Source organism: Triticum aestivum, chromosome 5A (assembly GCF_018294505.1).
Source record: "Triticum aestivum cultivar Chinese Spring chromosome 5A, IWGSC CS RefSeq v2.1, whole genome shotgun sequence".
Lineage (NCBI taxonomy): Eukaryota > Viridiplantae > Streptophyta > Magnoliopsida > Poales > Poaceae > Triticum > Triticum aestivum.
Window position 1 is genome coordinate 711,360,624 of NC_057806.1, and position 72,089 is coordinate 711,432,712.

Genomic DNA, 72,089 nt, shown 5'->3' on the forward strand with positions numbered 1-72,089 from the left:
CCCAAGACAATACCTTCATTAACCATAAAGTGGCACTTCTCCCAATTCAAGACAAGATTAGTTTCTTCACATCTCTGCAAAACTCGATCAAGGTTTCTTAAGCAACCATCAAAAGAAGTTCCATAAACGGAGAAATCATCCATGAAAACCTCAACAATCTTTTCACAAAAGTCAGAGAATATAGCAGCCATACATCTTTGAAAGGTTGCAGGTGCATTACATAAACCAAAAGGCATACGTCTATAAGCAAAGGTACCGAAAGGGCAAGTAAAAGTTATCTTTTCTTGATCCTCTTTTGACACAGGTATTTGAGAGAAACCAGAATAACCATCTAGAAAGCAAAAATGTGTATGCTTGGATAATCTTTCTAGCATTTGATCAATAAAATGTAAAGGGTAATGATCCTTTTTAGTAGCTTTATTTAATTTATGGAAATCAATTACCATTCTATAACCTGTAACAATTCTTTGTGGGATCAATTCATCTTTATCATTAGGAACAACAGTAATACCTCCCTTCTTAGGGACACAATGGACATGACTTACCCACTGACTATCAACAAGCGATAAATTATACCTGCCTCCATAAGCTTTAGTATTTCTTTTCTTACGACTTTTTCATCTTAGGATTTAACCTTCGTTGGTGATCAACAACTGGTTTAGCGTCTTTCTCCAATTTTATTTTGTGCTGACATAGAGTGGCCCTTAAGATCATCAAGAGTTTATCCAATAGCAGCATGGTGCTTCTTCAGAGTTTTCAATAATTTCTTTTCTTCATGCTCTGAAAGGTTAGCACTAATAATAACAGGATATATCTTCTTTTCATCAAGATAAGCATATTTAAGAGTATCCGGTAAAGGTTTAAGCTCAAACACGGGATCACCCTTAGGTGGAGGAGGATCCCCTAAGATTTCAATAGGCATGTTGTGCTTCAAAATAGGTCCATGTTTAAAGAATACTTCATCTATTTCCTTTCTTTCATTCATAAACCTATCATTTTCATGGTCTAGCAAATATTGTTCTAAAGGATCACTAGGAGGCACGGCAATAGAAGCAAGACCAATAATTTCATCTTTACTAGACAATTCTTTAACATATGGTTGTCTACGAAATTTAGCAAAATTAAACTCATGAGACATATCCCCTAAACCAATAGTAACAACATCCTTATTGCAGTCTATCTTAGTATTAACGGTATTCAAGAAGGGTCTACCAAATATAATGGGACAAAAGTTATCTTGCGAGGAACCAAGAACAAGAAAATCAGCAGGATATTTATCTTTCCCACACAAGACTTCAACATCTCTAACAATCCCAACTGGTGAAATAGTATCTCTATTGGCAAGCGTAATTGTAACATCAATCTCTTCTATCTCAGCAGGTGCAATATCATGCATAATTTCTTTATATAAGGAATGAGGTATTGCACTTGACTAGCACTAGCACCCATATAACATAAGAGATGATAACAATGATCTCCTATTTTCATAGAAATAACATGCATGCCTACAACATGTCTATGTTTATTTTTAGTATCAGGTCTAGCAATTCTAGCAGCTTCATCACAGAAGTAAATAACATGGCATCAATATTATCGGCCAAGAGATCTTTAACCATAGCAATATTCGGTTCAACTTTAATTTGCTCAGGGGGTTTGGGTGTCTTAATATTACTTTTGTTGACCACAGTTGAAGCTTTAGCATGATCCTTTATTCTAATAGGGAAAGGTGGTTTCTCAAAATAAGCAGTAGGAACAATAGGATCATTATAAGTGATAGTATTTTCTTCAACTTTAATAGATGCAACTACTTTTACTTCAATGGGAGGATTATATTTAAACCACTTCTCCTTAGGAAGATCAACATGAGTAGCAAAGGATTCACAAAAAGAAGCTGCTATCTTAGAGTCAAGTCCATATTTAGTGCTAAATTCACGAAAAGCATCGGTATCCATAAAAGATTTAAGACAATCAAACTTAGGTGTTATACCTCGTCGAGATCCCAATCTTTAGAGTTGCATTTAATTCTCTCCAATAAATCCCAGTTGAATTCAATAGTCTTCATCATAAAAGAACCAGTACAAGAAGTATCGAGCATGGAGCAATTACTGAGAGAAAGCGGAGCATAAATTTTTTGAATAATCATTTCTTTTGAGAGCTCATGATTGGGGAATGAATATAACATTGACTTAAGCCTCCCCCAAGCTTGAGCGATGCTTTCTTCTTCGCGAGGCCAAAAATTATATATATAATTATGATCATGATGAACCAGATGCATAGGATAAAACTTCTGATGAAATTCCAATTTCAATCGTTGGTAGTTCCATGATCCAATATCATCACATAACCTAAACCATATCAACGCCTCTCCCTTCAAATATAAAGGGAAGACCTTCTTCTTGATAACAATCTCGGGCATACCTGCAAGCTTAAATAATCCACAAACTTCATCCACACAAATTAGGTTCAAATCGGGATGTAATGTTCCATCACCCGTGAAAGGATTAGCTAGCTATTTCTCTATCATACCCGAAGGAATTTCAAAGTAAAAATTTTCAGTAGGTTGAGGAGCAACTCTTTGCTCTACTGGTCGGGGTGAAGATACCCCGAACAATCCCCTCAAAGGATTATATTCCATAGTAACAAGTGATAGTAAATTTCAGCACACTATATAATTTTTTCCTTACCAAATTCCACCTACCAAAGGCGCTTCACTCCCCGGCAATGACGCCAAAAAAGAGTCTTGATGACCCACAAGTATAGGGGATCTATCATAGCCTTTTCGATAAGTAAGAGTGTCAAACCCAACGAGGAGCAGAAGGAAATGATAAGCGGTTTTCATCAAGGTATTTTCTGCAAGCACTGAAATTATCGGTAATAGATAGTTTTGTGATAAGATAATTTATAACGGGTAGCAAGTAATAAAAGTAAATAAGGTGCAGCAAGATGGCCCAATCCTTTTTGTATCAAAGGAAAAGCATGGAAAAACTCTTATATAAAGGTAAGCGCTCCCGAGGACACATGGGAATTATCGTCAAGCTAGTTTTCATCATGCTCATATGATTCGCGTTCGGTACTTTGATAATTTGATATGTGGGTGGACCGGTGCTTGGGTATTGTCCTTCCTTGGACAAGCATCCCACTTATGATTAACCCATATTGCATGCATCCGCAACTACAACAGAAGTATTAAGGTAAACCTAACCATAGCATGAAACATATGGATCCAAATCAGCCCCTTACGAAGCAACTCATAAACTAGGGTTTAAGCTTATGTCACTCTAGCAACCCATCATCTACTTATTACTTCCCAATGTCTTCCTCTAGGACCAAATAATGGTGAAGTGTCATGTAGTCGACGTTCACATGACACCACTACAGGAGAGACAACATACATCTCATCAAAATATCGAACGAATACCAAATTCACATGACCACTTATAGCAAGACTTCTCCCATGTCCTCAGGAACAACGTAACTACTCACAAATCATATTCATGTTCATAATCAGAGGGGTATTAATATGCATAATGGATCTGAACATATGATCTTCCACCAAATAAACCAACTAGCATCAACTACAAAGAGTAATCAACACTACTAGCAACCCACATGTACCAATCTGAGGTTTGGATACAAAGATTGGATACAAGAGATGAATTAGGATTTGAGATGAGATGGTGCTGGTGAAGATGTTGATGGAGATTGACCCCCTCCCGATGAGAGGATCGTTGGTGATGATGATGGTGATGATTTCCCCCTCCCGGAGGGAAGTTTCCCCAGTAGAACAGGTCCGCCGGAGCCCTAGATTGGTTCTGCCAAGGTTCCGTCTCGTGGCGGCAGAGTTTCGTCCCGTGAGCTAGCTTATGATTTTTTTGCGCGACGAAAGACTCCATATAGACAAAGATGGGCATCAGAGGGCCACCAATGGGCCCATGAGGCAGGGGGCACACCCAGGGGGTAGGGCGCGCCCCCACCCTCGTGCATGGTGGGTGGCCCCCCTCTGGTACTTTCTTCGCTCAGTATTTTTTATATATTCTGAAAATAATTCCCGTGGAGTTTCAGGACTTTTGGAGATGTGCAGAATAGGTCTCTAATATTTGCTCCTTTTCCAGCCCTGAATTACAGCTGCCGGCATGCCCCCTCTTCATGTAAACCTTGTAAAATAAGAGAGAATAGGCATAAGTATTGTGACATAATGTGTAACAACAGCCCATAATGCAATAAATATCGATATAAAAGCATGATGCAAAATGGAGGTATTAATGCATTACTGAACGAGTAAAGAGACTTGCCAGTAACGAGATTGAACTAGGTATTGAGATACCGACGATCGAATCTTGGGCAAGTAACATACATATGACAAAGGGAACAGCGTATGTTGTTATGCGGTTTGACCGATAAAGATCTTCGTAGAATATCTAGGAACCAATATGAGCATCCAGGTTCTGCTATTGGTTATTGACCGGAGATGAGTCTCGGTCATGTCTACATAGTTCTCGAACCCGTAGGGTCCGCATGCTTAATGTTCTGTGACGATTTGTATTATGAGTTATGTGATTTGATGACCGAAGTTTGTTCGGAGTCCCGGATGAGATCGGGACCATGACGAGGAGTCTCGAAATGATCGAGACATAAAGACCAATATATTGGAAGGCTATATTCGGACATTGGAAAGGTTTCGAGTGATTCCGATATTTTTCGGAGTACCAGAGAGTTACCGGAATTCGTATTGGGACTTAATGGGCCATACGGGAAAGGAGAGAAAGGCCTCAAGGGTGGCCGCGCCCCTTCCCCATGGACTGGTCCGAATTGGACTAGGGAAAGGGGGCGCCCCCTTCCTTCCTTCTCCTTCTCCCTTCCCTTTTTCCTATTCCATGTGGCAGGTGGAATCCTACTAGGACTAGGGAGTCCTAGTAGGACTCCACACTTTGGGCGCGCCCTATGAGGGCCAGCCTCCTCCTCCCTCCATCCTTTATATACGTGGCCAGGGGGCACCCCATAGACACACAAGTTGATCATTGATCTCTTAGCCGTGTGCGGTGCCCCCCTCCACCATAATCCACCTCGGTCATACTGTTGGAGTGCTTAGGTGAAGCCCTACGCTGGTAGCTTCATCATCACCGTCATCACGCTGTCGTGCTGATGAAGCTCTCCCTCGACACTCTGCTGGATCGTGAGTTCGTGGGACGTCACCGAGCCGAACGTGTGCAGATCGCAGAGGTGTCATACTTTCAGTGCTAGGATCGGCCGATCGTGAAGACGTATGACTACATCAACCGCGTTGTCATAACGCTTTCGCTTACGGTCTACGAGGGTACGTAGACAACACTCTCCCTCTCGTTGCTATGCATCTTGCGTGTGTGTAGGATTTTTTTTGAAATTACTATGTTCCCCTACAAAAACCACATCAACTGGCATGCTCTGACGAGGTAGAAGGTGGATGAGGAAGGAAGGGGGGAGAGCTAGTCTGAGGGGAAGGAAAGAGCGCAACAAGGCGGTTGCAGAAGTGATCTTATCCTAGAGGATGCGATCTTTATATTTCCTCCAGCGACACCTCATTCTTCATCTCTCGGTCTACCATCACTCGGCAGCTGCCATGACCAACCATCAAGCTCTTGTGTGGCCCGCACCACTACTCCCTCTCGTGCACCTGCCATCCTCTCCATGGACGGTTAGAGAGAGAGAGAGAGAGGGAGGAGAGGGCGACCCCTTTATAAGGGCTCCTCTACAACTTTCCATTGGGAGCTTGGGAAGAAGAGTGTTACATGCGCGTTCCTCCTCTGCCGCCGTCCGCCAAGCGACCACTGTCGGTGTCAAAACCGGCGGATCTCGGGTAGGGGGTCCCGAACTATGCGTCTAGGATCGATGGTAACAGGAGACGGGGGACACAATGTTTACCCAGGTTCGGGCCCTCTCTATGGAGGTAATACCCTACTTCCTGCTTTATTGATCTTGATGAATACGAGTATTACAAGAGTTGATCTACCACGAGATCGTAATGGCTAAACCCTAGAAGTCTAGCCTATGAGTATATGGTAATGAATCTGTCCTATCCGGACTATGCTCTCCGGTTTATATACACACCGGAGAGACCTAGGGTTACACGAGGTCGGTTACATAAGAGGGAATCTTCATAATCGGTCGCCTAGCTTGCCTTCCACGCCAAGTAGAGTCCAATCCGGACACGGTGTAGTCTTCAGTCTTCATGTCTTCATAGCCCATCAGTCTGACCCATCGGATAACAGGCCGGACGCCCGAGGACCCCTTAGTCTAGGACTCCCTCAACCACGCGCGCCGCGGGTTGCGGGAATGAGCACAGTCTTAGTTTTGTCGGTCTGGAATGGTTAATTAATTATGGATTAGTTAACAAGTCACAAACAGAAGTGCCACTCTCCGAGACGTTGGACTATGGGTTATTACTGGACTCGATTGCGGGCCTAAGCCCAGTCCCATCTTGTTGACGACCTATATAAGGAGGCTTTGGCATGTGGAGTGAGCCCTAACTCACTCATTCCCTCCTGCATAACCATAGCTGTCATCTATTGTTCCTCTCATTGTGCTGCTTCCAGCGATCCCATCCCGACGACCACGTGCACAGTTGATTGGGAGAGCAGCTGCCTCCGGAACCCCGTCATTTCAGATCCTGCTCAAGAGAATTGCGATAAGATTTTTGGGCAGCGTCTCGGCGCAATTGCTCCTGATTTATTCTCATCACCATCAGCCTCTGCTTTGACTACTTCCCTTGCATCGGCTCCATGACTGTGGAGGATGCTCAGGCTGCTGCTGCCGCCGCCGCATTTCCCTCGCCAACTAGAGGGTATGATTCGTCCATCCTCTATTTGCTCGTTCATGTGCTAGCCGTATATGTTGTGTTCATGGATGTTACGGTTCTATGTACTATACATGCTCACATGCTTAGGTATCAGTATGAAGTGCATATTGTGACTTCCAACTTTATCATGTGCTTGTGGATTAGATTAATCAAGAAGGTGCTAACATTTCCAACAATTACCTTCATTATTGTCGATCATTCATGCAACAGGATTTAATCTTGCTTGTGGGTGCTCAGCACCTATATTAGTCAGATATAAAATGTAATAAATGGCTGTAACCATGTTGTAGTGGCGGTAAACACGGGCGCAATGACCATCAGGGTACTTCTTTTTAAACACCGATTATAATGTAAGCATACACATGCACACTCAGACATTATGTACTGAAGATCATGTCAGAGTTATGGAGCTTCAGGATTGACTAAATCATTATGCGCGTCATCCATCAATGGTAATGTGACCCCCATGGAAAGAATAATCCATACTAATGTGACACCAAAGGGTCAAGTACCATAGGTTTGATCCTTGATGGGCCACGTGTACCATACAACCAACCTTGTAACATTCTTGTCGCTCATGATACTAGACTATAGGCATGCAGATGGTCATAACTATAGTTGATGGGGTCACCTACTACTGGTAAGGTCAAGGTCTTGACATATAAGGCCCACCTAGAGTCCCACACCATCATTGGAAGGTCCCTGGACCACAGGCGCATTCGGATGCGCACCCCTAGAAGTCCACTTGGATATTCCAACATCACTCTAATGTCTTCCCGCCAGTCGGCCTTGCCAGTATCACTCGCACAATGGAGGCATGGAGGCGGTGTGGGATTCGCAACGGTCGGGTTCCTTAATCTCAGACTTCAAGTGTAGTTATAGCTGCTGTTACCAGTAACTGCCGTAGTTATGCTCATTAAACCCCTTGTAACGTGGCATTAATGGGTCGAGCTGCACTATGTTTAAGCCTCCCCTCAGCTCCATGACAAGCGTTCAACATCCATTGTAATCATACACCCCCAAGAGAAAACACAAGCCCCCGGGCACGAGACATAGGGTTGTGACCTTTCTGAGAGGGGCCTGAACTTGCTAAATCCAAGTGATACACGTGCGCCATAGCTAAGCTCTGCCCGTAGTTCGTACCCCTAGTACTCATTTTTAGGTTTGTTAATTGCCTCAAAAATAGCCCCCACCCCCTCCTAGTAAAAACATTGTATTTGTCAAATTGAACCCTTGAGCTTGTGGAAAGATGCGATGTGTCACTCGATTACATACGAAAAAGAAATATAATATCATGCCTCTATGGGAAACAACTAATATATAGATACGCGTGTCCTCTTCTTTGACATATGTCTTCTTTTGCTTCCATGGCTGGCCTTCTCCATGCAACGCCATGGATTATTCCACAAGCCACGTATGTCAGCCTATTCTGTTGGGATATTTCTCATGGGTGGTTTTCACAGACTAACAAACTCGATGACAAGGAGGCCAATGACTATAAATAGTTGTTGTTCGTTAGTTTAGCTCTAAAAGCTAGCGCTGCCGTTACCACAATCAGCGGGGTGCCCTTAATAGAAGGAAACAACTTATGCATGAACACACATTGGTGAGTTGTTCTGTACCATGTCCTTGCCCTAAGCTTCTCAAACTAAGATCGATTATGTTACGTCTTGGGCTGTATCAATGCAAACAGTACGTTCTCGTAACTTATTTTCATTTCCACGAGTTCTTCTTAAAAACAATGTCATGATTATTGGCTAGCAAATGTGATATTTCTTAGTATCAATGTGATATGTTTGTCATGCCGCATTGGTTTCTCTGGCACAATATGATGACACGTTACCTTAATAAACTCACATGTCATCAGAATTCAGAAAGATATCTATGCAAAAAGCTTTTGCATGTTCGTTCTCCAACTCGGCAAATTGTACACCTAGGCATGCCACGTTGGCTCGACAGGCAGGACCCATGAATCAATTTGGCTTTTTCGCAAACAATTAATTATTTGTGGCCCCCAAATTTGGTGGTTCAGTGTGATTTCCCCTGAATGTTGTGACATCATGTTACCATAGCCTCAAATATGGTGGTTTTGTCTAGTACCTTCATATATGCGGATCATTCACGCAAGAATGTTTAATGTTGCTTGTATAGGTGTTCATCGCCTATAGGGAACCACTAGGCATCAGACTACTGACAATATGCATCCATCAGACTAGTCTCTGTAATTAAAAATGGCATGTAATCAAGTAGACAAAGAAAAATAAGGCATAGTAACAATAACGCCCTATGTAATAAGGGGCATGTGATTAAATCCTCTGGACCGTGTCATCAATGCCAATAAATTGAGTACCCGTTGAACCAGAACCCCCCAAAAAACGCACTCTCACTATAAATAGTAGCAATGACACTATGGTACAACAACATCCATCCATTCTTATCTTGAGTTACCAGTCTGCTACAATGGCAAGCCATTGGTTCTTCTTCCTCTCACTCTGCCTCCTCCCCGTAGCCGTTTCTTCCATAGATGTGGAGCCCCCTTTAGATTCCCCCCACCTCCAAAAGCCAATTGCTACAGGTCTGTGACAGAGACACCGTGGAAGTGCGCGGGCCTCCAGGCTCTAATCTTCGGCGAAGTGTGCACCACCAAGGACTGCCGCGAGGTGCTCCGTAGGGTTGGCGATGAAACTTGCATCATCAGCTACATGTGTGCCTCCATTGGCTAGCTAGTTCTCAAGATTTGATCTAACTTCACCGGAAGATATTACATGATGTATGTACAATCTAGTTTTTTAATAAATATTATAATGGTGTGTGTTGGTTTTGGATTATATAGAGAGTAACTCATCATTGTGGCCTTAGCATATGGTCTTTGTTCTTTTTTGCGGGTAGAAATTTGTATTACTCATCCACCAAAGTCCTGACAATCAATCGCAGCTAGTTCCAAAGCCTCAGGAGGACCAGAACCTAACCAAGTCATGGTTCTACCCTCACTACGAGCAAATCTAGCTAAGCTATCACTAACTTTATTTTGGCTACGACTTACATGAGTAATACAATTTTCACGTAGAGACATAAGATATCTAATCTCCTTGATGATGGATGAATATACCGATCTATCAACCTCTGAAGCCTGGATCAATTTCACTGCAATTATAGAATCCATGTCGATCTGCACTGGTAGCTCACTTCTATGGATGGAGAAAGATAAACCTTCCATGCATGCACATAATTCAGCTTCAAGTGCATCCCGGCAAGAAAATAACTGCCTACAGGAAGAGAAGATGATGGCTCCCTTGTCGTCTCTTAACACCATTCCGGCACCGGCCAATCCCTCAACAGCAAATGAACCATCAGTACACAACTTAACCCAGCCGGGCTTAGGAGCAGTCCACTTGGGGTCTGCTACGACCATTACCGCATGTGGCCGAACTGAAGTATATGTTATGATTGACTTCCCTTTGCTAGGATCGGCAATTAGATCAGTTTTAATGCCAATTAGAGAATCCAAGTAGCTCATCAAGAACCTTCGAGAAGCCTCCATGGGTGGCGGGGATTTATTATGGACAATCTCATTGCGTATGTGCCACGCCCTCCACAATGTCATGAGAAGCATCGGACACTCAATATCTGGCAGAGGAGCAAGAGCGTGCAGCAGCCACTTGACACCTGTATTCTGCATGGTAGTAATATTTGGAAGAGTCCATACTTCTGCCATAGCATCCCAGAGAACTCTCGAAAGGGTGCAGCGACATAGTGCATGGAAGCAGTCCTCGGACTCTATCGAACACACAGGGCACAAATCACTAGTTTCCAACCCTCTTGTATGCTTGTTACTCCATGTAGGCAGAGAGTTTGTAGCGACCCGCCATGCGAAATTACGAACTGAAGGAGGAACATCAGTCGACCATATAAATTTCCAGCAGTCCCGACGCCCATCTGGACGTGAGCTGGAGCCCGTCGAAGTGCTTCTGTGAGCTTCCTCAAAGCCGAACTGGTACGCACTCCTCACTGAAAAGGCGCCAAACTTGCCAGGGCCCTACGCCAACGTATCATCCTCTTGTCTTAGCGACGCCCTGATTTTCAAAATCTCCACAACATCCGCTGGCATAAACAATTTCTGTAACAAGCCAACCTTCCATGAGCCGTTCTCATTCAGCAAATCTGAGACGAAGCGAATTCTGCACCTCCCTTGTAAAGTGAAAGGTTTATAAGAGAAGGGTCTGGGTATCCAATTGTCACGCCAAACACGTATATTTCTTCCGTTCCCAACTCTCCAAATCAGACCCTTCTTCAAGAGTTCAAGACCGTAGCTAATAGCTTGCCAAGAAGAAGAAGCATTTCCGGCTTTGTAATCTCAAGTTTACCATCTGGATAGTATCTTGCTTTTAACACTAGTGCACATAGACTGTCAGGCTTTGTAATTAATCTCCATGCTTTCCTAGCTAATAGTGCTTGGTTAAAAATTCTGAAATCTCTAAAACCAAAACCTCCTTTACTCTTTGGTTGCATCAGATTATTCCATGCCCGCCAGTGCACTTTCCTTTTCCCCTTCTCAGCTCCTCAATAAAAGGCTCTTACCATTCTAGTAAGTTCATCACACACTGAAAAGGGTAATTTAAAGACCCCCATCGTATAAGTAGGAAGGGCCTGAGCAACGGACTTAATGAGTGTCTCCCTCCCTGGTTGAGCAAGGTGACCATCTCCCCACTAGAGCAATCTTTTAGTTAAACTCATCTGAAGATTCTGAAATCTTCCCTTAGACATGTGACCATCAGGCGTGGGGAGTCCAAGGTACTTCTCCTCAAAAACCAAACTAGTGACATTGAGAACTCCTCTGATTTCCTCCTGTGTGACATAAGGGCAAGCCTCGCCAAAAAGAATAGAGCACTTGTCAAAATTCAAACTTTCACCCGTTGCCTTTCCATATTGATCCAATGCTAGCTTTATTGTTTCGGCCTGAGCACGGTTTGCTTCGAAAAATAACATAGTATCATTAGCAAACAATAGGTGTGAGATCCCTGGAGCTCTTCTACATACCTTGACAGGGGTATTATCACCACTAGACACATACTGCTTCAGAATTGCAGAAAGTCCATCAGCCACAAAAAGGAACAAGGGGGATAGCGGATCGCCCTGCCGAAGCCCACGCAACGGTGCAAATGAATCCAAGAGGGTCGCATTAAGTTTGATAGAGTATCTCACCGATGTGACACAAGACATTATCCAGTCCACTCATCGTTGAGAGAAACCCAACTTTTCCATCACCTGCTTCAAGAACTTCCAATCCACCCTATCATATGCCTTTGAGAGATCGAGTTTGTAAGCACAAAAGCTTTTTGTAGGATTCTTTTCTTGCTTAATGTGGTGGATACATTCAAAAGCCACAAGAGCATTATCAGTAATCAAACACCCTGGGATAAAGGCACTTTGCTCTGGAGAAACAATACCATCCAATAATGGCCTTAAATGATTCACCATGCACTTTGAGATGACCTTGTATATGACATTACATAGACTAATCGGCCTGTAGTGAGACAAGCTGGAGGGGTTAGCAATTTTAGGAATAAGAACTATGGAGGTAGAATTTACCCCTTCCGGCATAATCCCAGAAGCAAAAAATCCCCTGACCGCTGCAATCACACTATTTTGTAGCACGGCCCAATTCCGTTGAAAGAACCTCGCGGGTAGACCATCTGGACCTGGGGCCTTCAATGGTCCAATCTGAAACAGGGCATCAGAGATCTCCTTATCGCTAAAGGGAGCACACAAGCGCGCATTGTCTTGCTCAGTGACTTTCGCTTCAAGCAAATCAAGAACCCATGTTGCATCCAACGCCTGGTCTGAAGCAAAAATCCCTTGAAAATACTCATTTGCCAGACTAGCCATTTCCTCAAAGTTTGAATGAACCACACCAATACTGTCGGTTAGCTCGCGTATTTTATTTTTGCGAGCGCGCCAAACAGCCTTACTCTGAAAATATTTAGTGTTGTGGTGGCCTTCCTTCAACCACGTAATTCTTGAGCGTTGTAGCCACATCATTTCCTCTTGGTACAAAAGCTCGTTCATCTTATCAGTGATGTTTCTAATTTCTTGTCTATCTGCATTCATGGTCATAAGTTCCTCCAGTTGTGTTCTTGACTTGGCTAGTTCCCTTGTTATATTGCCGAATTTCTTGCTGCCCCAAGTACTGAGTGTAGCCAAGGTCTTCCTTAGCGCTGTTTGGAGCTTCTCCAAATTGTCCACATTGCCAACAGATCCCCATGCCTCCTTAACAACAGCCGGTAGAGATGAGTCTCTTTCCCAAAAAACTTCATAGTGTCTAGGTTTGGGGACTTGCTGGCCCGTGTCCGGAGCGCCCTTCAAAACCAGCGCCACATGATCCGAGCATGGTGACGCCACATGTTGTACTGTATAAAACGGAAAAAGATTGCGCCATTCATTTGTTGCAGTAGCTCTACCAAGACGAACCTTCGCATTACTCGCCCCGACATGCATGTTATCATAAGTAAATGGAATCCCTGAGAACCCAAGATCAATCAGACTGCAAATTTCCAGAGTATCTCGGAAGGCTATCATTTGTTGTTCCGGTCTAGGGGTAGCCGACAGGTGTTCGAAATCCCAAAGAGCTTCATTAAAATCACCAATAACAAGCCAAGGCCTATCACAGACACTCGTTAGACCCTGTAATTTGGCCCACATGAGGTGGCGATTCTCGACTCGTGGTTCACCATAAAAAAAGGTGACTCTCCACTGTTCTGCATCCGCATGTACCTTCACCAGAGCATGGATATACCGTTCCTCCTTGTCCAGGATTTCAACCACAAAAGACTCATGCCAGAAAAGAGCTAGGCCACCACTCAAACCATTACTGTCCACCCCGTCAAAACCTTTCAATCCGAGGCGTCCACGAATTCTTCTCATTTTGTTGCTTTCTGTCTAGTCTCGCAAAGGAAAACCAGCATGGAGGAGTGTGACAGGGAGAGCGTCGCAATTTCTCGAACAGTCCGAGAGTTGCCCCGCCTCGGCAGTTCCAACTGATGAGATTCATTGCTCCCGGCAGACGTGAGGTCGCCGATGGATCAGTCGCTTCGTCACTTAATAACTTGGGACCTTTAGAAGCGCCCGTACTGCCGCTGCCTGCTTCAAAACCTGCTTGGACCGAAGGAGCATACAAACACATCTACTAGAACCCAACGTTGATTGAGATCCGTAATAGATTTTGGAGAGACCAGCTACATGTGTGCCTCCATTGGCTAGCTAGTTCTCAAGATTTGATCTAACTTCACCGGAAGATATTACATGATGTATGTACAATCTAGTTTTTTAATAAATATTATAATGGTGTGTGTTGGTTTTGGATTATATAGAGTAAGTCATCATTGTGGCCTTAGCATATGGTCTTTGAATTTAACTTCTTAATTATTGTGCTAAAGAATTCAGAAAAGAGTTGAAGTTGGGCCTGGTTTTTGGGCTTAACACAAACACAGTTTCATCAGTTGGGCCTATGGCATTTATAATGACTCTGGTCCGACGAAGTTTACAGTTGCGCAGGTTTCCTGCAAGTAGTACGAAAACAGTTTTGGACCAAACTCTGTTGCACTAGCGCCGCCTTTATAGTTCAACACTTTTGCTATAGAGGTAATAGCACCCAGGTACCCTAACTTGCATAGGATGTGATGATCTAGTTTCAAACTTGCAAAACTTGACCAAGCCATACCCTAACTTGCATCTCGTGTGGTGTTTTAGTCCCAGGCCAATCACAGCGCGCCAATTGGCTACCAAGTGGCAGCGCGCGCAGTTTTGCACAAAACCCCCTGCCGTTTACTTGATTCAACTCGCGCCGCCTGCTCCCCTCGGCCGCCCGCAGCTCCTCGCTCCGCAGGCTCGCGCCGCCGCCGCCCTCTCCGTCGGCCCCGCAGCCTCCTCGTCACGCGCCGAGCGCGGCTGCTGGAGCCGATGGCAAAGCTGGTGCCGCCCCTCCCCGCGTCGTCGCGCGCCTCATGGGCCTCGAGTCCTGGCCCGCCGCCCCCGGCGCGGCCGCGGCCGCGCCGCCCAGGCCACAGAAGCAGAGGAAGGTGGAGGCGTCGGCGGGGGGAGGAGACAATGAGCCGGCGCCGGTGGTCGTGATGCTGTCGCCGAAACTGCCGATTGCTGAAACTGCTCTCACCAGAATGTTTGGTAGAAGCCGAAGCTGCTCTCTGATCCATCGCCAAAGACGGCCTCAACAGTCTCCAGCATCTCACCAATTAATGAATGAATTGATAGACTTGACGGTGTGCCACAGAAGAGGCTGCTGTCCAGAAGTAGCTCAGCATTTGCAATGGCTTCTCCGATGCTGTGGAGCCTGCCTTCTAGGAACTCAAAATCATGCTCTGGAGAACTCTGAACACATGGTATTTCTGCATTGCTGCCGTGATCATCAGTCTTCATTGTGTCGATGGACATGGACAAATCTACGAGTTCAGACTCTAGATTGAAGAGATCTTCCATTTTGTTCTCCATTGAAATAAAGAACTCAGTACTCTCTGCAGACAAAAGAAGAAACCATACATTATCATCATAATCTATACTCCATTACACACGTCAAAACCTACTAATTCAATCCATTCTGTAAATCAGAATTGTTTTAAGCTTCTCTCTAAAGAGAGTTCATTTCAGCCGAGCAAAGTTAACTAGAAGATAGCGTAACAGAACACTGTCTTATAATAGTTTGAATATTAGTAATATATGTAAACTATTTGTTGTTTCTTCCGCTACTCATCGTGATACATACCTTTAATCTGCAACACCGCGTCAAGATGTGCACTAAAGCAATCAATTTCGTGGCCAAATGCATTTTATGCAAAACATAGCTATTCATTTAAGGTTTCGTCAGCATGTAAACATATATTCTTACTTCAGATCAGCAACAGAAGTAGAGTAAATAAAGAGGAAACTTTATTTTGTAGCACACACTTTTTTCTTCAGTAAAGGCCTTTCAACCTACCTTTATAGATAACTAAAAGTAAAATGGTTTGCAGGGGTTACTAGCTACAAAGTATCCTTACATCCCAGTACAACATTCAAGGTGATACTACAAAAGTATTTACCGATCTTTTCAGTTGGACTTCCTGAGGAGGAAGCATCGTGTGAGAAGCATGCTTCGAGGACAGATGTTGGGCTCGGCTGATTGGGCTCGTCATTTGTGCACGTAGCAGGAGAATCAGCCCCTTGGTCACCCTGGAACTAGAACAAAAGAACATTTTCAAATTTCAATAGCAAGCTAGACAAAAAGTAGTGTGACCACTGATCACAGTACAATGAATGCCTAGTCATCCAAGTTGGTAAACCATTACTTCAGTAAAGACCAGGGAACATCCAATCACATTCCGAGGAACATTTTTTAACAACAAATTCACAAAATGTACCAGGCATGGATTCATGTAAGTGCTTCCTTAGCAGTCTCTACCATTAGACAAAGTGATAAGTATAAGCACTACAATTTCATCGTATGGACATACTATCAAAGAGGTAATTTCATGATTGACTGATCAATATTGCTGAAGTAAACATAAGTAAGAGATATAAAAGGTTGACAATATGAAGCAGTAGGGCAACGTCAAATCTGACCTGATAGCTCTTGTGAAACTCAGGTGATTGATCATTGGAATTGTATATAGTCTCAGCATTATTGAGAGGAGCCGATGAGTCGGAATAGTTCGTCTGGTATGCAGCCTGGCGTGCCCCAGCTCTGCTGCGGGGTGCCGGGGTGGCCACGGTGCTGCGGCAAGGAACAGGCGTACGCGATGGCCTGCAGCCTAGCTGTGACGCCCCCGATTCAATCGTACACTAATCATGCACGCAAATGTGTACGATCAAGATCAGGGACTCACGGGAAGATATCACAACACAACTCTAAAACATAAATAAGTCATACAAGCATCATAATACAAGCCAGGGGCCTCGAGGGCTCGAATACAAGTGCTCGATCATAGACGAGTCAGCGGAAGCAACAATATCTGAGTACAGACATAAGTTAAACAAGTTTGCCTTAAGAAGGCTAGCACAAATTGGGATACAGATCGAAAGAGGCGCAGGCCTCCTGCCTGGGATCCTCCTAAACTACTCCTGGGCGTCGTCAGTAGCCTGCACGTAGCAGTAGGCACCTCCAGTGTAGTAGGAATCATCGTTGACGGTGGCATCTGGCTCCAGGGCTCCAGCATCTGGTTGCGACAACCAGGTAGAAGGGAAAGGGGAAAAGAAGGAGAAAAGCAACCGTGAGTACTCATCCAAAGTACTCGCAAGCAAGGAGCTACACTACATATGCATGGGTATATGTGTAAAGGGCCATATCGGTGGACTGAACTGCAGAATGCCAGAATAAGAGGGGTATAGCTAATCCTGTCGAAGACTACGCTTCTAGCAGCCTCCGTCTTGCAGCATGTAGAAGAGAGTAGATTGAAGTCCTCCAAGTAGCATCTCCAAGTAGCATCTCCAAGTAGCATCTCCAGTAGCATCTCCAGTAGCATCGCATAGCATAATCCTACCCGGCGATCCTCTCCTCGTCGCCCTGTGGAAAAGCGATCACCGGGTTGTCTGTGGAACTTGGAAGGGTGTGTTTTATTAAGTATCCGGTTCTAGTTGTCATAAGGTCAAGGTACAACTCCAAGTCGTCCTGTTACCAAAGATCACGGCTATTCAAATAGATTAACTTCCCTGCAGGGGTGCACCAACTTACCCAACACGCTTGATCCCATTTGGCCGGACACACTTTCCTGGATCATGCCCGGCCTCGGAAGATCAACGCGTCGCAGCCCCACCTAGGCAAAACAGAGAGGCCAGCACGCCGGTCTAAACCTAAGCGCACAGGGGTCTGGGCCCATCGCCCATAGCACACCTGCACGTTGCGAGGGCGGCCGGAAGCAGACCTAGCCTAGCAGGCGTTCCAGTCCAATCCGGCGCGCGCCGCTCCATCGCTGACGTCTGAAGTGCTTCGGCTGATACCACGACGTCGGGATACCCATAACTACTCCCACGTAGATGGTTAGTGCGTATAGGCTCGTAGCCAACTCAGATCAAATACCAAGATCTCGTTAAGCGTGTTAAATATCCGCGAACGCCGAACAGGGCCAGGCCCACCTGTCTCGTAGGTGGTCTCAACCTGTCCTGTCGCTCCGCCACAAAGATCCACTCGCGGGTGCTCCACCAGCCGACCCGACTTTAGTCTCCACATGTATCATGTATAAAGTATATAGTATATACCCGTGATCACCTCCCGAGTGATCACGGCCCGATAGTATAGCACAGCTGACGGACAAGAATGTAGGGCCACAGATGAATATACTAGCATCCTATACTAAGCATATAGGATTGAAGGTAAAGGTATCAACAGTAGTAACAAGGACAGGCTATGCATCAGGATAGGTATAACGGAAAGCAGTAACATGATACACTACTCTAATGCAAGCAGTATAGAGTAGAATGGGCGATATCTGGTGATCAAGGGGGGGCTTGCCTGGTTGCTCTGGCAAGAGAGAGGGGTCGTCAACTCCGTAGTCGAACTGGGCAGCAGCAGCGTCGGTCTCGTAGTCTACCGGAGAGAAGAGGGGGGAAGAAACAATGAATACCATGTAAACAGATGCATATCGATGCATGACAAGACAAGTAACGATGTTAGGCATGCCCTAGCGTGGTATGAGGTGGTACCGGTTAAGGGGGGAAACATTCGGGAAAATATCCCCGGTGTTTCGTGTTTTCGGGCAGAGGAGCCGGAGGGGGAAAGTTGCGGGTTCGATAGGTTAGGGGTGTGTGCGGACGAACGGACTGCGTATTCGGATTCATCTCGTCGTTCTGAGTAACTTTCATGTTGAAATTATTTTAGTCCGAGTTATGGATTAAAAGATATGATTTTCTAAAGATTTTATTAATTTCTGGAATTTAATTAATTATTTAATTAATTCGAAAATAGATTTATGACATCAGCATGATGTCATGTTGACGTCAGCAGTCAACGTTGGCCGTTGACCTGGTCAACCTGTCATGTGGGTCCAGTGGGACCCACCTGTCATTCTCTGTTTAGGTTAATTACAGATTAGTTAATTTAATTAGTGATTAGGTTAATTTAATCAGGATTAGTTAACTTAATTAATTAATTAATAATTAATTTATTAAATCATTTTTATTTTTATTTATTATTTTTATTTTTAATTCTTTTCTTCTTTTCTTTTTTTTTAAACGTTCTCAGGGGCATGGGCCCCGACTGTCATAGGCCCTTAACGGGCACGGGCACACGGGCGCCGGGGCGTGCGGGTGCGGGCGTAGCCCGTATGGGCGCTGCGGGCGTGACCGGCAGGGGCACACCCGGCTGGGCGCCGGCGACCACGGTAGGGCGCCGGAGAAGAGGGAGGCGGTGGCCTGGGACGGCCTGGGTGGACGCGGGTCGGCAGTGAGGGGATCCGTAGGGGGGGGAGCGTGGCACACAATGGGTATGGAGAAGGGCAGCAGCGGCTGCGGTCGGCGCGAGCACGCGCGAGCAGTGAGGCCACGAGGCGCGGGCGGTTGCGGGGCGCGCCCCGGGCGCGTCGAGGAGAGGGCGTGCGCGACCGGGCGCACCTACAGGCACGGTGAGCGCGTCGACAAAGGCGGCGGCCAACGGCGACTACGAGCGTTGCACAGCGATGGGAGCAGAGGAGAAGGCAGGGAACGGACGGCGGAGCTCACCAAGCCCTGTAGGTGTGCTTAATAGGCTCGAGGAGGAGTCGGGGAGGTCCGGCGACGAAGAGGGCGGCGGTGCTGGAGACGACGACGTCCGAGGCGAGCGTGGCGACGGCGGTTCGGCGTCGAGATGGGATCGGGGGGGCTGCCCCGATCCAGATCGGGCAGGGAGGGAGATGAGGGAGCGAGGCGGAGGGCGACGGGGTCCTCAAGCGGGGGGGGGGCACTCCGGGCGGCGTCTTGGCGGCGGCGATCGAGCCCCCGATCCAGATCGGATCGGGAGGGGGAGGGGAGAGTCATGGGGAGTGGGGGGTGCGGTCGGGGGAGTTAGGGTTTCGGTTCGATGGGGGGGTATGTGTAGGCCGAGGTGGGCCGGCCTGGCTGGGAGATGGCCCAGTTGGGCCGGTGGCTTGCTGGGCCAGAGCCCAGTGGGAGGGGGGGTTCTCCTTTTTTTGTATTTTGATCTTTCCCTTTTTTTATTTTATTTTCTGCTTTCTTTTGACTTTTCAATTTATTTTAATTTCGTAAAATATAATTTCAACTCCTAAATTTAGCATTGCCACTCAAACCACTGGCATAAAAAGTTTTACTCTAAACAAAACAGTTTAGTATTTTATATAATACAAAAGGAATTTAATTAATTGTTTTATCTACAATTTTATTCATCTTATAGGATTTAAATATTTTATAACAGTGTGGTTTATCCACCATAATTACTTACGCATTATTTGGCACAACCCGAACATTTAAGTTTTATTGTTTGAAACTTTTGTTGTTTGCCTATATTTTAAATTTGAATTTGAATACTTTTGAACTAACGCAAGTTTATCAACAGTAACCAAGGTGACGTGGCATCATTAGCAGAGATTACTGTAGCTTGATTATCCGGGCGTCACACTGGCTCCGGCCCTCGAGCTCGCGCGCGCGCCCGGCTCCAGCAGCCTCGACGCGGCTCCGCCTGGGGCTCCTCGCCGGCAGGTCGGCGCTGTGGTGGCTCCGCGGCGCGTGCGTGGGCGAGCCGAGCGCGGGCGGGCGCCGGCTCATTGTCTCCTCCCCCCGCCGACGCCTCCACCTTCCTCTGCTTCTGCGGCCTGGGCGGCACGGCCGCGCCGGGGGCGGCGGGCCAGGACTCGAGGCCCATGAGGCGCGCGATGACGCCGGGAGGGGCGGCACCAGCTTTGCCATCGGCTCCAGCGGCCGCGCTCGGCGCGTGACGAGGAGGCTGCGGGGCCGACGATGAGGGCGGCGGCGGCGGCGCGAGCCTGCGGAGCGAGGAGCTGCGGCCGGCCGAGGGGAGCAGGCGGCGCGGGTTGAATCAGGCAAACGGCAGGGGGTTTTGTGCAAAACTGCGCGCGCTGACCGGCCCAGCCAATTGGCGCGCTGTGATTGACCTGGGACTAAAACATCATATGAGATGTAAGTTGGGGCATGGCTTGGTCAAGTTTTGTAAGTTTGGGACTAGATCATCACTTTCTATGCAAGTTAGGGTATGTGGAGTGCTATTAACTCTTTGCTATATATAAGTTGACTGAAATTTATATTTGGGTAAGTCGCTTTTTTCCTTGTACAGTAATTAGTATGGTTTTCCTTTTTTTAGTGTCAGCTTTTGTGTGCGTGCATGTGTGCTTGTCGCATACATGTGTACTGTGTGCATGTGCATGTGTGTGCTCACGTCCGAGTGGGAGTGTGTGTGTGTGTGCACGCGCGAGTGTGCAGACGATGACACCATCGATATGAGATACATTTTATTTTTACGTGTTAAGGTACAACTAATCATTAATTTAAGAATATATAAAACATAATATATGCAATTCAGTTTCATGCAACTTATGTGCAAAACATATCTTTATCCAAAAAAGCCTCTACGATATACTTATTTTTCTTATTGTACAACAGTGCAATTCTTGTGTAAATTGTGTGCAATTTTTTTATCATCATTTGTTTCAATTGTTTTTCATTTTCTTTATTTTCTAGGGTAAAACCGTGCTCTAATTCATGCGACCTTAGAAAAATATTATTTTTTGTCCTTTTAGCTTCGTACTAGTTTTAGTCTTTATTATTCTTTACCAAGTTGTTTTTAGTCGGTTTTCCATTTTATTTATGTGTATTGTGTAAATATTAGGTGTGTGTAAATGTACACAAAAGTGTTATACAATATGTGTGTAAATTACTTTAAAGTGCAAAAAAAATTCCTATTATATGCCTATTTTTGCATCTATAAAAATATGCAGTTTCAGAACAAATTGTGTGCAAGTTTTCTCATCATTTTTTACAGATTTTTATTCATTTTCTTTCATAGCAATACCACTCATTAATTACTTCTTATTTTTTTTGAAAATTCCACTATATGCTTATTCTTGCATAATATAAGAAATTGCAACTTATAGGTAAATTATGTGCAAATTATTTCCTTATTTGTTTAATTTTTTTTTCTTCTGGAAGGGTAATACCAATGCCACTAATTCATTCCTTCTTAGAAAGCTTAATTATTTTGGTTTCTTTTTAGTTTTTATTTTGTTTTCTTTCTTCTTTAAGGCAGGCCAACACCAATGTCACTAATTCATTCTTTGTGAGGAAACTCCTTTTTTTTGCAAAAATCACAATATTATATGTTTATTCTTACATATTATAAAAAAATCGCAATTTCTGTGTATATTATGTGCAAATTTTGTCATTATTTGTTTTATTCTTCCTTCTGGAAGGGTAAAACCAATGCCCTAATTCAGTCTTTCTTAGAAACTTCATTATTTTAATTTTGTTTTATTTTCTTCTCCGTGAAGGATAATACCAATGACAGTAATCCAATCCTTGCGAGGAAACAACTTTTTGCGAAAATTACACTATAGTCCCTCTGTTCTAAAGTATAGGGTGCATTAGTTTTTTCAAAAGTCAAACATGTGCAGGGATTTATTTTGCATCGCAAATGTCGATATTTTAATCCTATAATCTTGATGAAACATACACAAATTTGTTCCTTATATCGACACCTTATATTCTATAATGGAGGAAATATATGCTTATTATTGCATATATTGCAAAAAAAGTGCAATTTCTATGTACATTGTGTGCAAATTGTATAATTGTTAATTTTCAGACTGAAGTGTAGTTTTATGGTTGGAGATTAGAAGGGGAAGCGGGGCCACCAGTGGAAATCGGGGGGGAGGGGGGGAGATTGGTGGAGTTGTCTTCCATGAAAACAATCAGTAGAAAGCTTCTGTTAGGGTAGCATTTTTGAAGAAAAATAGGCATGCACATGTGAACTAGCTAACACTGTCGCAAACATTTTTTTAGGGAAGCACTGTCGCTAACACTAATTTCTACTTCTAATGGAGCAGTTGGTGGGATTGCGTTCAGTTTTTTTCGTCCCACCACTTTCGTCCGGGTTTTTTTCGTCCCTCCATCCCTCCATGATGGTTTTCTCCCTCTCAATAAAGCACCCATGTTTGACTGTTTTTTTCCATGCCTACCACACAAAGGGAAAAAATTCTGAATGGATCTAAACTTTCCATACGAACAAAAGATATTTAGTAATGTCTTCATTTGAAAGAATCAATCAAGATTAATCTTTTGTTGGGGATCGTTGCAGAAATTAAAAAAAATTCTACGCATCACCAAGATCAATCTATGGAGAGACTAGCAACGAGAGAGAGGGGAGTGTATCTTCATACCCTTGAAGATCGTGAAACGGAAGCGTTACAAGAACGCGGATGAAGGAGTCGTACTCACAGCGATTTAGATCACGGTTGATTCTGATCTAAGTGCCGAACAACGGCGCCTAAGCGTTCAACACACGTACAACCCGGGGACGTCTCCTCCTTCTTGATCCAGCAAGGGGAGACGAGAAGTTGAGGAATAACTCCAGCAACACGACGGTGTGGTGGTGGAGCTTGCAGTTCTTCGGCAGGGCTTCGCCAAGAACTACTACTACTACTACCAATAGTAGAAAAAGGGTCAAACGTGAAGCACATTAGTGTCGGTTTGAATTTGAGCCGGCACTAATGTGTACATTAGTGCCGGTTCCAACGGCTAGCCGGGCCGCTGTCATTAGTACCGGTTCGTGGCGAACCTTTAGCACCGGTTCGTGCCACGAACCGGTACTAAAGTGAGTGGTGGCAGGATGTTGTCAGTCCGGGGCCCCTCCAGCACCTTTAGTATCGGGTCATATCACGAATCGGTACTAAAGGTCGTCCTACATAGACCCTTCGTCCACCCGAGCTCGCTCTGTTCTTCCCCTTTCCCCTCTCCTCTCTGTTCTTTTCCCTCTTCCTCTCAAGCTCATCACACATTTTGCCCAAGATTTGAAGGCCCCCATCCATTCAAATGATCACAAAGGTTAGCAACTCTTTCCTTTCATCTCTCATTGCCAGATTAGCTCGTGCAATGCTTTATATAGTGATTGATTTTTGAGTTTAGTAATTTGGGAGGAATTATATACATGTGCTAGTATTTGATTTATATGCAATTTGAGGTCAAAAATAACACTTAGTTTTGCATATGTAGGTGTGGTTTACTTAGTACCTTCTAAATCTCCGTCGCAACCACCGTCGATCGCTCGCAACGTCCCGTCGCCGGCACCACCTTGTGGTGAGCCTCTTGTTCATGAAGTTTTATATAAAAAAATGATGTTTGTGTGATTTGGATATATAGTTACTCGTATAATTATCTTACTCATACGTTGTTTGTTATGCATAGTGCCATGGTTTTGATATCCATCCCCGTCGGCCCTCGTCCGGGTTATGATTCGGATGTGGTATATTCTCTTTTAAAACTATTCATTGCATTTCGTGTTTATGACAAATTATGCCCATCAAGTTGACATATATATTTGTATGTAGGAGGTAGTTGAACCCGAAATTCCAACCGACCCTATTGTCGAGAGGTTAAATTTAGTTGAAACAGAATACGAGGATTTGAAGGAAAAATTGAAAAGAATTGAGGGGGAGAAGATGGAATTGGAGTTGCATGTTGCCGATGTCGTCGATGATCACAAGATTAAGATGGAGAGAATGCGCTTGAAGATTAGAAAGATTAGAAAATATGCCATTCATAGTGAGGCTTGGTATCATTATGCTATTGGATCAATTGTTACCTTAGTTGCGATCTTGATCGCATTTGTTGTTGCATTTAAATTCTTTAGCTAGAGAGTTATTTGTTTGTTGCATTGAAGTGTTGTATGCTCTTTATGTATGAACTTTATGTATTGTATTAATTTGATGTTTTCGGTGCTGTGTATTGAATATGAGCCGGCAATGGATGTACGATGACCGATGCTCTCCCGAGTTCATTAATGGCGTGCGTACTTTTTTGCTTGCGGCTGAGGCAAACAAGCGAGCGGATGGTTTTATGCATTGTCCATGTGCTGGCTGTAAGAATGTTCGCACTTACTCTACGTCAAGAACCATTCACATCCACCTGTTTGAGTCCGGTTTCATGCCCCACTATAATGTTTGGACCAAGCATGGAGAAAGAGGGGTTATGATGGAATACAATGAAGAAGAAGAGGACGACGACAGCTATCCTGGCCATGGGTTCCCTGAACACGATGATACAACAATGAGGGAAGAAGCTGAGCCGGTAATGCGGGAAAAAGCTGAGCCGGCAATGCGGGAAGAAGCTAAAGAAGAGGCATCGGATGAGCCCGTTGATGATCTAGGTCGGGCCATTGCCGATGCAAAGAGAAACTGCGCAAGTGATTTGGAGAAGAAGAAGTTGCAACGCATGTTAGAGGATCACAAAAAATTGTTGTACCCGAATTGCGAAGGTGACAAGAAAAAGTTGGGCACCACACTGGAATTGCTGCAATGGAAGGCAGAGAATGGTGTATCTGACAAGGGATTTGGAAAGTTGCTGGTAATGATAAAGGATATGCTTCCAAAGGACAACGAATTGCCCAAGAGTACGTACCAAGCAAAGAAGGTTGTCTTCCCTCTAGGGTTAGAGGTGCAGAAGATACATGCATGCCCTAATGATTGCATCCTCTACCGCGGTGAGTACGAGGATTTGAATGCTTGCTTGGTATGCAGTGCATTGCGCTATAAGATCAGCCCCGATGACCCTGGTGATGTCGAGGGCGAGCGCCCCAGGAAGAAGATTCCTGCCAAGGTGATGTGGTATACTCCTATAATACCACGGTTGAAACGTTTATTCCAAAACAAAGAGCATGCCAAGGCGATGCGATGGCACAGAGAAGACCGTAAGAAAGACGGAAAGTTGAGAGTACCCGCTGACGGGTCGCAGTGGAGAAAAATCAAAAGAAAGTACGGGAAGGAGTTTGCAGATGATGCAAGGAACGTATGGTTTGGTCTAAGCGCAGATGGCATTAATCCTTTTGGGGAGCAGAGCAGCAACCATAGCACCTGGCCTGTGACTCTATGTTTGTATAACCTTCCTCCTTGGTTGTGCATGAAGCGGAAGTTCATTATGATGCCAGTGCTCATCCAAGGCTCTAAGCAACCCGGCAACGACATTGATGTGTACCTAAGGCCATTAGTTGAAGATCTCTTACAATTGTGGAATGGAACAGGTGTACGTGTGTGGGATGAGCACATGGGAGAAGAATTTGACCTAAAGGCGTTGCTGTTCGTGACCATCAATGATTGGCCTGATCTCAGTAACCTTTCAGGACAGACAAACAAGGGATACCGCACATGCACGCACTGTTTGGACGATACCGACAGTATATATTTGGCTAATTATAAGAAGAATGTGTACCTGGGATATCGTCGATTTCTTCCGAGCAGGCATCCCGTAAGAAAGAAAGGCAAGCATTTCAAAGGTGAGGCGGATCACCGGACGAAGCCTTGCCACCGTACTGGTGCTGATGTACATGATATGGTCAAGGATTTGAAGATGGTCTTTGGAAAGAGTCCTGGTGGACAACCTGTTCCGAATGACGCTGACGGACGCGCACCCATGTGGAAGAAGATATCTATATTTTGGGACCTACCCTATTGGAAAGACCTAGAGGTCCGCTCCGCAATCGACGTGATGCACGTGACGAAGAATCTTTGTGTGACCCTGCTTGGCTTCTTGGGCGTGTATGGGAAGACAAAAGATACACCTGAAGCACGGGAGGACCAGCAACGTATGCACGGAAAAGACGGCATACATCAGGGTCATGCAAGCTACGCTCTTACCAAAGAAGAGAAGGAAATCTTCTTTGAATGCCTGCTTAGTATTAAGGTACCGTCTGGCTTCTCGTCGAATATAAAGGGAATAATAAACATGGCAGAGAAAAAGTTCCAGAACCTAAAGTCTCATGACTGCCACGTGATTATGACGCAAATCCTTCCGGTTGCATTGAGGGGGCTTCTACCGGAAAACGTTCGATTAGCCATTGTGAAGCTATGTGCATTTCTCAATGCAATCTCTCAGAAGGTAATCGATCCAGAAATCATACCAAGGTTAGAGAATGATTTGGTGCAATGTCTTGTCAGTTTCGAGTTGGTGTTCCCACCATCCTTCTTCAACATCATGACGCACGTCCTAGTTCACCTATGCGAAGAGATTAACGTTTTGGGTCCTGTATTTCTACATTGTTCCCCTTTGAGAGGTTCATGGGAGTCTTAAAGAAATATGTTCATAACCGTGCTAGGCCAGAAGGAAGCATCTCCAAGGGCCATGAAAATGAGGAGGTCATTGAGTTTTGTATTGACTTTATTCTTGACCTTAAGCCGATTGGTGTTCCTGAATCGCGGCATAAGGGCAGACTGGATGGAAAATGCACGCTAGGAGGGGAACAAATAATATGTATGGACAGACATTCTCTCACTGAAGCACACTACAAAGTTCTACAGAATTCCGCCTTGGTGGCTCCGTATATGGATGAACACAAGAATTTGCTACGCTCCAAACACCCGGAGCGGTCTGATGACTGGATTACACGTGAACAAACCAGGAGTTTCGCCAGCTGGTTGCAGACACGTCCCATGCATGACACCTCTATTGAAGATGACCTGTACTTGCTGTCCCAGTTACCATCTTCGAATATAATGACTTTCAAAGGGTACGAGATAAATGGTAATACATTTTACACGATCGCCCAAGATAAGAAGAGTACCAACCAAAACAGTGGTGTCTGCTTTGATGCAGAAACCAAGACAGGAATGGAAACATATTATGGTTATATACAGGATATATGGGAACTTGACTATCGACGTGGTTTGAAGGTCCCTTTGTTTCGGTGCAAATTGGTCAATATGACATGAGGCGGGGTAACGGAAGACCTGCAGTACGGAATGACAACAGTGGATCTCAACAATCTTGCGTATGCAGACGAACCATTCGTCCTAGCCAATGATGTGGCACATGTTTTCTATGTGAAGGACATGTCTACCAAGCCAAGAAAAAGAAAAGATAAGGAAGCGAATGCATCGTACGATGAGCCAAAGCGGCACATAGTTCTTTCTGGGAAGAGAAACATCGTGGGAGTGGATGACAAGACAGACATGTCAGAAGATTATGAAAAGTTTGATGAAATTGCTCCATTCATAGTGAATATTGACCCGAGCATCCCGTTAAATGATGAAGATTTTCCATGGTTACGGCGCAAAGGGACACACGCGAAGAAAAAGTTTCACACCCAAAGATCTGGGATGTGATCGGCTTCACTATCATCACTTTCTTCTGTGTTTCACACCCAGGAGGGAATCTCTGTAATAGTTAGGGTAGTTATGTGTTTTGGCATTTCAAACGCTAAATGACCCTGAAATTGAAAAGCATTTCAAGTGAACTCAGAAAAGGTTGAAAGTTGGCATGGTATCATAATTTCACCCACATAGCATGTGCAAAAAAGCAGAGAGGGTTACCGCAAAAACTGGATGCACTTCGTGTACTAAATGGACAATCTCTTTCGAAGTATCAGGGTTTCGGACGAAAACTCATCCGTTACAAAAGGCATTTCATTTTTTAAATAACCTAAGAATTACCAAATTGAATATAATGATAAACACACTAATATTAAACATAAGAAAAAAGAATCACTGAAAAATCTATTCTCAAAGTTAAGTTATTCACAAACTACTGATTCACACAAATTTCAAATAAATCAAAATTTAAACTATTCAAATTTGTAAACTACCAGTACTAACAGAAAGTTTGTAATTTTTTGTACCTAAAGCAAAAATATTCACAAAGAAACTCTAAATACAGCAAAAAAAAAACAACTCAAACAAAAATAAATAAAGCAAAAAAAATAAGAAAAAAAGTCCACGTATTGCGCCACAGCGGCCTGCATACGACTAGAAACCCAACCTGTTGTTGGGCCAGGATGCCGGCCCGCAAAGGCCCAGTAGTCCCACAGGGCAGCACAGAACATTTAGGCCCAGTAGGCCTGCTTTGGAGAGGAGCTCGAGGGAGCTACTGGACTGGGGCTTATAAACCAGTGCGGACGCCCCTTGGCTAGCGAGGTGGGACTAAACATTTCACACCGCACCTGCACCAGCGCACCCCCTTTAGTACCGGGTGGTGGCTCAAACCGGTACTAAAGGGGGGGGGGGGTCTTTAGTACTGGTTGGAGCCACCACCCGGTACTAAAGGGTGTGGTTCCGCCGCTTGGCCTGGCCAAAACAGGCCTTTAGTACCGGTTGGTGGCTCGAACCGGTACTAAAGGTCCATCCTATATAACTAAACACTTCAAAAATTTCAGTTTCTCATCTGCTTCTGCTCCTCTGCCCCGTCGCCCGCCGCCCCCGTCTCCATATCCCTCGTCGCCGCCCCGTCCCCGTCGTCCCCATCCCCGCCGTCCCCGTCGTCACCGCCGCGCCGTCCCGGCCCGTCCCGCATCGTCCCCGTCCCCGTCATCGCCGCCCCATCCCCGTCATCGCCGCCCCGGCCTGTCCCCGTCATCACCGCCCCGGCCCGTCCCCGTCGTCGCCGCCCCGTCCCTGTCCCCGTCGTCGCCGCGCCCGTCGCCGCCCCCCGTCGTCCCCCCGGTGAGCACACACACACACACATTTTTTTAGTTTTTTAGTTATAGAAATAGTTATAAAAATGTTAGAAATTTTTCTTTTTTTAGTTATAGAAATAGTTAGTTATATAACATTGTTAGAAATGTTATAGAAATGTTAGAATTGTTAGAAATTTTTCTGTTTTTTAGTTATAGAAATAGTTATAAAATAGTTAGAATTATTAGAAATTTTTCTGTTTTTTAGTTATAGAAATAGTTATAAAAAAGTTAGAAATTTTTCTTTTTTTAGTTATAGAAATATTAGAAATATTATACAAATGTTAGTTATATATATAGAAATGTTATATTTTTTTTTCTGTTTTTCAGTTATAGAAATATTAGAAATGTTAGTTATATAGCATTGGTAGAAATGTTATAGGAATGTTAGTTATATAGAAATGTTAGAAATTTTAGTTATCAAAATCCAATCATTAAAAAATGTTACTTTTTGCGGGCATATAGCTAGTACTTGTTCTCGACGATGCCCGGCCCGCATCCTCGCCGTCGACCCGTCCGCGACGACGTCCGGATGACCCATGTCGGGGACTGGGCTCCGCCGGGCTGGCACTGGTAGGTGCTGCCTGGAGGGGCGCGCCGCTTGATGAGGAACCCGGCCACGGGTCCCGTCGTCGACCCTGATCTCGTTTGGTGGCGTTCGCGTGGGCCAGTTTCGGTGCGGAGGGAGCCGGCCCCGCCGGAGGTGGTACGTCGCCGTGTCAGGAAGGAGGACGAGCACGTCCATCGCTACATGGTTGCGTTAGAGGGCGGCATGTTCTCCAATACCTGGCAGTTTCTTCAGGGATCTCACTTCAGCTATGCTCCTGTGAGGGTTCCTTCTCTTTGGATGTCCACGCCCGCGCCGCAGGAACCGCGAGTGTCCTAGATTCTTCTGTAGTATTCAATCTTTATTAGCTAGCTAGCCAGTGATGTACTCGATATATAATATTCGAGACGATGTATTTGAGATTATATATTATTCAAGACGATGTATTCGAGATTATATCTATTATTCGAGACGATGTATTCGAGATTATATCTATTATTCGAGACGATGTATTCGAGATTATATCTATTATCCGAGACGATGTATTCGAGATTATATCTATTATTTGAGACGGCGTATCCGAGATTATATTCGATGATGCTTATTATGTACTATGATTGATTCAGTTTTTCCTTATTAATTGATTGCATCCATGCATTGTAATTTGAATATATTTCTTTTGGATTAGTTAAACAAACACTACAAGAAATATGTCAACTTATGACCTTCTGTCAGTGACCCTCGAAGAATTGGTCATAAATTTATGACTATTTTAGACCAATTGGTCAAAAGCTGTCTGGGGGGCTCCAAACCCTAAACCATTGCGACCATTTTGGTCAGAAAGGTCATAATTTCCTTACACAAAATGGTCATAAAGCAAACAGCGCTAGTCCGCTGCCTTATTTCTAGTTGTTAACGACCAATATAGATGGTCATAGCCTTGTAAATTGTGGTGGGTTGCGATGACTAGGCGCCATCTCATCAGTTTTGCCTATGTGTCATGTCCATGTGGCAGTTTTTGCCCTAGGTTGTGAAGCAACCTATATTTCTGTCATTCCCAAAATTCCCAAAAAAATCTCATAAATTCTTTGGGTCATATCTTCGTCAAATATGTAAAAACCTTCCTTTCCTAGTTCAAAAATAATTCAAAAATATTCATTTTCCTATTCTGTTCAGAACAACAATTTGTGAAGGAAGTACCACTTTGGCATGTCCAAATAGTATCCATTTTCTACATTGCTTTCCTATGCCCAAATAACCATCCTCCACCAAATGCTAGCTCAATAAATTCATTATTTTGAGCCGAGCTTCAACATTCGTAGTTATGTCCAGTGTGGTAGTTTGCAAAGAAAGTACCACCTAGGCTCCTCCTTTTGAGCTGAAAATTTGTAAACACGGTCTTCTTAGTAACTGATCATCCTCAGCCAAAACTCACGCTCATTAGCCATTTACATTTCCCGTACCGCTAATCAAACACTTGGCTGCTAATTCATGTTTGAGCATCGATCGGTCTCCTCGTGAGAATCTTATGTTGTAATTTTCTTCCTAGAACCAACCTAGGGAGTGCCCAACCCACTAGACATGCCTAGGCCGCGCAGAACAAATGGCAACGTCACGGTCGCGCGGTGACCACGCGGCGGGCATGCGAGTTTACGCGCTCTAGAGTTAGGGCCCTCGGCCGCCGCCCAAACCTCGATGTATCGCCACCAAACCATGTATTTATGATTAAATAGGTCCTTATGTAACTAGAAATGATTTTTGGAAAAAATAAATAGCAAACTATAAGGCAGCTGCAGTTCAAATTTGACCCGCTTCCAACTGAATCGACAGAAATTTTTCTTTTTCACGAGAGGTGGATCAAAATTTTTTACACCCAACCATTTTGTAAATTGTGCATTAAATATGGCCTAGTATTTTATAAAAATGATTTGGTCCAATTTTGCAACAATTATTTGGTAGTTCCTTCACAAAAAAACCTCCTTTCAGGCACTCGAAAAATGGAAAATGGTTTTTTTGTCCAACGAAAATGAAAACTTCCTTAGGCAACATTGTTTTCCATTCTAATATGCACCCTTGTGCACAATATGAGATCATTTGAACAAACTATGCCATGAATGTGGCCATAAGATTGATCATTTGGCTTGACAGCCATTGATCTCCACACATGATAGCTCGTTTCTGAGAACACTTTTTTAAAATAATTGCCGTATTACAAGTTTGTTATTTTTCCTAGGAACTTGGCCACATACGATGACACAATGCGAAGGTTTCCCAATTTTTTGATTTTTTTTGAAATTTTTATGCCCGTTTCAAAATGCGGTCAAAACGGCGGGAATAACCGTTCCTAGCTAGTGGTTGAATCTTGTAATTTTGTTGGTGTTTATCTGATTAAAAATATACTTATGTACCTAGAAATGATTTTTGGAAAAAATAAAGATCAAACTACGAGGCAGCTACCGTTCAAATTTGACCCGCTTCTAGCTGAATCGGCGGGAATTTGTCTTTTTCACCAGAGGTGGATCAAAACTTTTTACACCCAACTATTTGGTCAATTGTGCATTAAATATGTCCTAGTATTTTAGAAAAATGATTTGGTCCAATTTTGCAACAATTATTTTGGAGGTCCTTCACAAAAAACCTCCTTTTAGGCACTCGAAAAATGGAAAATGGTTTTTTCGTCCAAAGAAAATGAAAACTTCCTTAAGCAACATTGTTTGCCATTCCAATATGCACCCTTGTGCACAATATGAGATCATTTGAACAAACTATGCCATGAATGTGGCCATAAGATTGATCATTTGGCTTGAAAGCCACTAATCTCCACACGTGATAGCTCGTTTCTGAGAACACTTTTTAAAAATAATTTCCGTATTACAAGTTTGTTATTTTTCCTGGGAACTTGGCCACATATAATGACACAATGCGAAGGTTTCCCAATTTTTTGTTTTTTTTTTAATTTTTTATGCCCGTTTCAAAATGCGGTCAAAACAACGGGAATGGCCGTTCCTAGCTAGTGGTTGAATCTTGGAATTTTTTTGGTGTTTCTCTGATTAAATAGGTACTTACGTACCTAGAAATGATTTTTGGAAAAAATAAATAGTAAAGTACGAGGTAGCTACAGTTCAAATCTGACCCGCTTCCAGTTGAATCGGTGGAAATTTGTCTTTTTCACGACAGGTGGATCAAAACTTTTTACACCTAACCATTTGGTCAATTGTGCATTAAATATGTCCTGGTATTTTAGAAAATTGATTAGGTACAATTTTGCAACAAATATATGGTAGGTCCTTCACAAAAAAACTCATTTTGGGCACTCAAAAAAAATGAAAAATGAATTTTTCATCCAAAGAAAATGAAAACTTCCTTAGGCAACATTGTTTGCCATTCCAATATGCACATTTGTGCACAATATGAGATCATTTAAACAAACTATGCCATGAATGTGGTCATAAGATTGATCATTTGGCTTGAAAGCCATTGATCTACCATAACATTTGAGCATTTCTGTGATGGCTGATGTTCGACGACGGTGGTGACGATTTGTTGATGCGAGGGGTGTCGAAGCTCTTGGTGTGGGGTATCCACCCATGGCGCCGCAGGCTGCCGGGTGGTGGCCACCAGTCATGCACACGAGGATGGTGTCGCAAGGTCGCCGGGGTTGCAACAGAAGGTGGTGCTGCAAATAGTCACCGGTGATGCAACATAGCATCGCCGCGGACCGCGGGTGCTGTGATCCAACATTGTCGGGACCAACGGAGTTGCAATGAAGCATTGTCAGGCCGCCAATATTGTGATGTAATATCGTCGAGGGTCGCCGGAGTTGCAACGAAGCCTCCCCGAGTTAGTCAATATGGTATAATATTTTTGAAAATGAAGTGGTTCCCTTTTGCAGCAAATATTGGATAGGTTATTTACATGGGTGAGAAAATATATAAGAGAAAAAAAAGAAAAAAACAATTGCATAAGCTTAATCATCATTGGTGGAAACATGTGTGCCATGGATCGATGACATGGCACACATCCATCCATCCATCTTTTCATCCCACATCCATCCATCCATCCATCCACCAACCCACCCACCCACAGTCCCACACCCACCCGCTGTGTCCCACCCACCCACCCGATGTGCCCGATGCGGAGAGAGAGAGAGAGCTCTTCTCCTTCCCTTCCAGATCGCCACCTCCCCGTCCCTCGCGCCGCCACCACCATCGTCCCTCCCTCATCGTTCCCCATCATCCGAGCCTGACGACGCCAGATCCGCGCGCCGCCCATCATTCCCCATCTTCCGCTCCCTCCCTCCACCTCCCGCAGCAGATCCGCTCCCTCCCTCGTCCTTGTCTCGTCGCTGCCTATAACGCCCTCGATGCGGCTATAGCTCCCACGTGTCGAGGCACGACTTAGAGACATAACCGCTTTGAAAGAAATGTCGCAAGTTAGGCAATCATCACAACATCCCATGTAATATATAGAATAAAAGGGGAGATACATAGTTGGCTTACACTCGCCACGTCACATCAAAGTACATAAATAACATACATCATCCAAATAGTCATGGCCCGACTACGGCGCCAAAATAGAAGAAAACCCAACATGCGACACGATCCCGATCAAACCCCAACTGGGCGCCACTACTGATCATCAGGAAAAGAGACATAGTAACGCTGAGAGTCCTCGTCGAACTCCCACTTGAGCTCGTATGCGTCACCTGGAGCGGAATCACCTGGACCTGCATCTGGAGTTATAGTATCTGTGAGCCACAGGGACTCAGCAATCTCACACCCTCGCGATAAAAACTATCTAAGCTTATAGGAAGGGGTAAGGAAAATATATGTGGAGCTGCAGCAAGCGACTAGCATATATGGTGGCTAACTTATACGCAAAGGAGAGCGAGAAGAGGAGGCAAAGCGCGAGCGAGAATCTAGAGGAATAACCTGCGCAAGCATTACTCCAACACCGTGTCCACTTCCCGGACTCCGCCGAGAAGAGGCCATCACGGTTACACACTCAGTTGATTCATTTTAATTAAGTTTATGTTTAAGTTATCTACAACCGGACATTAACAAATTCCCATCTGCCCATAACCGCGGGCACGGCTTTCGAAAGTTCAATCCCTGCAGGGGAGTCCCAACTTAGCCCATGACAAGCTCTCACGGTCAACGAAGGAATAGACCTCCACCCAAGACATTCCGATCAGGCTCGGTATCTCGGTACAACAAGACATTTCGATAGGTCAAAACTAATCCAGCAACACCGCCCGAATGTGCCGACAAATCCCAATAGGAGCTGCACATATCTCTTTCTCAGGGCACACTCAGATGAGCGCTCCATACAACTAAAACCAAACCTCGAGTTTCCCCGAGGGGGCGCTGCACAGGACTCTAGTTCAGACCAACACTCAGAGGAGCACTGGCCCGTGGGGGGGCTAAAATAAAGATGACCCTCGGGCTCCGGAAACCCAAGGGAAAAAGAGGCTAGGTGACAAATGGTAAAACCAATGTTGGGCATTGCTGGAAAAGCCTTAATCAAGGCGAACTATCAAGGGGTTCCCATTATAGCCCAACCGTGTAAGGAACACAAAAATCCGGGAACATAACACCGATATGACGGAGACTAGGGCGGCAAGAGTGGAACAAAACACTAGGCGAGAGGCCGATCCTTCCACCCTTTACCAAGTATATAGATGCATTAAGATAACATAGCAATATAATGATATCCCAACAAGTAGATAAATGCTCCAACTAGGAACGGCTCCAATCTTCACCTGCAACTAGCAACGCTATAAGAGGGGCTGAACAAAGCGTTAACATAGCCAATCAATGGTTTGCTAGGACATGGTGGGTTAGAGGTTTGACATGGCAAATGGGAGGCTGACAAGCAAAAGGTAGGCATCGTAGCATTGGCATAGCAAGAGCGAGCAAACTAGCATAGCAAAGATAGTAGTGATTTCGAGGGTATGATCATCTTGCCCGCAAAGCTGTCAGAGTTGACTGGATCCTCAAAAGCAAACTCAACGGGCTCCTCATTAGCGAACTCGTCTCCCGGCTCTACCCAACAAGATAAACAAGCAACAAGGATACAATCAACCACATGCAAGCTCAAACAATAAGATGCAATGATGGTATGCTATGCGGGATGCGATGCGGGATGCAAAATGCAAAATATGAAAGGAAATGCCTGAACCTGGCCTCAACTTGGAAAAACCAAGTGTGCCATTGGAAAGATGGGATGAAATCGCTTGAAAACGATATAAAGAATGCCGGAATCGGAGTTACGGTTTGGAAATAGCAAGCGATTCAAATATGACACCGGTCTGCGATTTACAGCAAGTAGGCCTCTAAATGCAATGAAATGAACATGCTACAGCACCCAAACATGACAACAAAATACATGGCAGGGATGGATTCAAGATGCTTAACAAAAGACTAGCACTGAGCTACGGCCAATTCATCCATTAAGAGGTTCAAACAAGCATGGCAAAAACGCAAATGCGAAACAGATCTCAGACTTAGTGAAATTAACACTTGTCTGAAATTTCAGATCATGAAGCCCTCTTCGGAGCAACAAAACAACATGCTATAGGACCTGATTATGACAAAAAAGAACATGGCATGGAGCTACTCAACAAGCTTAACAAAAGACCCTTAGTGACCTTGAGTCAAAAGGGATCACAAAATACACTAACAATCACACGAACATAGCTAAAACGTAATCAGTTTTCGGACTTAGTGAAAACTGAGACATGCTGAAATTTAACTCACGAAGGCATGTAAACGAGCTCGATGCACTCACCACAGTGCAAGTCATGGTAAGGCAAGCATACATCCATTAAGAAGGCACAAAATTCTATCTAGACATGGCAAGAACAATGGCATAGTATGCACAGATCAACTACAATAGCATCGGCAAAATTGCAAACGAGTTGACGATCTGCCCAAATTCACAACGAAGCAAAAGTAGAGCTCGATTGACTCAAGCTAGGGTGGTCCATAATTGCAAACATAGGCATGGATGGATAGAGCATAACAAGATTAACAAAACTCCTTTACTGATCATCCTCAAAAGAGGCACGGATCACTAGGAAACAACCTGAACATATGTCATCATGAACTAAATAATTCCAGACTTAGTGAAAACTAGTAAGTTCCTGAAAACAGATTTACCGGGTGCCTCACTTTGCAAGCTTGCACAAGTCACCACACACATCCCAAAAATGCATGGGTTGCACCTCTGGAAAGATAACAAGATGCTTAACAAAACATATGAAGGACTCACAGGCATATCATGCACACAATAATCATGGCAAAAATGACAAAAGTCTAAGAGAACTAGCAGATGTGACAATTAACTCACGAAGCCTCCTTCTAACAGCATTTCGGGCATCAAGATGAACTCAAATGAAAATTATGCCATGGAATGAAATGATGTACTCGTCGAGACGAACATTTTGGTATACTATATGTCCAAAACGGAGCTACGGATGCGGAGATATGGCAGGTCAAAGTTTGCTCAAAAATTAGGGTTTGGAGGGAAAAAGTCAACCCGCGGATCTGAGATCCAGATCTGCATGGATTTCAATGCACGCCGGAGTTGACTGTTCACCGGAGGAGGGGATCGTCGCCGGGGCCTTGCCGGAGCTCTGGGAGGCGGCGAGGAGGAGGCCGGGGCGGCGGCGTCCGCGGCGAGGGCGGCGGCGCGGTCGGTGCGGCGGGGCGGCGCCGGCCCGAGGAGGCGGCGAGGCGGCGGGGTCGGCCGCGGCGGCGCGGTGGTGGCCCGCGGCGGCGCCGGCCACCGGAGTAGGAGAGGGCGGCGGCGCGGTGTGGAGGGAGGCGCGGGGGCGCGCGTGGGCCGGGAGGGCCCGCCCGGGCCCCGCGGACTGGCGGCGGCAGCGAATCCGAAAGCGCCACGTGGCGGCGGCGGTCGGGTCGGACACGTCCGGCCCGGCGGTTTTCGTCCGGCGGCGGCGTGGGAAATGGATCTAGGGTTTGAGGAGGGGAGAGAGATCCGAATTTCGGGGGGGTCTATTTATAGGCATAAGTGGAGCTAGGAGATTCCAAATGAGGTGCAGTTTTCGGCCACGCGATCGTGCTTGAACGCTCTAGGTGATGGAGCAGAGTTTGGTGGGTTTTGGAGCAAAATGGAGGGGTGTTGGGCTGCAACACACACGAGGCCTTTTCGGTCCCTCGGTTAACCGTTGGAGTATCAAACGAAGTCCAAATGGTACGAAACTTGACAGGCTGTCGACCGGTAGTAAACCAAGGCCGCTTGGCAAGTCTCGGTCCAATCTGGAAATGTTTAATCCCCACACAAGAAAGAAAGCTAGAAAATGACCACCGGAGGAGAACGAAGCGCCGGAATGCAAAACGGACAACGGGGAAAATGCTCGAATGCATGAGATGAACACGTATGCAGATGCAATGCACATGATGACATGATATGAGATGCATGACAACGAAAAAACAACACACAGAGACAAAGACCCGAACCCGAGAAATAAATATAACTTAACGCCGGAAACGGCAAGAGTTGGATTACAAATTGGGAAAGTTATATCCGGGGTGTTACAACACTCAACCACTACAAAAGGATCTCGTCCCGAGATCTAGGACTGAAAGAACGCCGAGTACTCAGAACAGAGGTGATCCTCGCGTTCCCAGGTAGCTTCACGGTCGGAATGGTGTGACCACTTGACTTTGAGAAATTTGATTGACTTGTTGTGAGTCTTGCGTTCGGTCTCTTCAAGAATAGCGACTGGGTGCTCATGATAGAAGAGATCTTCTTGGAGCTCAATGTCCTTGAAGTTGACTGTGCGGTCATGAGTCTTGAAGCACTTTCGAAGCTGAGAGACATGGAACACATCATGAACATTCGCAAAGTTTGAAGGAAGCTCGAGTTGATAGGCGAGGTCGCCTCTCTTGCTGACAATCTTGAAAGGTCCCACGTATCTAGGGGCAAGCTTCCCTTTGATACCGAAGCGACGAGTACCTTTCATAGGAGAGACACGGAGGTAAACATGATCTCCGATCTCGAAAGCCAAATCACGGTGCTTACTATCATAGTAGCTCTTCTGGCGGGATTGGGCTGCTTTGAGGTTATCACGAATGACTTTGCACATTTCTTCTGCCTTTGTGATTAAGTCATTACCCAGCAGCTGACATTCACCAGTTTCAGACCAGTTGAGAGGGGTACGGCACTTCCTGCCATACAGAATTTTAAAAGGGTCCTTGCCCGAACTTGCTTGAAAACTGTTGTTGTAGGAGAATTCAGCATAAGGAAGACAATCCTCCCACTTCATGCCGAAGAAGATCACACAAGCCCTGAGCATATCTTCAAGAATCTGGTTGACACGCTCGACTTGACCGCTTGTTTGAGGATGGAAAGCTGTGCTGAAGCGGATGTTGGTGCCCATGGCCTTCTAAAAAGAATCCCAAAACTTGGAGGTAAAGATGCTGCCACGGTCTGAAGATATCACTTGAGGAATACCATGCAGAGAGACAATTCGAGAGGTATAGAGTTCCGCCAATTGAGCTGCAGTGATCGACTCTTTGATAGGCAGAAAGTGAGCCACTTTGGTGAGCTTGTCTATGACCACGAATATAGCATCATTGCCACGCTTGGACTTTGGAAACCCAGTCACGAAGTCCATTTCAATGTGGTCAAACTTCCATTCTGGAATGGCAAGAGGTTGGAGGAGACCTGCTGGCCTTTGGTGTTCTGCCTTCACTCTTCTACAGACATCACATTCATTCACGAATTGAGCGATCTCGCGCTTCATTCGAGTCCACCAATAAGCTTGCTTAAGATCCTGATACATCTTCGTACTCCCAGGGTGGATGGAGAGGAGAGAATTGTGAGCCTAGTTCATGATCACTTTACGAAGTTCACCTTTGGGTACAACAATTCGATCCTCGAACAAGAGAGTGTCCTTGTCATCAAGGCGGTAGCACTTGTACTTGGACTGACTCTTGGCAATCCCAATCTTCACCTTTTTCACCATAGCATCAAGGAGCTGGGCTTGGCGAATCTGGTCTTCTATGGTAGGAGATACTTGAAGGTTGGCGAGGAAACCTTGAGGAACAACTTGTAGATTAAGTTTGCGGAAAGCTTCACAAAGCTCGGGTTGATAAGGCTTAAGAATCAGACTGTTGCAATATGCTTTTCTGCTCAAAGCGTCAGCAATCACATTAGCCTTGCCTGGAGTATACTCAATACTCGGATTATACTCTTGAATCATTTCGACCCATCGAGTTTTCCTGAGGTTGAGATTAGGCTGAGTGAAGATGTACTTGAGACTCTTGTGATTAGTGAAAATGTCCACTTTTCTTCCCAATAGAAGATGTCTCCAAGTCAAAAGAGCATGCACAACTGCTGCCAACTCAAGATCATGAGTGGGGTAGTTCTTCTCATTAGGCTTCAGTTGGCGAGATGTATAAGCAACAACTTTCTTCTCTTGCATCAAAACTGCGCCAAGACCTTGGAGAGAGGCATCACAAAAGACCTCGTACGGTTTGGATTCATCTGGCGGATTCAAAACTGGAGCAGAGATCAACTTCTCTTTCAAGGTGTTGAAAGCAATATCACACTCCGGGGACCAAACGTACTTGACGTGCTTCTGGAGAAGATTAGAGAGAGGCTTCGCGATCTTAGAAAAATTTTCAACGAATCTTCGGCAATAGCTTGTGAGACCGAGGAAACTGCGGAGTTGCTTCACACTCTGAGGAGGTTCCCAATTCACAATTGCAGACACCTTCTCAGGATTCACGGCAATGCCCTTGGCAGAGATGATATGACCAATATAAAGAACCTCATCGAGCCAAAATTCACACTTGGAGAACTTGGCATAGAATTGATGTTCCCAGAGCTTATCAAGCACCAAACGCAAGTGCTTGGCATGATCTTCCTTGTTCTTGGAGAAAACCAGAATATCATCGAGATAGACCAAAACGAAGTCATTGGTGTAGGCGTTGAAGATGAAGTTCATCATGCGAGAGAACGTCGGAGGAGCGTTGACGAGGCCAAAAGACATGACAGTGTATTCATATGAACCAAAGCTTGTCCTAAAAGCCGTCTTGGGAATATCTTGCTCACGGATTCGAATCTGATGATAACCCATGCGGAGATCAAGCTTGGCGAATACTTGAGCATCTTTGAGTTGTTCGAACAGCTCATTGATGTTGGGAAGTGGGTATTTGTTCTTGATGGTCTTCTTGTTCAATGGACGGTAATCAACACAAAGTCGGTCCGAACCATCCTTCTTCTTCACAAAAAGAACACCACAACCCCACAGAGAAGAACTAGGCCGGATGAGACCCATTCTCTCTTGCTCATCGAGTTGTTTCTTCAGCTCCTTCAACTCTTCAGGTCCGAGCTTGTAAGGACGTTTGCACACAGGTTCCGTGCCGGGCTCAAGATCAATAACGAATTCAACTGGCCGGTGCGGAGGCATTCCTGGGAGCTCTTCTGGAAAGACGTCTTGATATTCACAAACGACTGGAATTTGCGAGATAGCATCCAGTTCACCCTTCTCATTGAGAGAAAACAGACGGATGGTATCATCACGAGCGGCAAAGACAATTACATCCTCCGACGAATGAGTCAATTGAATCTGCCTTGCAGCACAATCAAGATGTGCCTTGTGCTTAGAAAGCCAATCCATTCCGAGAATAAGATCAATATCCGAGTCGCCCAGAACAATAGGAGAAGCTAGAAACTTGTAGTCACCCAAAGTGATATTAACATCCGGAACACAGATATTAGCTGTCATTTGCTTGCCCGGTGACACAATTTGCAAAGAATTTTGCAGATACTGATAATCGCACTCATACTTTAATGCAAAAGGTTTAGAAATGAAGCAATGCGATGCACCAGTGTCAAAAAGAACTTTTGCAGGAATATCATTAACAGGAAGGTTACCCATTATGACATCTGAAGAATCCTCTGCCTGAGCTGCATTCACCATATTGACCTTGGCTTGCTTGGGGTTATGCTTGACCACTGCTGTACTTGTCGATCTCACAGGAGGAGGAGGAGGAAGACGCCTCTGGTTGAAACACTTGTTGGCATAGTCACCCTTTTCTTGGCACTTGTTGCACGTAACCTTTGAAAGCGGACGGTGGTACAGAGCACTCGATCTTGGAGGTTGAGACGAACACTTGTTCTGAAAGCCAGGGTTGGGTGGGTGGGAAGAACCACTGCCACCTTTGCTCTTCTGCTGATGCGGCTGACAGAACGGAGGAGGAGGAAGCCAAAACTTCTGCTGCTTGGCCACTTGTGTAGAGGAAGAAGGAGTAGCATCTCTGGCTCGCTTCTTGGAAGCATCACACCTCAACTGAGCAGCCTCTTGCTTCAGTGCCATGTTGTAGAACTCATCGTATCTCAACGGCTCAAAGAGGACAAGAGCGAGCTGAATATCTTCTCTGAGACCACCCCTGAACTGGTATATCATGCTCTTCTCATCAGGTACATCCTGCTTGGCAAAGCGGGCGAGCTTCTAGAACAACTTGTTGTAGTCATAGACAGACAAAGAGCCTTGCTTCAGATTGCGGAATTCCTGACGCTTACTTTCAACCACACTTTGAGGGATGTGATGAGCTCGGAAATCTTGACGGAAATCATCCCAAGTGATCAGACGTCCACCTCTGGAATCCTTGTACTGCTGGAACCATTTTGCAGCCTGATCTTTGAGTTGGAAGGAAGCGAACTTGACGAAATCTTCATGCCTGACGTTGCTGCACTCAAAATGCTTGCCCAGATCCACAAGTCAATCGTCAGCATCGGAAGCCACAACACAGTTGCTGAACGTCTTTGGCCCATTACCAAGGAACTGGTTCAGTGTAGCAAAATGATTCTGATTGTTGCCTTGATTGCCTTACCTGCCTTGATTGTGCTCTTAGAGGATTTGCATGATCAACTGTGTGTTTGCATTGGTTGCGGCCATCACAGCTTGCCATGCCTCCGGAGGAGGTGGAGGTGGTGGCGGATCTTGATTCTGGTTCTGACTGGTGCTCTTAGCGGGAGCCATCCTGAATAGGTTGACCACCGTTAGCACATAGACAGACAAATGAAGCTGAAACCAAGAGAATGAAAATTGCAACATAAAGTCTTCACATCCGAACAAAATGAATGAATGCATTTCTCTTGAAGTGGTCACATATCCCTAAATTGCGAAGCCACGTAGAGTTAGGTAGAAGAAGTAAATCAACAAGGTACGGATCAAGAACGAATAATTGGTAAGAAATCCCAATCTCAAACAAATATCCATGGAAGAAGAACTAGAGCTATGAGAATTCCCACCTATTAAACTCCCGAAACTTTCCGGTTATGCAATCAGGTGTTGGGGATACAGGGGAAGCATAATATCTCACCCAAACTAGCAATTCCTACATCCAGCTGTATCCATCCTTCATCACATAACCAAGAAACCTTCGGAAACCATCTACCTCAACCTTCGAAAAGCATTCGTTATACAAGTTATGGCGATACTCCCGAACTCCCGCCCCAGTACTGGGTGGCGTCGAGGTTATCTCACCAACGAACTGCATAAAAGAGATTTTCGATGTCGGCGAAAATATCTCAAGTATTCCAGAATTGCAACGATAAAATTATGATGACAACACCTCAGAGCTCAACTCCCCGGGACACTTCCACTAAACCCCTGACACGAGGCACCAAGACAATGTTCTCATCATAAACCATCGGAACGATTCTAAGATACTCGCATGATCCTAAATTTTTTTAGTGAAATTTGAGAAGAGAAGAGTCAAAACTCTACGTCAGGATGCCTTACCAGAGCGATGAGGAGACTGGGAAGTAAAAAGAATTCCTAAGCTTTCCGATATATAATTCCTAAATGACTCAAAACATTTTCTAGACACAACTCGGCCTCTAAAAACGATCAAGCAATGGGGCTCCTAAGGTCGGGGAAGGCTCTGATACCAACTTATAACGCCCTCGATGCGGCTATAGCTCCCACGTGTCGAGGCACGACTTAGAGACATAACCGCATTGAAAGCAATGTCGCAAGTTAGGCAATCATCACAACATCCCATGTAATATATAGAATAAAAGGGGAGATACATAGTTGGCTTACACTCGCCATGTCACATCAAAGTACATAAATAACATACATCATCCAAACACTCATGGCCCGACTACGGTGCCAAAATAGAAGAAAACCCAACATGCGACACAATCCCGATCAAACCCCAACTGGGCACCACTACTGATCATCAGGAAAAGAGACATAGTAACGCTGAGAGTCCTCGTCGAACTCCCACTTGAGCTCGTATGCGTCACCTGGAGCGGAATCACCTGGACCTGCATCTGGAGTTATAGTATCTGTGAGCCACAGGGACTCAGCAATCTCGCACCCTCGCGATCAAAACTATTTAAGCTTATAGGAAGGGGTAAGGAAAATATATGTGGAGCTGCAGCAAGCGACTAGCATATATGGTGGCTAACTTATACGAGAAGGAGAGCGAGAAGAGGAGGCAAAGCGCGAGCGAGAATCTAGAGGAACAACCTGCGCAAGCATTACTCCAACATCGTGTCCACTTCCCAGACTCCGCCGAGAAGAGGCCATCACGGTTACACACTCAGTTGATTCATTTTAAATAAGTTTATGTTTAAGTTATCTACATCTGGACATTAAAAAATTCCCATCTGCCCATAACCGCGGGCACGGCTTTCGAAAGTTCAATCCCTGCAGGGGAGTCCCAACTTAGCCCATGACAAGCTCTCACGGTCAACGAAGGAATAGACCTCCACCCAAGACATATCGATCAGGCTCGGTATCTCGGTACAACAAGACATTTCGACAGGTCAAAACTAATCCAGCAACACCGCCCGAATGTGCCGACAAATCCCGATAGGAACTGCACATATCTCTTTCTCAGGGCACACTCAGATGAGCGCTCCATACAACTAAAACCAAACCTCGAGTTTCCCCGAGGGGGCGCTGCACAGGACTCTAGTTCGGACCAACACTCAGAGGAGCACTGGCCCGGGGGGGGGGGGGGCTAAAATAAAGATGACCCTCGGGCTCCGGAAACCCAAGGGAAAAAGAGGCTAGGTGGAAAATGGTAAAACCAATGTTGGGCATTGCTGGAAAAGCTTTAATCAAGGCGAACTATCAAGGGGTTCCCATTATAGCCCAACCGTGTAAGGAACGCAAAAATCCGGGAATATAACACCAATATGACGGAAACTAGGGCGGCAAGAGTGGAACAAAACACTAGGCGAGAAGCCGAGACTTCCACCCTTTACCAAGTATATAGATGCATTAAGATAACATATCAATATAATGATATCCCAACAAGTAAATAAATGTTCCAACAAGGAACGGCTCCAATATTCATCTGCAACTAGCAATGCTATAAGAAGGGCTGAGCAAAGCGGTAACATAGCCAATCAACGGTTTGCTAGGACATGGTGGGTTAGAGGTTTGACATGGCAATTGGGAGGCTGACAAGCAAAAGGTAGGCATCGAAGCATTGGCATGGCAAAAGAGCAAGCAAACTAGCATAGCAAAGATAGTAGTGATTTCGAGGGTATGATCATCTTGCCTGCAAAGCTGTTAGAGTTGACTGGATCCTTAAAAGCAAACTCAATAGGCTCCTCGTTAACGAACTCGTCTCCCGGATCTACCCAAGCAAGACAAACAAGCAACAAGGATACAATCAACCACGTGCGAGCTCAAACAATAAGATGCAATGATGGTATGCTATGCGGGATGCGATGCGTGATGCAAAATGCAAGATATGACAGGAAATGCATGAACCTGGCCTGATCTTGGAAAAACCAAGTGTGCCACTGGAAATATGGGATGAAATCGCTTGAAAACGATATAAAGAACGCCGGAATCGGAGTTACGGTTTGGAAATAGCAAGCGATTCAAATATGACACCGGTCTACGATTTACAGCAAGTAGGCCTCTAAATGCAATGAAATGAACATGCTACAACACCCAAACATAACAAAAAATACATGGCAGGGAAGCATTCAAGATGCTTAACAAAAGATTAGCACTGAGCTACGGCCAATTCATCCATTAAGAGGTTCAAACAAGCATGGCAAAAACGCAAATGCAAAACAGATCTCAGACTTAGAGAAATTAACACTTGTCTGAAATTTCAGATCATGAAGCCCTCTTCGGAGCAACAAAACAACATGCTATAGGACCTGATTATGACAAAGAAGAACATGGCATGGAGCTACTCAACAAGCTTAAGAAAAGACCCTTAGTGACCTTGAGTCAAAAGGGATCACAAAATACACTAACAAGCACACGAACATAGCTAAAACATAATCAGTTTTCGGACTTAGTGAAAACTGAGACATGCTGAAATTTAACTCACGAAGGCATGTAAACGAGCTCGATGCACTCACCACGGTGAAAGTCATGGCAAGACAAGCATACATCCATTAAGAAGGCACAAAATGCTAGCTAGACATGGCAAGAACAATGGCATAACATGCACGGATCAACTACAATAGCATCGGCAAAATTGGAAACGAGTTGACGATCTGCCCAGATTCACAACGAAGCAAAAGTAGAGCTCGATTGACTCAAGCTAGGGTGCTCCGTAATTGCAAAGAAAGGCATGGATGGATAGAGCATAACAAGATTAACAAAACTCCTTTAATGATCATCCTTAAAAGAGGCACGAATCACTAGCAAATAACCTGAACATATGGCATCATGAACTAAATAATTCCAGACTTAGTGAAAACTACTAAGTCCCTGAAAACAGATTTACCGGGTGCCTCACTTTGCAAGCTTGCACAAGTCACCACACACATCACAAAAATGCATGGGTTGCACCTCTGGAAAGATAACAAGATGCTTAACGAAACATATGAAGGACTCACAGGCATATCATGCACACAATAATCATGGCAAAAATGACAAAAGTCTAAGATGAACTAGCAGATCTGACAATTAACTCATGAAGCCTTCTTCTAACAGTATTTCGGGCATCAAGATGTACTCAAATGAAAATAATGCAATGGAATGAAATGATGTACCCGTCGAGACGAACATTTTGATATACTATATGTCCAAAACGGAGCTGCGGATGCGGAGATATGGCAGGTCAAAGTTTGCTCAAAAATTAGGGTTCGGAGGGAAAAAGTCAACCCGCGGATCTCAGATCCAGATCTACACGGATTTCGATGCACGCCGGAGTTCACTGTTCACCGGAGGAGGGGATCGTCGTCGGGGCCTTGCCGGAGCTCGGGGAGGCGGCGAGGAGGAGGCCGGGGCGGCGGCGTCCGCGGCGAGGGCGGCGGCGCGGTCGGTGCGGCGGGGAGGCGCCGGCCCGAGGAGGCGGCGAGGCGGCGGGGTCGGCCGTGGCGGTGCGGTGGTGGCCCGCGGCAGCGCCGGCCACCGGAGTAGGAGAGGGCGGCGGCGCGGTGTAGAGGGAGGCGCGGGGCGCGCGTGGGCCGGGAGGGCCCGTCCCGGGACCCGCGGGCTGGCGGCGGCGGTGAAGTGGGCGAGAGGTGGCGGCGAATCCGGAAGCGCCACGTGGCGGCGGCGGTCGGGTCGGACACGTCCGGCCCGACGGTTTTCATCCGGCGGTGGCGTGGAAATAGATCTAGGGTTTCAGGAGGGGAGAGAGATCCGAATTTCGAGGGGGGGGGTCTATTTATAGGCATAAGTGGAGCTAGGAGAGTCCAAATGAGGTGCGGTTTTCGGCCACGCGATCGTGATCGAACGCTCTAGGTGATGGAGCAGAGTTTGGTGGGTTTTGGGCCAAAATGGAGGGGTGTTGGGCTGCAACACACACGAGGCCTTTTCGGTCCCTCGGTTAACCGTTGGAGTATCAAACGAAGTCCAAATGGTACGAAACTTGACAGGCGGTCTACCGGTAGTAAACCAAGGCCGCTTGGCAAGTCTCGGTCCAATCCGGAAATGTTTAATCCCCACACACGAAAGAAAGCTAGAAATGACCACCGGAGGAGAACGAAGCGCCGGAATGCAAAACGGACAACGGGGAAAATGCTCGAATGCATGAGATGAACACGTATGCAGATGCAATGCACATGATGACATGATATGAGATGCATGACAACGAAAAACAACACACGGAGACAAAGACCCGAACCCGAGAAATAAATATAACTTAACGCCGGAAACGGCAAGTGTTGGATTACAAATTGGGAAAGTTATATCTGGGGTGTTACACCGCCACCACCTCCTTCCCGTCCCCGGCCTCCTTTCCTCCCCATCCCCGGCCTCCTTTCCTCCCCGTCCACGACCTCCTTCCGCGGCACGCGATCCCCTCTCCCCTCCCCTACCGATCCCACCCACCGAACCGATCCCGATACAGTCCAGATCAAGAGAGAGCGAGCCCCCTCCAGCACTGTACAGATCCGCCCTCCCTCCATCACCCCGCCGCTGGCGACCACCACCCTCTCCTTCTTCTCTCCCTACGCGGAGGCGCTGGATCCAGATCAAATACAGTCCAGCATCGGCCATGCCGGCAAGGGGAAGCATCTCCCATGGTGCCCCAGGCTAGCGCGGCCTTGGCTGGCTACCTACCTACCCCGTGGCTGGCTGTCTAGGGTTTTGGTCGCCTCCAACTCCGGCGGCTGCTCCGGCTCCTTCCTCAACCTCCAAGGACGGACGCGCGCCATCTCTGGCAAGGACGACCGACGCGACGCCCGCCATGGAAGCTCCCTTCCAGACCCACCATGGGAACGCCATGGACCTCCCTCTGCTTCCTTCCCCTCCTGTGTCGTCAATCTCTGTTTTCCAATTTCATTTGGTACGTCTCTGTTTTCCTCTCTCTCTCTCTCTCTGTCACCATGGAATGGATTTCGACTTCAGCTCAACTACATTTTTGTCTTCTTCCTTGTGCAGCAGTAGCAGCAGCATCCATGGGTACGGTGCAACAGCCAACTTCCTGCTTCAGTTTCTACCATTGTCACGCTGCTTGCTTGCTTGCCGCTTCACAAGAGGAAGACCGTGGATGGATGGATGGATGGATGGGTGGATACATGCATACGTACAACAGGGAAACAAATCAGCTTCTTTTCTCTCTGAGTATTAGCAACCCTTCTTTTTGTATGATAATTCTGGAAGTATCACAAATACTTTTACGCTTTTGTCATGGTATTTTGCCATTGATGTTTCCTTGATGTGCATTAATATGCATAAAAGGGCGTATGCTAGTTCATTATTTGTCTGCTGATGCATTAGTTGTGCAGCTGCTTGTGTCCAGTGTCAGTGGCAATTCGAGCACTGTAATTCACTAAAAAATGTGGTAAATTTTACAGAGATAGGATTTACCCTTTCCTTCATGTGGTAATTTTGTAAGTATGAAGAAACTTGTTAGTTTTGTCATGATATCCTTCCACTTTATTTTCTTCTTAAAGCATCATTATCCGAAGATTGTATTTTAATTTATTATACGGCTGCTTGATTGGCATGCATTAATTGTGTGTCTGTGTCTATTGGCGATTTCATGTAATTTATAGATAAATAATTTACACCGTACAAAACAAAAAAGGGTGTGACTGTGCTGCTCTAAAATGTTTTCCCTGTTTTCTTTTTAACATTGGATACCATGTTGGTCTGCTAGTCTAAAACAAACAGAAATTGAGTTGCATGTCCAACACAACCACAGAAAGAAACACTAGCAGCACTACTGCCTATGCTTGATTTCTGCAGTAAACATGTTATGTGAAATTCTGTAATGATGTTAACTAATGTGAGTTTGTGCACTTGATGTTTTATACTTGGAAGACAAATGAACTTGTTTTGGTTATATCTCTCCCTGTTAAATATGGGTGATTTCCTTCTTGCAAATTATATATGTTCTGTTTTGAGCAATCTCTCTTCCTGGTAATAAAAGTATGTGCATTGGTTGATATTTAGTATTCGTATGTCTAGTTCACGATGATGGTCACTTGCGGCAGAGGCACCGATATTTTGGTGTCTAGATATTCGTCGCCGATAACTAAGCATGCAATGCTTGTATATACCCAGTTTTTACTGCCTAGTAGTGAGCACACCTAGCCCCAGTCACCTACTTCAATCAAAGAAACTAAGAATGTTCATAATAATTTGAAAAGTATCTCATGCTTGATGCTCATACACTTGCAGTCTCTTTTATTCTACCAGGCCCTTTGTTTGTTTCTGTGAGCTTGCCTCTGTGGCTAGCACATATCATATGTGATCCATGCTGTCTCTTTTCCGCCCACTGAAGCTTGGAGCAAAGTGGCATATTACTTTTGTGATAACTGAGAGAACTGCGAGGCTTTCTTTTCTACTTTGGCATATAATATTAGAATTAATACTGTTTTTATTTGAAATTTGTTATTAGGCTATTAGTGCGAAACTTCCAAGTTATAACTATCCTTGCATTTCTTACTCCAATTGTGAAAGGACTATATATAGTCGGTGTGCTTCTGTGAATATATTTGAGTACATTTTTATCATGCTGCTGTAATATATAATGTAGTTTTCGAAGCATGTCTGCTGTTGTAATTCAGTATTTATATGCAGCAACAGATTATCCAGTACTGTTGCCTACATGCTTCTGGCCGTTGATACTTTTCATTTTTCTCAGTTCTTCTTTCTTCGGATTGCTTCCTCCCTGACACCCTGATCCAGATGACGGCAGCAGCGATGGCGTCCGCACTCAAGCATGCCTAACTCTCCATCTATAACTTGTTTGTCTTCTTTGGACGGTTAGCTGCTTCCTCCCCACTTTGAAATCTCGATCTCCTTTCTTGTTGATGGGCTTGTTGAATGATTCGTATATGTGTGGATGTAGGGTGCAGGTGCTCTACTACACGCTGCTGGATAGTTTACCTGGACGTGTACGTCGCCAGTCGAGAGGCGTCTCCAGCTTGCGCAGACCGCCGTCTGGCTCTATCATTGATCAATTATCTGTAACTTGCCGACGTGTTTTCTAGGCCGCTAGTTTTGTATTTTGCTTATAACTGCATGTTCATTCTCACTGAAATGACATGATTTAGCTTTTAGTTCTTCTGGCCAAACATGTGTTTTAGCCTTTTGCCTTTGCTTATCAACAGTTGTTTTGCTTGTTTTTGAGCTACTGCCACTTTGAGCTGATGTAGGCCTGTAGTTATTTATTGCAACTGAGCTTCTATATTGCATTGTTGGACCATTGATTGCCGCCTCTTAGATTTACTGTCATATGGAGTGGATAAATTTGCACCCAGCTTACTAGTAATCTGAGCACTTGTTAGTTTAGTCAGGTAGGATTAGAGTGAAATGATAATGTAGGAAGTACATATCATAAATATATGAAAGGCTACATTCCTTGAGAGAACCTGGTTCTACTTTTGCAAATGCTCAGTTTACTCATGATATGGTTTCTGTAGCTATGTGATGCAACATACATATATACTGCTGCCTTGGAACAGTAATAAAATATGAATATGTGCTATTTGCTAGCAGTCCTTCCCTTTCCAAGATACATGAAAGTGCAGAGACTATCAATCCGAAAATATGAATATGTACATTTTGTTCTCATTTCTCAGTTTTGGCACCTCTTGTTGATGCAGGTGCACATGACTGTTAATGAGGACATGGTGTTCTTTTTGGCGCGCCCAAGTATTGGGTGATGCTTGCCTGCATGGTTACTGCAGCTCCAGTTCAGGTGGGCGCTCTAGCTCCTCACGCCCTACATTCAGGTACACCCTTCCACCGGTACCTACTTGGACACACAAAATATGAGTAGATACAATTGACTTATGCTTATATTATGTTGCCAGTTCATTTGTTTTGATCATTAGAATATTCCCTTCATACTATCTAATTTCTGCAGTTAAGATGCTCTTGACTAACCAGAAAAGTTCTTTTGAGTTCCATATGTTGAGTAAAACATTTTAATCTATCATTGAGTTAGCTATATAATTCTGCGATACCATTTCTGTACTGTGATAGTTTCTCATATTTTTCTATTATACTTGTATACATTTTTCCTATTTGAAGTCATCAACTGAGATGTTGTAAACATTCCGGCCATGTGCTGCTTCCTTTTTCATGCTTTGCTAATATAGATCATTTGCTTGAACTGAGATGGTTGGTGTATTTGTGCTTATAATTATGATTCTATGTGGTTGTTGCAGAACATTTTGTGCCTTGATCTAGCTCTAAAAGTGTGGTGTTACCTCTCTTTATAGGAGCTTCGGGCTGAAGAAATTTGAAGAAGCTTGAAGCCCGACAAAGTAAAGAGTAGCGAGTTAGTAGTGCTAGTTATGTTGTACAGTGGCTAGCATATTTGGTTGTATTGTAAATACTGTAATCTCGTATGTTGTACAGTAGTCAGCATATTTGGTGCTAATATTGGCTATCATTTTAACAGTTTAGTATGTTCTCTTGCCATTTGAAATATTTTTCATTTGTTTATTGTGAAAGTGCGAGAAATAGAAAGATGACAAGTGGGACAAACGAAAAGGCCAAGGCTCAAAAAGTATATGGAATGTAAAAAGGCCGAGGCCCAAAACAGTAATGGACTATAAAAGGGTTGAGGGCGAAAAAAAATGGACTATAAAAGGCAATGGCCAAGAAAAAAAACGTTGAATTGCTGGGCTAGGCCCATGTAGCTAGTAAAAAATAATAGAAAAAATATAAATAAAAAGGCTACAATGTTGGGCTTGGTCCATGAAGCTGACAAAAAATTCATAGAAAAATAATATAAATGGGCTGAATTAATGGGCTCGTCCCATATAAACACCGAATTGGACCGGGCTGAATCTTGTGCCACATCAGCTTGCCACGCTGGATGCCTACGTGGCCTAGGGAGGTTGCTAGTGACCAAAACGCCACAATGGACATATTTTGGTCATAAACGTCTTCGACCAATCCAGAAGAAAGGTCGCTATAGTCAGTTTATGACCGCCAGCTTTTGACCTTCTGTTTTTGGTCAAAAAAAGGTCGCAAATGAAAATTTGTGACCTTTCAGTGACCAATAGTGGTGTTCACAAGTTGACATATTTCTTGTAGTGGGGATCCGACAGGAGCGTCCTCCTGCGGCCACTCGCGAACCTACCCGTCCTCTAGGGTTTGAGCCACCACGTCGTCGGCGTGGCTCCGGCGTTGTTCTGGTGATCCGGTGACTCAGGTGACCCACTCCACTCCTCCACATCGCATCTCTCCCTATCTGCCTCACCATGTTCCCTCTCCCTCTCAGATGCGGAGGGGCTGGTGCGTCTGATGCGGATCGATGACGCCGTTCACGGAGGAGGAGAGGGTGGTGGACGACGCGCTGGGCTACCCCAAGGCCTACACGAGGCTCTGCCGCGCCGGCGGGGCGCGCTCGGCCTTCCTCCCCTATGTCCACCAGCCCCACGAGGTACCTGCCTCTTTTTCTCGCGCAGAACCTCTTGAATCCTCCCTAGACTCACGGCAGGATCGATGTGCCCCTCGCATCCCAATCTCAGATCTGCGGCATCACGCTTTCGAAATAGATATCTGTGGATTTGGTTGCCCCGTATATTCTCATCTTCTTCCTTGTGACACGGGTATTGGGCGCAGTGATACATGTGCCTGCGTATGTAATATTTTGCGCCATAGCAAACTAATCTAGTTGCTGGAGCCAAGCTACTACAGCACTAATCTATTTTGTTCTTGTGCGACCTCACCGTAGACAAGTACTACAGTTCTGTGCTGCATATGTGTGCACGTATGGCTGGTTTGATTTCTAACTGCAAAGAGTTCTGCTTGCTTGTTTTGATTTTTATGCACAGTTAGTACTGCTTGCTTGCTCTTAATTCTAACCCAAGTGGTCAATGTTCCTGGATTCTTAATTAGTTAGGTGTGTTAACTTAGGTGCATATTACTACTAGTTATTTTCATTAGTCTGCTCAGTTGTCTAAACCTGGTAATAATCTGCTTTCGTTTTCATCATGCCAATCAACTCGAAAATTCCATGGACCAAATCTAACTGGTAGTGTGTTAATTATCTTCATGATCGTTTCATCATTTGTAGCTAAAGCAGCATGTAATTTGATCCTTGTTGTTAAACAACATGTAAAGAATCTCTCAAGGCTTCAGTGGTATTCAGGACATTATGCTCCACAGTTCAGACAGCTAGTTACCAAATGACTTTACTGCTTTCTCATTGTTCTTGACATTGTTCTTTGATATCCAGTTTTGAATTGAAGTTGCATCGATCTCTAGCTTTGACACCGCGTTGTGATCTAATCTGGTGCGTGCAGGCGCTGCATGCCAAGGACCTGAACGAGATGTTCCCGGTGGTGGACGCAGAGGTGGCGCCCATGGAGGACGCCCCTCCACCACTGCTCCGACGCCATCCAGGTCTTCTTACCTTCAGTTTCTTCTTCTTCCCTTACCCTCCATTCCTTTGACTGAGATGTGATGTGGTTTCCTGCCATGAATGAGCAGTTGTCGCCGGATGGATGTAGGACGACCGACCATGGATGAGCAGCAGCAGCACCCCCATGGTGAGCCCCTCCACCCGTTTGTTCCCCTCTGCTTTCTGTGATGCTAGAGTTTGGCCTCGGTTCCATGGCTGATTACTTGTTGTACGCCACGTCGAGGACCGAGTGTTTTATTTGTGTTGTTGGTGGTCATCTAGCTACTGATTTTCTGCTGCAAGTTAGAATGCCTACTGTTCTGTGATGTAGAAGACTACTAAATTATCTAGTTTGCATCCCTTTCATATCATGTATGCTACTGATTTGTTGTAGGTAATTAGAATGTTGTAGGTTCAGTACTAACATGGCATATCTAGTTTGTTAGTATAAATCTGATTAGTATGTTTGCTGCCATTTTGTATAAATTAGATGGGCATAATCTATAACAAGCCCTAATTGAACCAATCAATCTGATTAGTATGTTTGCTGCCATTTTGTGCATTAAATGAAACCGCGCCCCACCCCCTCTTTGATCCGCTCTTCCTCCTTTCCCTTCCCTTCCCTAATGCACGCCCTTTCCTTCCTCAGGCAGGGTTGCAGGCGATTCGATCAGGTCCGTGTCCATGGCGTCCACGGCCGTGGCGGCGCTCGTGATGATGGACGAGCTGGCCCTGCCGCTCCACGCGGTGGGGGGCCTGGTGGCGGCCGCCGGCGTCTCACGGGAGGAGGTCGTCGTCGTTACGCACTGCACCTCGCTCGGTAAAACTCCCTCCCAAGCCCCCCCTGTCTCCCAACCCCAAGCTGATGATGAGGAGGTCATCTAGTGCCCAGAACCACTAATTCTCATGCTGAATTCAGTCTGTTTGCTTTGTTCGTTAGTTTGTAACTTTGTATGGTCCGAATTTCTACAACTAGTTCAACTCTGTTAATTTGCACCCCTGTTTTATTGTTTATGTACCATGTACAATCTCTTTTCAGAGATGCCTGTCCACATATCTAACTTTGTTCTGCCTTTCTAGAATCATGTCTGTTTCCGTGGTGTATCTCTATGGCCGGTTCCCTGTTATTTCTATGCCAAAGTCACTTAATGAATTCTTAAATCAAGTAATTCAAACTTTGCATATGCACGCGTACATCAAGTAATTCTTAAAGCGTGTGGGTCTGCTCTTGCTCACTTACGTCTGGCCTCACTTGCATCTGCGGAATGCTGCATGGTTGGGCGGCACCCCATTGCCGTTGGAGATATAATGCAAACACTAATTTCTGCGCCTGCTGGGCTGGGGTGTTGTTTTCTAGACCTGGTGCTAATGCTGGGGTAGATAGTCTTTTGTCTTGTTCATCTTAATCCACAGTTTCTAGACAACTTAGCACTTGATATAACCAGTATCTAGACAACTAATGCTGGGGCAGGGGCTGGACTATCAAGTGGTATAGGATAGTTGATTCTGATTACACATTTATGTTTCTGTCTGTGTGCGTGTGTCTGTGTCCTGCATGTTTCATTTTTTATGTTGTCAATCGTAGCCAGTTCTCCTGGGATCGAACAATATGGATACAGGTTTGTGGTATCCATTGTAAGAGGTATTTATAATAATTGTGTTCGTTAAAAAATATTTTTGAATGATGCTTGAGATAGGATGGAAAATTAGGCTATATTTATGGTTTTGATGTATCACCATATTTATCTTCTTTAGATTTTGGCATACAGTTTATTAGGCTATATCATCATAATCATGGCCCACAAGAAAAAAGCAGAATTAGAACCCCAGGCCAGTCATGATGTTTTTGTTTATGGAGGTGTTCTGTATTTGATCAAATTTCCTTACTTGCTTCAGGCATAAGAATAAGCTTATAAGAATAGAATATTGATACTCTGCGAGCTATGAGTAGAATGCTCTATCTTCGCGAGTCACCTTTCTTGTATGAATGAGTATCTTGTTTTGACTAGCTGGATAATAAAAGCATTGTACTAGTTGAATTTATGTTATCATTCTAAATAACTTGTCTTTTTTCGAGTGGTCTCTTTATAATATATTGGCTCCAGTTTTCTGCTTTTTCTTTGCTGATTCATGTAACAGGGTGACTGAGGTTGCATGTTGTTCATGACAGGATCAGGTGCCTAGTTTGTAATGCTATCAAAGGAGCTCCATCATGAAGAATATATCACAGTTGGTAGAGTAGGGGCTCCATCATGTAGAGGTTGTAAAGTATAGTATTAGTTACTACAGTTGGTAGTTGGTAGTGCCCTGTGTGTTGGTAGTGCAGGAGGGCCATTGTATTATGTGTTATTTATAGAGCAGGAGCACCAGATTCAGTCATTGTATTTATGTGTTATTTGTAGAGTAGGAGCTCCATCCCGAATCTGGTTGTTATTTGAAGTATTATTATATGTGTTTTCTGTTTGTGCCAATTTAAATACTGCTTATTTATTTACTGCCAAATTGAAATATGAAGAATATGACCCTGACAGCCAGGACCCACTTACTAGAAGCTGACAACTTGGACCCACTTACCACAATTTTAAAACTGGGATAAAAAGGCCACGACCCAACAATAGAAAGGCTGCAATATTGGGCTTGGCCCATGAACACAACCAAAAATTGACAGAAAAAAACACAAATAGGATGAATTGTTGGGCTAGGCCCATGTAGAAAATCGAATTGGACCGGGCTGAATCTTGTGCCACATCAAATTGCCACGCTGGATGTGTATGTGGCCTGGGGAGGTTGCTAGTGACCAAAACGCCATAGTAGACGTATTTTGGTCATAAACGTCTACGACCATTCCAGAAGAAAGGTCGCTATAGTCAGTTTATGACGGGCAGCTTTTGACCTTATGTTTTTGGTCACAAAAAGGTCACAAATGAAAATCTGTGACCATTCAGTGACCAATAGTGGTGGTCACAAGTTGACATATTTCTTGTAGTGAAAACCTATGGCGGACAATACCGGCAGAGAGGGAGAAGAGGACCTGTTCAATATCATACGCAATCCTCGTGGGCCAGATGATGATCAGAATGAAGAAGATTATGATGGCTCTGAATATCTAAACAACACCGGGGAGGGTGATATGATATTCGATCGCGACGACCGAATTGATGAGGTCATGAACTATGACTATGAAAATGTTGATCTTGAAACAACAAAGACCGGCGACGTATATATATTTATATAAGCAGGCATCTGGTGATCATCACATGTTTTAAATGACTTGAAGATATATTAATGAATCGATCTTTCTTCTTTCAGCCATCCGGATCGACCAAATCTTCAGGCAACAGGACGAAACAAGGCCCGAACAAAAAGTTGAAGGAGGGCGTAAAGTACAATATCGAGGCAATCAGACCTAATGGCGAACCATTCGCGCCTAAGAAGATTGCGGAAAAGTTCGTTCGTCAGTGCGGAGTTCTTGTGAAGGACCAACTCCCAATCTCCCTTCAAGAATGGAGAGAGCCAACAATGCCACGTCCAGTAGTTACTTTTGTCGATGACAGACAAAAACATTTGCTTTGGGAAACGCTCATGGAACATTTCACCCTACCAGATCATTTCACAAAAGGAGATGTGGAGAAAGTCAAGGACGCTGCTCTTAGGAAGATGGTGGTTGCATTCAAGAACCACAAGATTCGTGAATGGGCCAAGTATGTCAATGGAGGAAGGAAGACTCCAGTATTCGAGGGAACACTAGAGAACCAAAGTGCTCATTGGGACGATTTCGTGAAATTCAAGGATTCGGAATTATCTAAGGAACGGTCGAGAATAAACAAGGCCAATGCCGCAAAAAAGGATAAGTTCCATAAGCTGGGGCCAGGTGGCTATGCGGTGGGAATGCCTAAGTGGGATAAGTCTGAGAAAGAGATGCTGGATGCAGGTGTCACTCCAGAAACATTGAGCTGGCCCCCCAGGTGCAGGACTTGGTTCTATGCGCATGGGGGGGGGAGTTGGACCCGAAGACAGGCAAAGTTTCCAAGAAGGCATGTCTGGACGGAGCCGACGATAAGCTACTTGTTGCAATAGAAGAGGCTCGATCCGGGTTGTTCGAGCCCAACAGAGAGAACGACGAGCTTACGCGTGCCCTGGGAAATCCTGAACACCCGGGAAGAACACGAGGCATGGGTGCTATTACGTGGTATGAGGGGTTTTCGGACTGGAACACCGACTACAGAACCCGTGCGAGAAAGAAGATTGCGGAGGAGAAGAAGAGGAAGATGGAGGAGGAGCAGAGGAAGCTAGACTATGAACGCCTTCAAGGCCTAGAATCAGCGCACGCGGACTTGGCAATCAAATTCCAGCGGCAGTAGGAGCAGATCGACTCACTTAGCCAGCAAAGGGGGTCTCAGCAGCTAGCGGATGATCCACCAATGGATAGCACCTTACCATCCATGCCAAGAAGTAGCGTGGGTTCCGCCCCGGGCGACGCATTGCTGGATAGCTACCCAGTGGATGACATCATGGAGAACACTAACTGCGAGCTACACTTCAAAATGAAGAACATATCCATGAAGGTGGCGGACGCCCTTGCTTTTACAAATCCCCCCGAGGCAACCTTCCATTGCAACCCGATTCCAGCGGGCTATGCTCGTGTCTTGGTTGATGAGGTGGTGGACCAATATTCGGGGCTAGAGCTTGACATTCCTAGAGGTGACGATGAGCACACACTAGGAGAGGCCAACCATCGTATCATCCTATGGAGAAAGGATTGCATCATCTTTCGAAGGCCAGCGACACCGCGTCATCCGACTCCTCATATCATCCTATGGAGAAAGGATTGCATCATCTTTCGAAGGCCACCGACACCGCGTCATCCGACTCCTCATCGCAGTCCGCCACCGAGTCAGCAGACTCCCGCTCCTCCAAGTCCACCAACGCGTCAGGCCACTCCTCCTCCAAGTCCGGCACAGCTTCAGGCCACTCCTCCTCTGTAACATCCCAAATTTTCAATTTGGAATGTTATACATTAGGTCATCATGCATATCATATTTTTCTCGCATTTTCCGATCCTAGAAAATTTCACGCAACTCAAGGACCCTCGGAGAGAGTTGGAAGTTTCATTATTTTCATATTTGGGATTTCTCAAATTTTGAAAATAGGATCATTTGGATTTATTTAATTATCTTCATAAAGTTTTTCCTATAAAAATTTTAAGAGAGGGAATAATATGACTTTCCCAATATTTAGGAAAAATGAAGATATTATAAATAAATCAAGATTTGGTTTTGGAAGATTTATTTTGCTTAGGCAAAAATGAGCATTTTAAAAATTTATGCATGTTTGCCGTTTTTAAAGTTCATTTTGTTCGACTCATTTTTAGGAGTCGGGGAAAATTTGTTTTATTTAAATCAGAGTTCATTTGGTATTTTTTTAATTCGTTTGGTTTTTAAAAAAATAAAATAAAATCGCGCCGCCCCCCCCTGGGCCAAGGCCCAGCCGGCCCAGCCAGCCAGGTCGGCCCAGCGCCCCGCCTCCCTCTCCCTCGCGCGCACGCCGCCGCCCGAGCGGGAGCTTCCCCGCCGCCGCACGCCTCCCGGAGTCCGGCTCCGACTCGCCGCCCCCTGCCCCTTCCCCAAGCCACCCGGCGACCCCCCCTTTATATGCGCCGCCCCCCCCCCCTCTCTCTCACCCCGAGCCGCCCTCGCCCCTCGCCTCCCGACCCGCGCGGAACGCCGCCGCCGCCGGAACGCCGCCGCCGCCGTCCCTCGCCGACGCCGGGAGCCCCGCCGCCCCTCGCCGCCCCCTCCCGACCCCGCCGCCGACCCCTAGCCCGCCGCCCGGAGCCCCGCCGGCGATCACCGGAGGTAGCCCCGCCCCGATCCGGTTTTCCCTAAAAACCGATCCGGTTTATTTAAAAAAAACGTGTTCGGTTTTTTTTTAAAAAAAAAACTAGATTGGTTTTATTTTTCGGTTTTCTTATTTAACAAACGTTCACCGAACCGTTCGTTTCAATGAACGCGTTCGTTGGATTGGTTCTGTTAACGAACGTCCGTTATTTAAACCGTTCGTCGTTTTCTTTTAATCGGATTTAATCCGTTATTTTTCTGATTTGATTTCTGATCCAATTTTCAAATCTGTTTTATTTCTTGCTCGTTTATCGGAATCAGGTGATTCAAACGCCTGGAGTTTCGTAACGAAACCGCCGTTCCGACTAACCAACTTTCACAGAGTTTTGCTACTGTGAAATTTTGACCTAATTTCAGATTTCTAAACCGAGTCGTTCTCTCTCGAGTTCCGACTTTCGATGCCTTATTTGATTCGATTCTTTTGCAACCAGGGTTCTTAAGTTGAACTCTCTGGTTAGATCTTTTATTCGAGATTTCCCTGTGCATTAGATGAGTACTTATTGTATGCTTGTTGTTTGTCTGCGTTAGATCACCCGGAGTGCGCCGCTTGTTACTTCGAATCTCTAGGTCACGCGGATCATCAGCAAGGCAAGTAACACTTGATCATATCTTTCCTACTACCCAGTTTTATTGCATTAGATCAAACCCTCAAACACTTGCATTGTTTAGGATCTAAATTAAATTGTGGGATTGGGAAGTAGAATTGAGGTAGTACCTATTACCTGTTACTTATGAAACCTTGGGAGTTACTTCTACGTTTGCTTATTATGCTATGCTATGCTAGTAGACGTGGATTGGGTGAGTGAATATCCATGACAGATGTGAGATTGTTAATTAATGGTTTATCTAAGGTGGCAACCTAAACACACATCTGGGTGGATTGAGGCACCTGGTTTCCATCAGGACTTGCCTGTATTTCTTCGGACCGCCACCCAGGCTCTAAGGGATCATAAGATATTTCAAACTGGAAACTTCCGTGTGCAGCCACAAGCCAATTATGGGCTCTGGCGTAGTTGATTAAGTTGTGCGAACTCTTACGGGTAGGCTAGCTGATGTAGGGGATGTAGGTTGGTACGGTCTACCCACATGTAAGGTGCTAGCGCTTCTGAAAGACTATGTCTCGGTCATCCGTTTCTCAAACACCATGTAGTGCGAGAATCAAGCGGAGGCGATCGAGTCTTGTGGGGAAAAGTGCGCAAACCTCTGCAGAGTGTATAAACTAATCATGATTAGCCGTGTCCCCGGTTATGGACGTTTTGAGTATCTGGTAATTGAATATCATGTGAATCTCAACATGTTACCTCTAATAAAAGCTATTGGGTTTTAATGAGTACTTTTAATTGGGATTGAGGATGCTGTCAACCATTCTCAATGTTTAACAACCACCATGATAGTTAAACAAAATTATTCCTTTGATGTAGGGAAAAATTGGCTTTTCGCAAAACTGTAACCATAGAGCCTTACCACCAGCCAAATATGCATGTAGTATAGGCTTATTGTTTCATTACTCTCTATGTGTTACATTGCCAGCATATTCCATGTGCTGACCCGTTTTCGGGCTGCAACTTTCATGTTGCAGACTTTTCAGACGACGAGTAAGGAATTTAGGTCGTGGTTCTATACTCAGTGATGGACTCACTTATCTTCCAAGCCTTCCGCTGTTATCGTTATTAGATGGCCTTAAGCCATATTTATTGTAATAAGTCCTCTTCTGGACAATCGATGTAATAAGTGTGTGATTGCTACTCTGCTATAAATCCTTCGAAGTACTGTGTGGTGTCAGCATTACTGATCCAGGGATGACACCTGAGCACAGAGACTTGATCCATTCGGGTCTGGTCGCTACAGAGATGGTATCAGAGCACACGCTGACTGTAGGACACGACCACTAAGTTAAAGCCATAGATCACTACTCTCCTCTCATTTTCTAACTCCTCATCTATTCTACTCTTTAGGATGAAGGACGCGAAGATCAAGTACACCCAACCGGATGAAGGCACACCATTTGGATTTCACTTGAAGGAAGTTACCAAGTACCTGAACATTGGACTACCAAGTTTCACCGGGACTTTCAACGCCACTCTGCCTGAAGAGGAGCGCTGGAAGATTCACGCTCACGTTCCAGGAAGGACATTCGCCCCAATCACCAAGCCTATAGATAGTGTTTTCAGTGCACCAACTTGGAGTCTGGGAAAGAGCATGGCAGCTCATATCACCATGGGACGCATTGGAGAAGTTTATCAAGAAGACCTCAAGGACACCATCTACCAGATTTGCGGACGCCGAGATGACAAATGGGACATAGTCAGCACCAAGAAGGATAGATCCATTGCAGCTTTTATCCAGGAGTTAAACCAGCACATTCGACGCCAGGAGAACCAGATGTGCAATGATATGTTGGAGTTGCAGAATGCAAAGGGAAGGATCATCGAACTTGAAGGAGAACTAAAGACTACACGCAAGGACTACATGGACGAGATCGTAGCTCTAGCAAGACACAATAACGATCTTAAGTATGAGATCGAAGAACTCAAGAAGAAGTTAGCACTCAGGAATGAAGACCAGTATATCAACTGTCCAAGCGACTACATCAACATCGACGACCCAGATTCGGATCCAAGTGAACCCGATTTTGAAGACGAAGCTGGAGCAGACATCATGGAATCTTCCACCGGTTCAAATTAGTAGAAGTCCCCCACATATTAGTAGTATTTCCCCCCATGTAAACATTATAGTACACGCACTTGCGATAGTTAGATCGTTGTAAGCCTTGTTTGATTGAATGGAGTGATTTTGTGTGCATTTGCTCATGTGCATTTGGGTAGTGATTCCCCTTAGACCTCATTCTATTCTAAATTTCTCTTCTTTTCTAAACCCATCAGATGCCTCCGAGACGCGACCCTGGATTCGTTTTCCCGCCAGAGATCACCCAACTGATCCAGCAGCAGAACACCCTGATTCAAACATTGGTGCAGAACCAGGGCAACAACAACAACAACCCACCACCACCACCTGCGGATCATTTGACTCGTTTCCTTAGACTAAATCCGCCGGTGTACTCCAGTAGCACCGAGCCGATTGTAGCAGATGATTGGCTCCGCAAGATAGGAAGGGAGTTGACCACTGCAGGATGCACAGATGGAGAAAGAGTGAAGTTTGCAGCACATCAGCTTGAAGGACCCGCAGCCGCATGGTGGGAGAATTTCACAGCCACTTACCCGGTAGACACTGTCACATGGGATCAATTTCAGCAAGCTTTTCGCACTGCCCATGTCTCAGCAGGAGCCATGGCCATGAAGAAGCGTGAGTTTCGCAACTTACGCCAAGGAGGAAGGACTGTTGGCCAGTACGTGGATGACTTTAGCAAATTAGCACGTTATGCCCCAGATGACATTGCTACAGATGCGGCTAAACAGGAGAAGTTTCTAGAAGGACTGAATGATGAGTTCAGCATGCCGTTGATGGTAGCAAGTTTCAATAACTACCAGGAGTTAGTAGACCGAGCCCTTATGATTGAAGGAAAGCAGCAGCAAATTGAGAACCGCAAGCGAAAGTATGGACAAGGGAAGTATAACTCTGGAGCTCAGCAGAAGACTCGTTATACCCCTAAATCAGGAATTCAGTTTCAGCATACCCATGGAGGAGGTAATTCGCACAACCATAATGGCACTAAGAATGGGAACGGGAATGGAGGAAGCAACGGACAGAATCGCACCAACCCGTCAACACCATCCAAGGCAGACTTGAGTCACATTACTTGCTTTAAGTGCCGCAAGACGGGGCATTATGCAAATGACTGTCCAGAAGGCCAGAATGGAAATGGCAATGGAAGCTCTGGAAAGAAGCCCAACCCTTTCAACAGGGGACAGGTGAACCACATTGATGTGGAGGAGATTGAAGATCAGCCCGATGCAGTAATCGGTAAGTTTTTGGTTAAGTCATTTACTGCAGTTGTTCTTTTCGATACTGGTGCATCACATTCATACATATCAAGGGAATTTGTGGATAAGTATGAGTTACCGACCCAAGCCCTTAGGTCACCCATGCTAGTAACCTCACCCGGAGCAGAGTACATGGCTAGTAAATGGTGTGATCGACTGCCACTAAGGATTGGACACTATGTTTTCCCCTCAGACCTAATAGTTCTGGAATCCCAAGGATTTGATGTGATATTAGGAATGGATTGGTTATCAAAGTATGGAGGAAACATTGATTGCTCCACTAGATCAATTTTGCTCACCACACCAGAAGGAAGAAGGATTAAGTATGTATCACGGCACGAGCCGAGGAGAGCACAAGTAAATTGCTTATCAGGAGTGGTGCAGGAAGAAGTACCAGTGGTGAAGGATTTTCCTGATGTATTTCCGGAAGAGTTGCCAGGCATGCCACCGGATAGAGACATTGAGTTTTTGATTGAACTATTGCCAGGAACAGGCCCGATATCGAAACGACCATACAGGATGCCAGCACAAGATTTGGCAGAAATCAAGAAGCAGATTAAGGAGCTATTGGATAAAGGTTATATACGCCCAAGCTCTTCACCTTGGGGATCACCCGTTTTGTTAGTGGAGAAGAAGGATGGATCTTTGAGAATGGTTGTTGATTATCGTGAATTGAATGCGGTAACAATCAAGAACAAGTACCCACTACCAATGATAAATGATCTGTTTGATCGTTTGCAAGGAGCCAAAGTGTTTTCCAAGATCGACTTGCGATCAGGGTACCATCAGTTGAAGATTCGGGAGCAAGACATACCCAAGACTGCATTTACCACGAGATATGGACTGTACGAGTATACCGTTATGTCATTTGGACTGACTAACGCACCAGCTTATTTCATGAACCTGATGAACAAAGTGTTTATGGAGTTTTTGGATAAGTTCGTCGTGGTGTTCATAGATGACATTTTGATTTTCTCGAAGAATGAAGAGGAACACAAGGAACAATTGCGATTGGTTTTGGAGAAGCTAAGAGAACATCAGTTATACGCCAAGTTCAGCAAATGTGAGTTTTGGCTAAAGGAAGTTGGATTTCTCGGACATGTTATATCCGGAGAAGGAATAGCAGTTGACCCCACAAAGGTTGAGACCGTAACTAATTGGGAAGCACCAACGACAGTTGGAGAGATTCGGAGTTTTCTTGGACTCGCAGGATACTACCGAAGATTCATTGAGAATTTCTCAAGGATTGCTAAGCCTATGACTGAATTGTTGAAGAAGGATAACAAATTCATATGGACTGAGGACTGTGAGGCAAGTTTTCAGGAGTTGAAGAAAAGATTGGTTACCTCACCAGTTTTGATATTGCCAGATCAGACTAAGGATTATGAGGTGTATTGCGACGCTTCACGTCGAGGACTTGGAGCAGTGCTTATGCAGGAAGGAAGAGTTGTTTCGTATGCTTCACGACAACTTAAGCCCCATGAGTTGAATTATGCCACTCATGATTTGGAGTTAGCAGCCGTTGTGCATGCCCTGAAGACGTGGAGACATTTTCTCATTGGAAATCATTGTGAAGTATATACGGATCACAAGAGTCTGAAGTACATCTTCACACAGAAGGAATTGAATCTCAGACAAAGGAGATGGTTAGAACTTATCAAGGATTATGATATGAGATTGCATTATCACCCCGGAAAGGCTAATGTCGTAGCAGACGCATTGAGCCGTAAGAGCCACGTCAATACCCTAATGATGGGAGGAATACCCAATGAGTTAGCCGAGGACCTTCGAGAGCTATGTTTGGAAATAGTTCCGAGAGGCTATGTAGCAACATTGGAGATTCAGTCGACACTGATGGACAAAATCAGAGAAGCCCAAAAGGCAGATAAGGAAGTTGCCTCTATAAAGGAGAAAATGGGCAAAGGAAAGGCTAAAGGATTTCGTGAGGATGAACACGATACCCTATGGTTTGAAGACTGTGTTTATGTGCCCAATAACCCAGAAATCAGGAAGTTGATTTTACAAGAAGCCCATGATTCACCCTATTCGATTCACCCAGGAAATACCAAGATGTATTTGGATTTGAAGAACACTTTCTGGTGGACCGGAATGAAGAAGGATATTGCGGAGTATGTAGCAATTTGCGATGTATGTCAGAGAGTAAAGGCAGAACATCAGAAGCCAGCAGGATTGTTACAACCGTTGCCGATACCCGAATGGAAGTGGGATAAACTAGGCATGGATTTCATCACAGGTTTGCCAAAGACCCGTTCAGGATATGACTCGATTTGGGTTATAGTCGACCGTTTAACAAAGGTAGCTCATTTCATTCCAGTCAAGACTACCTATAGCAGTGCTAAGTTGGCAAAGATATACATGACCAGAATTGTGTGTTTACACGGAGTTCCGAGGAGCATCGTATCAGATAGAGGAACCCAGTTTACCTCGAAATTTTGGAACCAGTTGCACGAGACATTGGGAACTAGATTGGAATTCAGTACAGCTTTCCACCCACAGACCGATGGACAGACTGAGAGAGTCAATCAGATTTTGGAAGATATGCTGAGAGCTTGTGCACTAGATTATGGATCTAGCTGGGATGATAATTTGCCGTATGCAGAATTTTCCTACAACAACAGTTACCAAACCAGCTTGAAGATGGCACCTTTCGAGGCTCTGTATGGAAGAAGGTGCAGGACACCGTTGTCATGGGACGAAACTGGAGATCGTCAGTTGTTTGGACCAGATTTGATTAAGGAGTCTGAACAGAAGGTTAAGTTGATTCGAGACAGGCTCAAGGTAGCCCAGTCCAGACAGAAGAGCTATGCCGATTCAAAGCGCAAAGCGATTGAGTATGAAGTTGGAGACAGAGTATATCTCAGAGTATCCCCGCTTCGAGGAGTTAAGCGTTTTGGAGTTAAAGGAAAGTTAGCACCCCGTTTCGTTGGACCGTATAAGATTTTGCAACGTATGGGAGAAGTTGCTTATAAGTTGGAATTGCCAGAAGGACTGTCAGGAGTTCATGATGTATTCCATGTTTCTCAGTTGAAGAAATGTCACCCAGAGATAGCAGAGGTACCGTTAAGAGACACAGTGCCACTGGAAGCAATTCAGTTGAAGGATGACTTGACATATGAGGAAAAACCTGTTAAGATTCTCGATTATGCCAGCAGAGTTACCCGCAGCAAAGTTATCAAGTTTTGTAAAGTTCAGTGGAGCCACCACACTGAGGATGAAGCCACCTGGGAAAGAGAGGAAGTTTTGCTCAAGGACCACCCTCACCTATTTTCTAGCCAACCCGAATCTCGAGGGCGAGATTCATCTTAAGGGGGTAGGTTTGTAACATCCCAAATTTTCAATTTGGAATGTTATACATTAGGTCATCATGCATATCATATTTTTCTCGCATTTTCCGATCCTAGAAAATTTCACGCAACTCAAGGACCCTCGGAGAGAGTTGGAAGTTTCATTATTTTCATATTTGGGATTTCTCAAATTTTGAAAATAGGATCATTTGGATTTATTTAATTATCTTCATAAAGTTTTTCCTATAAAAATTTTAAGAGAGGGAATAATATGACTTTCCCAATATTTAGGAAAAATGAAGATATTATAAATAAATCAAGATTTGGTTTTGGAAGATTTATTTTGCTTAGGCAAAAATGAGCATTTTAAAAATTTATGCATGTTTGCCGTTTTTAAAGTTCATTTTGTTCGACTCATTTTTAGGAGTCGGGGAAAATTTGTTTTATTTAAATCAGAGTTCATTTGGTATTTTTTTAATTCGTTTTGTTTTTTAAAAAAAAATCGCGCCGCCCCCCCCTGGGCCAAGGCCCAGCCGGCCCAGCCAGCCAGGCCCGGCCCAGCGCCCCGCCTCCCTCTCCCTCGCGCGCACGCCGCCGCCCGAGCGGGAGCTTCCCCGCCGCCGCACGCCTCCCGGAGTCCGGCTCCGACTCGCCGCCCCCTGCCCCTTCCCCAAGCCACCCGGCGACCCCCCCCTTTATATGCGCTGCCCCCCCCTCTCTCTCACCCCGAGCCGCCCTCGCCCCTCGCCTCCCGACCCGCGCGGAACGCCGCCGCCGCCGGAACGCCGCCGCCGCCGTCCCTCGCCGACGCCGGGAGCCCCGCCGCCCCTCGCCGCCCCCTCCCGACCCCGCCGCCGACCCCTAGCCCGCCGCCCGGAGCCCCGCCGGCGATCACCGGAGGTAGCCCCGCCCCGATCCGGTTTTCCCTAAAAACCGATCCGGTTTATTTAAAAAAAAACGTGTTCGGTTTTTTTTAAAAAAAAAACTAGATTGGTTTTATTTTTCGGTTTTCTTATTTAACAAACGTTCACCGAACCGTTCGTTTCAATGAACGCGTTCGTTGGATTGGTTCTGTTAACGAACGTCCGTTATTTAAACCGTTCGTCGTTTTTCTTTTAATCGGATTTAATCCGTTATTTTTCTGATTCGATTTCCGATCCAATTTTCAAATCTGTTTTATTTCTTGCTCGTTTATCGGAATCAGGTGATTCAAACGCCTGGAGTTTCGTAACGAAACCGCCGTTCCGACTAACCAACTTTCACAGAGTTTTGCTACTGTGAAATTTTGACCTAATTTCAGATTTCTAAACCGAGTCGTTCTCTCTCGAGTTCCGACTTTCGATGCCTTATTTGATTCGATTCTTTTGCAACCAGGGTTCTTAAGTTGAACTCTCTGGTTAGATCTTTTATTCGAGATTTCCCTGTGCATTAGATGAGTACTTATTGTATGCTTGTTGTTTGTCTGCGTTAGATCACCCGGAGTGCGCCGCTTGTTACTTCGAATCTCTAGGTCACGCGGATCATCAGCAAGGCAAGTAACACTTGATCATATCTTTCCTACTACCCAGTTTTATTGCATTAGATCAAACCCTCAAACACTTGCATTGTTTAGGATCTAAATTAAATTGTGGGATTGGGAAGTAGAATTGAGGTAGTACCTATTACCTGTTACTTATGAAACCTTGGGAGTTACTTCTACGTTTGCTTATTATGCTATGCTATGCTAGTAGACGTGGATTGGGTGAGTGAATATCCATGACAGATGTGAGATTGTTAATTAATGGTTTATCTAAGGTGGCAACCTAAACACACATCTGGGTGGATTGAGGCACCTGGTTTCCATCAGGACTTGCCTGTATTTCTTCGGACCGCCACCCAGGCTCTAAGGGATCATAAGATATTTCAAACTGGAAACTTCCGTGTGCAGCCACAAGCCAATTATGGGCTCTGGCGTAGTTGATTAAGTTGTGCGAACTCTTACGGGTAGGCTAGCTGATGTAGGGGATGTAGGTTGGTACGGTCTACCCACATGTAAGGTGCTAGCGCTTCTGAAAGACTATGTCTCGGTCATCCGTTTCTCAAACACCATGTAGTGCGAGAATCAAGCGGAGGCGATCGAGTCTTGTGGGGAAAAGTGCGCAAACCTCTGCAGAGTGTATAAACTAATCATGATTAGCCGTGTCCCCGGTTATGGACGTTTTGAGTATCTGGTAATTGAATATCATGTGAATCTCAACATGTTACCTCTAATAAAAGCTATTGGGTTTTAATGAGTACTTTTAATTGGGATTGAGGATGCTGTCAACCATTCTCAATGTTTAACAACCACCATGATAGTTAAACAAAATTATTCCTTTGATGTAGGGAAAAATTGGCTTTTCGCAAAACTGTAACCATAGAGCCTTACCACCAGCCAAATATGCATGTAGTATAGGCTTATTGTTTCATTACTCTCTATGTGTTACATTGCCAGCATATTCCATGTGCTGACCCGTTTTCGGGCTGCAACTTTCATGTTGCAGACTTTTCAGACGACGAGTAAGGAATTTAGGTCGTGGTTCTATACTCAGTGATGCCGATGGAGTTGATGGACTCACTTATCTTCCAAGCCTTCCGCTGTTATCGTTATTAGATGGCCTTAAGCCATATTTATTGTAATAAGTCCTCTTCTGGACAATCGATGTAATAAGTGTGTGATTGCTACTCTGCTATAAATCCTTCGAAGTACTGTGTGGTGTCAGCATTACTGATCCAGGGATGACACCTGAGCACAGAGACTTGATCCATTCGGGTCTGGTCGCTACATCCTCCAAGTCCGGCAAAGCGTCAGGCCACTCCTCCTCCAAGTCCGGCACAGCTTCAGGCCACTCCTCCTACGAATCCGGCACAGCTTCATGCCACTCCTCCTCCTCCAACGCAGCCACGTCAGCCGTCTTCACCGCCTCAGCAATCACGGAAGAGAGCCGCCTCAGCTATGGTTCATAGCGGTACAAGTCGAGGTAGTACTGCAGGTACAAGCGGAGGCAAGCGATTTCAATATGGTCCAAGAAGCCTCCGCCTCTTCTGCAGAGGCCTTACGACAAGTCCGAGGAGGAAAATGTAGCCATATCGAAGGCCGAGGTGGAAGCCCATTTTGCACCGAAACCGCCACCGCCGCCAAGGGAGAAAGTGCCTATGGAAAAGATTGACCACTTCATTCATATGGCTAGACCACCAGCTCCCAAGCCTCTTGACACAGACTATGAGCGCCACCTCAGGAAGTTAAATCGAGCACGTCTACAGAAAGAGGCGAGCTCAAGCTCGAGCAAATCAACAGGCAAAAAATGCGATAAAACCGTTCCCCAGGTGGGAGAACAGGCGGCGCAATCAATCCCCCCGCTTGTTGTGCCAACAACACATGAGAGTAGGCGTGCCCAATATTATTGTGGGCAAACCGTTAACGACGTTCCCGGGGTGGGCAATGTGGTAATAACCGAGGAGCATATTGCACAGGCTGATCGATCAGGATCACTGTTGGACAACTCCTCGATATCGAGCCCATGTCTCCGACTAGAGAGGAGGAAATAAAAGGGAAATATGCCCGGGGCCAACCTTTGGTCGAACCAGAGGAGGTCAATAAGCTCCCAACGAGAATGTATGAATTGCATCAATGGTACATGGACATTACCAAGATTTCCAACCGAGAGTCCCTCATGGTGAATGTCAACGAGGAGCATTACTACCATAAGAAAGTTGTGACCGTTGAGTATTCAGAACCTTTTTAGCTATACAATAAATACGCACTCGACAAATCTATCGTCAGTTGCTATTGTTTGTAAGTGATTTCTTTCTGTAATTTAAGTCTCAAGCTAGCTGATCATTTTGATCAGTCATTACCTGTAATTATCCTCACTATATTCTTTGCTATGGTATTATGCAGGATGAAGATTTATGAAATGAAAAAAGGTGGACGCTATGGCATTGGGTTCATTGACCCAAATACCATTAATGAATACACATGGAAAATAGATCCATATCACGCAAAATGTGTAGAGGAAAACATGCTACAGTTCTTCAAGGAACTCAAATACAATGACGATATACTACTTCCTTACAACTTCCAGTGAGTCGCACTGTCTTGTACTACAAATTCTGTTTTTCCCTACTAGCTATAGCTACATGTTTTTGCTTACATATGCCCGCTTAATTAAGACATGCAAACATGTGTGCATGCAGATTTCACTAGATCTTGTTAATAATTAAAGTTGATGAAGGAACAGTTGAAGTACTAGACTCGCTACTTAAGAAAGCAAGTGACTACAACATTGTGGACGGGATAGTCAACAGGTAATTTCAATCATTATTAACTATATCTCGGCCTATTTAATTAGTTCGTCATTTCCTGATAACAACTATTTAATAACCCATTTATTCATTTTCTTTGTCGGCGGGCAGGGCTTGGGCAAAGTTCATCAGGGCCACTCCAGGCCCATGGAAACAAAGTCTGAAATGGTATCAACCCAAGGTAAGTAATTAAGTAGTACTAGCTAGCTGCCATCTCTTTAATTATCATGCTTGATTAATTATTATCTGATCAAAATTTCATTCTCGTAAGGCCCTGAAGCAGGCGCGGGGGAATGATCTATGTGCATACTATGTTTG

The 72,089-nt window shown here is 45.0% G+C and overlaps 1 pseudogene; it reads right to left on the minus strand.

The window, feature by feature from the left end:
* Positions 1 to 14,759: 14,759 nt before the first annotated feature.
* LOC123101884 (serine/arginine repetitive matrix protein 1-like) lies at positions 14,760 to 48,648 on the minus strand (annotated as a pseudogene).
* Positions 48,649 to 72,089: the final 23,441 nt, after the last annotated feature.